The sequence below is a fragment of the Panthera leo genome, chromosome A1 (assembly GCF_018350215.1).
Source record: "Panthera leo isolate Ple1 chromosome A1, P.leo_Ple1_pat1.1, whole genome shotgun sequence".
Taxonomy (NCBI): domain Eukaryota; kingdom Metazoa; phylum Chordata; class Mammalia; order Carnivora; family Felidae; genus Panthera; species Panthera leo.
Window position 1 is genome coordinate 166,393,141 of NC_056679.1, and position 72,089 is coordinate 166,465,229.

The 72,089-nt window shown below is 34.8% G+C and overlaps 1 long non-coding RNA gene across 1 annotated transcript; it reads right to left on the reverse strand.

Annotated features, from left to right (window-relative positions):
• Window positions 1-29,193: 29,193 nt before the first annotated feature.
• On the reverse strand, window positions 29,194-56,437 carry LOC122201181. Its single transcript, XR_006194111.1, has 3 exons — window positions 56,327-56,437; window positions 54,398-54,473; window positions 29,194-29,320 (listed from the first exon to the last, which is right to left on the reverse strand). It is a non-coding gene; the product is annotated as an uncharacterized LOC122201181 (long non-coding RNA).
• Between the last annotated feature and the right edge of the window lie 15,652 nt (window positions 56,438-72,089).

Here is a 72,089-nt window from a genome sequence, read left to right on the forward strand (position 1 = left end):
TTACATTAAGTGTGGATACATCAAACTTTGGAAAGGGAGTAGACTGTCCAAAAAATGAAATTCTTAAGATGATGGGCCTGGGATGGGAAAAAATACAAATTCTTATGAAAAACTATATAAAATTTTAAAAAACACACAAAGAAATAATTTATTTTTCTCTTTGGATTTTTTTGTTTTCTTTCCTAGTTTCGGCAGTCTGAGTTCCATATAGTTTTAGTAACCAGGCATAATCATTCTTAACTACACACACACATACAAACACACATTTGTGCCTCTATGTATGTATGCATCACTTTCTGTTCTCATGCCACTTATATTTTTGTCTATATTATCATATTAAATGATTGTTTTATAAGAATAAATTGTAGAAATTACAGTAGGAACTGTAGAATGCTTAATAATTAAAACAATTTTTTTGGCAGGGGGGAGGGCAGAGGGAAGGAGAAAGAATCGTAAGCAGTTTCCACACCTGGTGCAGACCCCATGACAGCACTCAGTTCCATGACCCTAGGATCAAGAGCTGAAATGAAATCAAGAGTGAGATACTCAACTGACTGAGCCACCAGGCACGCTGAAATTGTAATAATTTTAATTAACTGTATATCATGGAATATCTTGTATAGCACATCCTGAGGGTTGTTTAGTAAAAGATTAAAATTTTATTAAGAAAGCAAGATAAAAAAAACTTAGAAGCTTTGATTATCATACACTGAGGACAGCTGTGGTATTCAAAGCTAATGGTTGGAGAACAATCACCTACTGCAAAATTGAGAGTACAGATTGACCATGAAAGTACCATTAGAGTGGAAAACACACACACACACACACACACACACACACACACACCTTTATCTATTCAGGAAAATAGACATTGAGTATTTTGTATGAAAATATCTGTTTTTCTACGATGTAATTTAAATGTTTCTTTCCTCTCCCCCTACAACTAGAGCTGCAATACTTCAAAACATTTTTTAATTAATTAATTAATTTTTAAAATTGTATTTATTTATTTATCTATTTAAATTTTTTTAATGTTTCTATTTATTTTTGAGACAGAGAGAGACAGAGCATGAGCGGGGAAAAGACAGAGAGTGAGGGAAACACAGAATCTGAAGTAGGCTTCAGGCTCTGAGCCGTCAGTACAGAGCCTGATGCGGGGCTCGAACTCAGACTGGAGATCATGACCTGAGCTGAGGTCAGATGCTTAACCAATTGAGCCACCCAGGCACCCCCTAATTTTATTTTTTTAAATTTACATCCAAATTTGTTGGCATATTGTGCAACAATGATTTTAGGAGTAGTTTCCTTAATGCCCCTTACCCATTTAGCACATCCCCCCTCCCAAACCCCCTCCAGTAACCCTCTGTTTGTCCTTCATATTTATGAGTCTCTTATGTTTTATCCCCCTCCCTGTTTTTATATTATTTTTGTTTTCCTTCCCTTACGTTCATCTGTTTTGTCTCTTAAAGTCCTCATATGAGTGAAGACATATGATATTTGTCTTCTTTGACTGACTAATTTCACTTGACATAATACCTTCCAGTTCCATCCACAGAGTTACAAATGGCAAGATTTCATCCTTTTTGATTGCTGAATAATACTCCATTGTATATATATACCACATCATCTTTATTCATTCATCCATCGATGGACATTTGGGCTTTTTCCATACTTTGGCTATTGCTGATAGTGCTGCTATAAACATGGGGGTGCATGTGTCCCTTCGAAACAGCACACCTGTATCCCGTGGATAAATGCCTAGTAGTTCAATTGGTGGGTCATAGGGTAGTTCTATTTTTAGTTTTTTGAGGAACCTCCATACTGTTTTCCAGAGTGGCTGCACCAGCTTGCATTCCTACCAGCAGTGCAAACGAGATCCTCTTTCTCCGTAACCTCGCCAACATCTGTTGTTGCCCGAGTTGTTAATGTTAGCCATTTTGACAGGTATGAGGTGGTATCTCATTGTTGTTTTGATTTGGATTTCCCTGATGATGAGTGAAGTTGAGGATTTTTTCACGTGTCAATTTGGCCATCTGGATGTCTTCTTTGGGGAAGTGTTTATTCATGTCTTTTGCCCATTTCTTCACTAGATTATTTGATTTTGGGTGTTGAGTTTGATAAGTACTTTGTAGATTTTGGATACTAACCCTTTATATGATATGTCATTTGAAAATATCTTCTCCCATTCTGTCCGTTGCCTTTTAGTTTTGCTGATTGTTTCCTTCGCTGTGCAGAAGCTTTTTATTTTGATGAGGTCCCAGGTTTCATTTTTGCTTTTGTTTCCCTTGCCTCTGGCGATGTGTTGAGTAAGAAGTTGCTGCGTCCAAGATCAAAGAGGTTTTTGCCTGCTTTCTCCTCGAGGATTTTGATGGCTTCCTGTCTTACATTGTGGTTGTTCATTCATTTTGAGTTTATTTTTGTGTATGGTATAAGAAAGTGGTCCAGGTTCATTCTTCTGCATGTTGCTGTCCACTTTTCCCAGCACCACTTGCTGAAGAGGCTGTCTTTATTCCATTGGATATTCTTTCCTGCTTTGTCAAAGATTAGTTGGCCGTACGTTTGTGGGTCCATTTCTGGGATCTCTATTCTGTCTCATTGATCTGAGTGTCTGTTCTTGTGCCAGTCCCATGCTGTCTTGATGATTAAAGCTTTGTAGTATAGCTTGAAGTCTGGGATTGTGACGCCTCCTGCTTTGGTTTTCTTTTTCAAAATTGTTTTGGCTATTCGGGGTCTTTTCTGGTTCCATACAAATTTTAGGATTATTTGTTCTACCTCTGTGAAGAATGCTGGTGTTATTTTGGTAGGGATACCATTGAATACATAGATTGCTTTGGTAGTATCGACATTTTAACAATATTTGTTTCTTCCTATCCAGGAGTATGCAATCTTTTTCCATTTTTTGTCTTCTTCAATTTCTTTCATAAGCTTTCTATAGTTTTCAGCGTACAGATTTTTCACCTCTTTGGTTAGATTTATACCTAGGTATTTTATGGTTTTTTGTGCAACTGTAAATGGGATCTACTCCTTGTTTTTTCTCTGTTGCTTCATTGTTGGTGTATAGGAATGCAACTGATTTCTGTGCATTGATTTTATATCCTGAAACTTTACTGAATTCATGAATCAATTCTAGCAGTTTTCTGGTGGAATCTTTTGGGGTTTCCATATAGAGTATCATGTCATCTGCGAAGAGTGAAAGTTTGACCTCCTCCTGGCCAATTTGGATGCATTTTATTTCTTTGTGTTTTCTGATTGCAGAGGCTAAGACTTCCAATATTATGTTGAATAACAGTGGCGAGAGTGGACATCCCTGTCTGGTTTCTGACCTTAGGGGGAAGCTCTCAGTTTTTCCCCACTGAGGATGATACTTCATCATTGGGTCGTTCATATATGGCTTTTATGATCTCGGGGTATGATCCTTCTATCCCTACTTTCTTGAAGGTTTTTATCAAGAAATGGTGCTGAATTTTGTCAAATGCCTTCTCTGCATCTATTGAGAGGATCATATGGTTCTTGTCCTTTCTTTTATTGATGTGATGAATCACGTTAATTGTTTTGTGGATATTGAACCAGCCCTGCATCCCAGGTATAAATCCCACTTGGTCATGGTGAATAATTTTTTAATGTATTGTTGGATCCGGTTGGCTAATATCTTGTTGAGGATTTTTGCATCCATGTTCATCAGGGAAATTGGTCCTTAGTTCTCCTTTTTAGTGGGGTCTCTGTCTGGTTTTGGAATCAGGGTAATGCTGGCTTCATAGAAAGAGTTTGGAAGTTTCCTTCCATTTCTATTTTTTGGAACAGCTCCAAGAGAATAGGTGTTAACTCTTCCTTAAATGTTTGGTAGTATTCCCCTGGAAAGCCATCTGGCCCTGGACTCTTGTTTTTTGGGAGATTTTTGATTACTAATTCGATTTCCTTACTGGTTATGGGTCTGTTCAAATTTTCTATTTCTTCCTGTTTTAGTTTTGGTAGTGTATATGTTTCTAGGAATTTGTCCATTTCTTCCAGATTACCCATTTTATTGGCATATAATTACTCATAGTATTCTCTTATTATTATTTTTATTTCTGCTGTGTTGGTTGTGATCTCTCCTCTTTCATTCTTGATTTTATTATTTGGGTCCTTTCCTTTTTCTTTTTTATCAAACTGGCTAGTGGTTTGTCAATTTTGCTAATTCTTTCAAATAACCAGCTTCTGGTTTCATTGATCTGTTCTACTGTTTTTTGGGTTTTGATAGCATTGATTTCTGCTCTAATCTTTGTCAATCCTGTCCTCTTCTGGTTTTTGGGTTTTATTTGCTGTTCTTTTTCAGCTCCTTAAGGCATAAGGTTAGGTTGTGTATCTGAGGACTTTCTTCCTTCTTTAGGAAGGCCTGGATTGCTATATATTTTCCTCTTATGACCGCCTTTGCTGTGTCCGAGGGTTTGGGTTGAGGTGTCATCATTTTCATTGACTTCCATATATTTTAATTTCTTCTTTAACTGTTTGGATAGCCCATTCATTCTTTAATAGGATGTTCTTCATTCTCCAAGTATTTGTTACCTTTCTAAATTTTTTCTTGTGGTTGATTTCGAGTTTCATAGTGTTGTGGTCTGAAAATATGCATGGTATATTCTCGATCTTTTTGTACCTAGGGCTGATTTGTGTCCCAGTACATGGTCTATTCTGGAGAATGTTCCATGTGCACTGGAGAAGAATGTATATTCTGCTGCTTTAGGGTGAAATGTTCTGAATATATCCGTTAAAAGTCCATTTGGTCCAGTGTGTCATTCAAAGCCATTGTTTGCTTGTTGATTTTTTAATTAGATGATCTGTACATTGCTGTGACATTGTGTCCATTGCTGTGGGGTGTTGAAGTCACCTACTATTATGGTATTACTATCAATGAGTTTCTTTATGTTTGTGATTAATTGATTTATATATTTGGGTTTTCCTACATTTGGTGCATAAATGTTTACAATTATTAGGTCTTCTTGGTGTATAGACCCCTTAATCACAATGTAATGCCCTTCATCATCTCTTGATACAGTCTTTATTTTAAAGTCTAGATTGTCTGATAGAAGTATGGCTACACCGGCTTTCTTTTGTTGACCATAAGCATGACAGATGGTTCTCCATCCCCTTACTTTCAATCTGAAGGTGTCTTTATGTCTAAAGTGGCTCTCTTGTAAACAGCAGATAGATGGATCTTGCTTTCTTATCCATTCTGTTACCCTATGTTTTTTGATTGGAGCATTGAGTCCATTGACATTTACAGTGAGTACTGAAAGACATGAATTTATTGCCATTATGTTGCTTGTAGAGTTGGAGTTTCTGGTGGTGTTTTCTGGTCCTTTCTAATCTTTGTTGCTTTGGTATTTATTTATTTATTTATTTATTTATATTTTCATCTTTTCTCCCCTCAGAGAGTCGCCCTTAAAATTTCTTGCAGAGCTGGTTTAGTGGCCACAAACTACTTCAGTTTTTGTTTCTCTGGGAAACTTTTTATCACTTCTTCTATTTTAACTGACAGCCTTGCTGGGTAGAGAATTCTTGGCTGCATATTTTTCTGACTCAGCACATTGAATATATCCTGCCACTCCTTTCTGGCCTGCCAAGTTTCTGTGGATAGGTCTCCTGCAAACCTGATCTGTCTTCCCTTGTAGGTTAGAGACTTTTTTCCCTTGCTGCTTTCATGATTCTCTCCTTGCCTGGGTATTTTGTGAATTTGACTATGATATGCCTTGTTAATGGTCGGTTTTTGTTGAATCTAATGGGAGTCCTCTGTGCTTCCTGGATTTTGATGTCTGTGTCTTTCACCAGGTTAGGAAAGTTTTCCACTATGATTTGCTCACATAACCCTTCTACCCCTATTTCTCTCTCTTCCTCTTCTGGGACCTTTATGATTCTGATGTTGTTCCTTTTTAATGAGTTACTAATTTCTCTAATTCTTTTTTTTTTTTAATTTTTTTTTAATTTTATTTATTTTAAATATTTAAGTTTATTTATTTTTGAGACAGAGAGAGACAGAGCACGAACAGGGGAGGGGCAAAGAGAGAGAGGGAGACACAGAATCTGAAACAGGCTCCAGGCTCTGAGCTGTCAGCACAGAACCCGACGCGGGGCTTGAACTAACGGACCGCGAGATTGTGACCTGAGCCGAAGTCGGCCGCTTAACCAACTGAGCCACCCAGGCGCCCCAACTGATTTCTCTAATTCTTAAATCATGCTCTTTTGCCTTAATCTCCCTTTTTTTTCTGCTTCATTATTCTCCATAAGTTTATCCTCTACATCACTGATTCACCGTTCTCCCTCATCCATCCTTACCACCACGGCATCCATTCTTGATTGCCGCTCAGTTATAGCATTTATTTCATTCTATTTTTTACTTTTTTTATCTCTGAAGAAAAGGATTCTAATCTATTTTTGACTCCAGCTAGTATTCTTACTGTCCTGATTCTAAATTCTGGTTCAGCATCTTGCTTTTATCTGTGTTTGTTAAGTCCGTGGCTGTCATTTCTTTCTGCTCTTTATTTTGGGTGAATTCCTTCATTTCATCATTTTGAAGGGAGAAAAGAAATTAATGAGTAGAAAAATTAAAATTAAAAAATTATAATTAAAAAATTAAACTCACACACACAAAATTGAATAAATGGTGCTAGATCCTAGGTGTGTTTTGGTCTGGGGGTTAAAAGTGGCCTGATAGATTAAAAAAAAAAAAAAAGGGGGAAAGAAGAAAAAAAAATCATTTGAAAATTTGAAAACATGAATACAATGAAGTAGACTAAAATGAAATGATGAAGTGAACTAGAATTTGAAAAAAAATTACACAAAAGTAAAAAATATAGTAAAAAAATAAAGAAATTATTTTTAATAAAAATTGAAAATAAAAATGAATTTTTTCTCTTCTCAAGAAAAAGAAAATAAATGAAAAAAAGAAGAAAGAAAGAAACAATATTGAATAGATGGACCTGCTAACAAACTGAAATACGACTGAAATTACTTCGTTTTTCCCCTAGAAGTCAGAATATGAAGCACTTTATTGTCCATAATTAGGTGGTGAAACTTGAAGAGCAAGTTTGGCCCAGTTGGGCGGGGCTTATTGTAATGGCACCGTTCTCCACTAGACGGCAGTGCTAGTCTACTGGGGGTGGATTGTTTGGCGCTAGTAGGTGCATATATGCATGCATGGGATCGGTGAAAATGGCATCACCCAGATACCCAGTCTCCAGTATCAGAATTCTGTTCTCCCCAGTCAGCCATCACACATCCATCCTTTGTCTTCAGCTTTCATCCACTCCCTGCTTTTACACTGTCCGTAACTGAGCCCCAGGTAGTACCTCTCTCCTGAGTTTTGTCTCAGATGTGGCTGTTTTCCCCGGGCCCTTACTTCTGAGGGACTGTGGCTTTGACCCTTTCCACCCCTCTGAGGGAGGGTCTCACCAAGCTATGGCCAAACATGGGCTGCAACCAGGAAAGTTAGCATTATTTTGTTGCTGCCAATTCCTAGAGACTGTGGTCAGACGCCAGCCTGCCCCAGAAGAAATTCGCAAGATAGTGTAGCAGCAGCATTTCAGGGATCATCGAAAATCTCAACACCCATCTGGCACCAGTCTTCACCTTTAATGACCTTTTTCCAGCGTCAGTGAATGTGGCCGCTCTCTGGTGTCTGTTGGGCCCAGGCTGCCTCACAGCCTCTACCAAATGTCCTTCCAGCAATGGAACTGCTTTTCCCTGTGTGGCCTCAGAACCTCCCAGACCCCACTCTGTTCCTGGGGATTCACCTTTCCCATCAGAGCACCGCCAGGTATGGAGCTGCGGAGTTGCAGCCTTTGCACTCCCCTTGTTTACAGTTTTAATGGAAGTTAAACCCTCTCCTCTCTCCTTTCTCCCTTTTTAGTTTAGGCCCTGCAGCTGTTTCCAATTTTCCACTCTCTCTCCAGCTGCTTTTGGGGAGGGGTGCTTTTCCCATATTCTCCCTCCTGCCCCCAGTCTCTGTCCTCTTTCCGCTCACAAAAGCAGTTATAGTAAGGGGTGACCATCTGCAGATCAGGAAGACAGTACTCACGAGTACCCAAAGTCACAAGAGCGATGAGAAAAATACATCTCTGTTGAAGTCACTTGATCTGTGTTATTTTGTTATGGCAGACCTAGCAGATGAATTTACTCGGTTTTACTGTTACATAGGCATTCTCATTTAATCCAGTAATATCTCTGAGGATATCAAGCAGGCACAGAATTAATTCAAATTTGGGATTCATTGAAAGTGTTTTTAAAACTTATTCTTCTTAGGGGTACCTGGGTGATTCAGTCAGTTAAGCATTCATTCAGCTCTGGATTTTGGCTCAGGTCATGGTCTCTTGGTTCATGAGTTTGAAACCTGCATCAGGTTCTGCACTGACAGTACAGAGCCTGCTTGGGATTCTCTCTCTTCCCCCTCTCCACCTCTCCCCCCCTCTCTCCGTCTCTCTCCCCTTCTCTCTGCCTCTTTCCCACTCTCTCTTTCTCTCTGTCTACCCTCCTCTCAAAATAATTAAATAAACTTTAAAAAATAAATAAAACTTATCCCTAAATATTTCCTGAAAGTATAGAATATGTAAACAAAATTACAAGTAACACTTGAAAAGTTAAATATTGAGCATATTAAAACTGATCAGTCTCAAACAATTTATTTGTAAAATTAAGGTATTAGATTGTACATCCCTTAATTCTGCAGTTAGTCTGACCATTTCATAATCCTGTTTTTTAAAAGTATATTTGGTAGTTCCTTTAAATGGCAATCATTTTAGTTTATGAAACTGAAGACTATTGTCCTTTGTTGTGGAATTAGTCAATTTTAAATGCAAAAGGAAAGGCTGTATAGGTGACCTGAGAATAATTAGCATCAATGCAAAAGTTATATAGAGTTGTAAAATAATGATCTAAAAAAGACAAGACAAAAAGGAGGTCAAAGACAAAAAAATTACTCTGGGGTAATGCCTAAAGCCAGCCACTGAATTATGTATCTGGATTTCAGACTCCATCATAGAATAAAATCTCAGACTCATGCTCTTAGGTATAACTTTTTTCCTATTAACGTTACGATCTAACTGTTATATAAAATGTGAATATACAACACATACAATATATTGTGGGATTTAGGAAGATCTATAATGATGAGCTTCAATTTGGGCTTGTAGGTGCATCATTAAAAGTCATCCTCCTTATGTGACAAATTAATAATAAAAAAATAGCATTTAAATGCCTAGAACAATATTTTACTCCGATGACCTTAGAGTCATAGTTGGAATTGATACACATGATTCCACACTAAGAACTTGTATTAATAGCAATCTTTAAAAACAACACATTATAAAAACGATTAGAAACCAATCAAAGATACCTTTCTTCTTAATGGTAAGCAATGATTTTATGACATCTCAGATCAATTTTTTGTTCCAGTTGTTCCAGCCCAGTTGTTAGTAGAACACATGTGATAATTACTCCATGAGCTCTATGAGTTTACAAGTTAATGCAAGAGTAAACACACACACACACACACACACACACACACACACACACACACGGAGTTCGAGAAAGAATAATATGGAGATTTTAGTACTGTTTTAGGTAGAGCAGCGAAGTCACTGAAGGTCTTTTGAGAGTGGCATTTAAGATGAAATCAGAATAATAAATGAAGTTTCAGAAGAGAAAGAAGAAAGGGAGAGATTTATCAACAGGAGAAAACATTTGGGAGTATCTTCAAAACTTGTCATGGAAAAAAAGAAATAAAATGTCAAAGACAATGAAAAAACATAAGAGAGAGAGAGGAGAAATGAGTTAAAAAATGAAGAGAGATATAAAGGTCAGGTAATCAGGTCTTGTAGTCCTATTAAGGAATTTTGATTTATTTTTCTAAATTAACAGGAAATAATAAAATATTTTAAGAAAGATTTAATACTAAGATTTATCCTAGACACTGTAAATTTAGCAGATATTGGTATAATCTATTGAGATACAAAGGATATTTTTTAAATATTGTTTTCTTTTTTTTTGAACTTATTTCAGTTAGAAATCAAGGGTCCAATGTAAGAAGTGTTAATATTAGGATAACTCTAATGCATCAGTATGAATATCCAGTTAGAAAGATATCTATAAGAAAGGTCTGGACAAAATATTTTTTAAATATATGTTTTGGTAAACAGAAGAAATATAAAGTTATGAGAAAGGAAGAAATTAGCTGGATAAACTATAGATATAAGGGAGAAGCCTTAGAAGGTCTGGAAAAGTAAACTGAAAAAAATATCTAGAAAGAAAATTAGAATTGTGTGTGTCATGGCAGATATGGAAAGAAGGATCTAGGAAGGAGTGGTCAACTCTGTCAATATTGCTGGAAGGTCAAATAAGATGAAAACTGAAAACAGATTCTTTTTTTGGCCATTGATGGCGATCTTGAAAGTTTTAGCAGAGGATTGGGAACCAAAGACATATCAAAATAGATTTAATGAATGCATGAAAGCTTCATATAAAATTTTTATAAAATTTTATTGAGAGACACTTATAAAAGCTTAAATAAATGGAAAAATACCTTATGTTCAGTGATCCAAAATTCAATATTTTAATGATGTAAAGTTTCCTCTAAAATATCTATAGATTCAAAGCCATCTCCATAAAAACTAACAGATTTTACAAACATTATCAATATGAATTTTAAGATGTATGCACCAGGGGTGCCTGGGGGGCTCAGCTGGTTAAGCCTCTGAGTTCAGCTCAGATCATGATCTCACATTTCATGAGTTTGAGCCTTGCATCAGGCTCTGCGCTGATAGCACAGAATCTGATTCTCTGTCTTTGTCTCTCTCTCTCTGCCCTCTCCCATTGGTGTTGTCTCTGTCTCTCTCAAAATAAATAAATAAGTAATGAAATAAACAAACAAATAAATAGTTATAAATAAGTAAATAAAATTTATGCACAAGATTATCCAAGAAAATTTTGAAGAAGAATTGGGTGTTTAGAGGGACTTGACTTACCTGATAATAAATGTATTATAAATTTTTAGTAGTAAAAACACTGGTACAGTAGAGTGAAAAAATGATAAATTAATGTCAACTAAGCAGAATACATAATCCTTAAACAAACTCATGCATACATGGACACTTATATTTGTATGTGCGTGTAACTGCATATTGGTGAAAAAAGTCAGGATTTTTCAATGAGTTATTATAGAACAACACTGTAAAGGACTTAGAAAATAATATAGTACACACCATCTTTATGTTTCCTGGATATGTTGAGACTTTTAAAACAAAGACAAAAAGCACTAACATCTCCACAAAGATTAATCTGAATAACATTAAAATATATCTATCATCAAAAGAAACTAAGAGGCAAGTTAAAATAGTAGCCCTATGGTGGAAAAGATATTTGCTACAAATTTAACCTAGTATCTTAGTATTGAATATTTAAAGTGCTCCTAAGGACCAGTAAGGAAAACTAAAACCTACTATCTAAATGAGCAAACAACTTGAGCAAGCTGCTTACAAAAAAAGAAACTACAAAGGCACCTGGGTGGCTCAGTCGGTTAAGCATCCAACTCTTGGTGTTGGCTCAGGTCACAATCTCAAGGGTTAATGTGATAGATCCCTGCAGGGAACCTACTTGGTTTCTCCCTTTTCCTCTCTGGCCCTCCCCCTCTCATGTGCTCGCTCTCTCTCTCAAAATAAATAAATTTTAAAAAAAGGAACTGCAATGGCCAATAAATAAAACATTAAATAACACCTAAATTAATTAGAAAATTCTACTTAAAACCACAGGGAAATACTGCTACATATTCACCAGATTTGAGGGGGTTGAGGGAGTCTGTCAATCCAAAATGTTGGTGAAGAGGTGGAGGAACAAGAACTTCTGGTATCATTGTAATTGCTATAATGACTTGGGAAGACAGGTGGAGAGTGTCAGAAGATACGCTGTTGATACATTTAGCCTATGACTAGCAGCTGCACTCCTAGATTGATTGCCTAAGGGAATTCGGTGCCCATGTTAACCAGGAGACACATATACAAGTGTTTATGTCAGCCTTGAATGAGTAAATGCTGAAAACAACTCAATGGTCGCCAACACTAAAATCAGGAAATAAATTAAGGAAAGCACTTTACAGCAACAAAAATGAATTAATTGTGATTATATGCAGAATGTATAAAAACAAACATAATATGTAGGAAAGAGAAAGAAAGAAATATATACAGTTCACTTTTATTGATGTATCTTATTAAAGCTGTCAAAATAAAATTATTTTAAATAATTTACACATTGATTTATACAAGCAAAAGCAATTAAACCATTAACATAAAAGTCAGGAGAGGGGTTACTCAAGGGGTTGATGGGAGTGATTATGGTCTTTATGTATGGCTTTGGGGATCCTGGCAAATTTTCTATTTCTTGACCAGATCAAAAAACTTGTTTGCTCGAGGGTTCACTCCATATTTATCCTTTAAATTTCACATTTATTTATATGTATTTGCCTGCATATTAATGCACTCATCTGTGTGCTAATGCTAACAACAACATGCACACAAAGCGGAATTAGTCGAATATTAAACAGTGACTCTGAAGAAGTGTATAAATAGGAGCAGAGCCACAGGATGCTCATAAAAAGATGTAAAGTTAAGATGGATTTTGTAAACATGGGTGGTGCGCAAGCATTTTATTGATGTAAAAAGTCAGCCTTATACATAATTATTTTAAATTCCTTCAAACCTGCTAGTTAATATCTTTCTATACTTCATTATTAGATAGTACCACGTTTTTAAAATATATTCTTAGCGCTAATAGTTTGCATTTTGAAAGTTGCTTTCTTCAAAATCCACTGTAGTATTGCAAAAATATGCTTATGGTAAGCAAATACTTACTGAGATCGAAAAGTTTAGCTTTCAGAATTTAGAGCAAAAATAATTTCCATTTAAATATACATAATATTCACATGATTGTACTTAAGTTGGAAAGGCAATAGAAAGAGAATAACAACACTATATAACAGATTTTGCAGGTGATGAACACATTCTACAATAATAATGGGATAAAAATGTCATTTCTTGCTGCAATTCACTTATTCCTAGAACAATGTTTGAAAAAGACCAGTTAATAATAAAAGAAAGGGAAATTACAAACACAAGGCAAAATTACCCTAACACCAACTACCAAAACATTTTTTATATACCACTTTGGGTTTTTCCATCTTCACTGAAGTATAATTGACCAAAATTATTTATATTTAGGTTGTATGATGTGATTTTTAAGGTGTACAATAAAATGATTTCATATATACATATACATTGTGAAATTACCACAATCAAGGTAACTTACACATCTCTCATCTCATGTAGTTACTGTATTTTTGCTTTTTGGGGGGATGAGAAGGCTTAAAATCTGTCTTGTAAACTTTTAAGTATACAATATTTAAAAAAATTTTAACATTTATTTATTATGGGGCGCCTGGGTGGCTTAGTCGGTTGAGCGTCCGACTTCAGCTCAGCTCATGATCTCGTAGTCTGTGAGTTCGAGCCCCATGCCTGGGCTCTGTGCTGACAGCTCAGGGCCTGGAGCCTGCTTGGGATTCTGTGTCTCCCTCTCTCTCTGCCCCACTCCTGCTCATGCTCTCTCTCTGTCAAAAATAAATAAACATTGGAGTACTACGTGGCAATGAGAAAGAATGAAATATGGCCCTTTGTAGCAACGTGGACGGAACTGGAGAGTGTTATGCTAAGTGAAATAGGCCATACAGAGAAAGACAGATACCATATGTGTTCACTCTTATGTGGATCCTGAGAAACTTAACAGGAATCCATGAGGGAGGGGAAGGAAAAAAAAAAAAAAGAGGTTAGAGTGGGAGAGAGCCAAATCATAAGAGACTCTTAAAAACTGAGAGCAAACTGAGGGCTGATGGGGGGTGGGAGGGAGGGTAGGGTAGGTGGTGGGTATTGAGGAGGGCACCTGTTGGGATGAGCACTGGGTGTTGTATGGAAATCAATTTGACAATAAATTTCATATATTTAAAAATAAATAAATACATAAACATTAAAAAATTTTTTAAAAATTTATTTATTATTGAGAAACATAGAGACACAGAGCATGAGCAGGGTTGGGGCAGAGAGAGGGGAGACAAAGAATCCGAAGCAGGCTACAGGCTCTGAGCTCTCAGCACAGAACCCGACGTGGGGCTCTGGCTCACAAACTTCCAGATCATGACATGAGCTGAAGTCGGTCGCCTAACCAACTGAGCCACCCAGGTGCCCCTACAATAAAGTATTAATACCAACAATCATAAGTACATTAGATCCAAGAATTTATTCATCTTATAAATGAAAGTTATACCCTTTGATCATCTTCCTAATTCCTCACTCCCTAGTCCTATCACAACTTTTTTTCCACTCCCCGTTTCTATTCGTTTGACTTTTTTAGATTCCACATATAAATGATATCATAGAGTATACGTCTTTCTGTGTCTGGCTTATTTCACTAAGCATAATATCTTCCAGGTTCATCCATATTATCACAAATGACAAATTTTCCTTCATTTTTGTGGCTAAAAATATTCCATTGTATATATAGATCGCATTTCCTGTATTCATTTATTTTTTAATTAAAAAAGGTTTTTTATTTTATTTTGAGAGAGCATGAACAGGGGCAGGGCAGAGAGAGAGAATCCCAAGTAGGCTCTGTGTGGTCAGCACAAAGCCGGATGTGGGGCTTGGTTTCATGAACCATGAGATCATGACCTGAGCTGAAATCATGAGGTGGGAGCTTAACCAACTGAGCCAATCAGGAGCCCCTCTTTATTCTTTTATTTACAGAAAGTTAGTTTGTTTCCATGTCTTTGCTATTATGAATAATGTTGCATTGAACATGTGCAGATGTGTCTTCGAGATAGTGATTTCATTTCCTTCAGATATATAGCTAGAAATGGAATTATTGAACCATGTAATCATTCTATGTTTAATTTTTTGAGGAATCTCCATACTGTTTTCTATAATGGCTGTACCAATTTACTTTGGATTAAAAGTGATTTTATATTCTTATGAAGAAAATAGAATTGGACAAAATTTATGACTTAAATAGATTATACAACCATAGAGGAAAAAATACAAATAAAATAGTTGTTTCAGAGTATATGTATTTTAAAATTCATATACGTAAAATTTTGGAGATAGTTTAGTTATTTTTATGACTGCTTTATTATTCAAAAGATACACAGCACATGACTTAGAATCACTAAATATATGAATGAACAAAGAAAATATTATTGCCAATTATATATGTGTCTATATGTGTGTAAAGTTGTATGTACACTCTTATTTTTCACAATTTATTGGATTTCAGTGTCTTGTGGCAAAGAAGACTCAGGTCTCTTTACTTCTCTCCATTTCTGTTCCAGGGCAACAGTATTGCTAGGTTGTGATTATTTTGTGTCTCATATTTCACTGTTTTTCCATGGATAGAAGAAATTTATTCACATGGGATGGGATAAAAATGTGTCAGGTCAATGTCTTTACTCCGTGCTCATATTCTACCACTAAATCACTGCTCATTCTGCCAAAACAAGAAACTAGTTCATTGATTTACAATATGAATGGCCTCTGTCTGTTGGTATAAACACACAAAGCAGAGAATCTTTCAGGACTTTGTAATAAAAAGTCTTGGATGTGAGATGAATGACCTACAAAAGATGAGGAAATCTACCCCTTTCTTCACCTCAGTAATGTCTGTTCTGTGTGTAGAGAGTTGATTTCTGCTCAAGGGATGTAAAACTGCCCATCTTCAGTTGCATCAAAATTCTTAGCAGTATTAGGGGCTCTGAATGAATTAAGCTTTGTATATGTCTCTATACAGAAAGATTTAAAAGATTAAAAAAAAAATAAATGCCTCAAGTTTAACTAGAGGGGTGTGTGTGTAGACACTTTCACTAATCCCTTCTTCTTCTCAGGCAAATTTTGTGTCTTGTCACTTTTCTCATTTTATAGGAAAGATCATAAAAATAATTTTGATTTTTTTCTCTATAAATTTGATTAGAGTTATTCCAACAGTAATCTTTGATCTCCAAGTATCTTCTTCTACTTTTCAATATTACAACCTAATTTAGCCTAAGTTGTCCTCTAACTCACTCAACATTTTTAAAAAAGGATTTCTGATCTACATTTATCTGACAAGGTGATGTATCTTTTTGAAGTTTTGTCTTCCATCACATCATGATGGCCTGTCACTCATGTGACAAGGAGTTTAAGATGAATGGAGTTAAGGAGAAAGGTCAAATAAAATGCACTGCCAGGCTCTGGCATGACACAATCCATCAAATGAAAGAGCAAAACCTCTTTAGCCTGTAAGCATTCAATTACAAATTGTCAAATGTTCATGATAATCCTAACTTCTGAGATAAACTTAAAGTGAAGTTTCAAAAATGGAAAATGGCACTAATTTAGTGAAAATAAAATTGGACAACCTTCAAGCATTTTTCTGTTTTTAAATGAACATCATACTAAATTATATCCTCAGAATTTGTTTTATTTCAGTGTTTGATTTTATTTAGATTTAAAAACTGAATGCTTCCATGTTAGAAAATTGCTTTAAGGTTGCCTGCAAAATAGCATCAAATCTCAAACTCAGTGATTTTAGCAAATATGAAATAAACTCACATGCCCAGATACTAACAGGTGCAGCATTATATTTCACTATCTTAGAGCTTACAAGTTAATAAAAAGATCAAGGAATATAAATTTGGATATTTTCAGGGGAAAGCAGTTATATTCTAATGGGGGAAAATGGTATGGATGGCCAAAGGGACTAGTGATTTGACTACAATCACTAATCACTAGTTGGATTTATTACAAAAGTTGAGGTTGTAAAATACCATGTTAAAATTTTACTTTTTCATACTCTAACTACAAATTTTGGAATTGATCCTCATACCAACCTTGAAAGAAATAATTATCATCATCAGAACTCTAAGCAGTTAACAATCACAACATACGCATACCTTGTTAAAAAGGTCACATAATGAATGAATTTTGGAATCCCAATAAAAACTAATGGAAAAAGATCAATTAGCAGAAACAGATAATCATTTGGGGGGGAAAAGTCCATTTTGCATGGAAAGCTTCCTATTCTTTTTTACTTGGAGAGGGGCTATATTAATGACTCCAAAGCAATTCATTCAAATTTCCTAATTAATTTCTTCTTCACAAGCTAAAAAAAACAATCACTTGAATTTTAACTTCTTACTTCACCAAGTAAAGTTTTCAGTATACTCAAGCTGATCTTACTAGTAGTACTTTCAGTAGAAATATCTTTAGATTTTAAATTTAAGTTAGTTTACTAATTCCATAAACAAATAAGGCTGGTTTCTTAAGAGTAATTATTCATATTTTAAAGTAATTCATTATAGGCATGATTTAGTACATATTTTAATCACTTCTCTTGTGCTATATAAAATTTATCACTTATGTCAGATATATCCATATATATGTAATGAAGAATATATATGTATGAAAATTATTTGTATATTCTTTGCTGTGGCTTCTCAAGTATTGTGTGTTGCATATTATAGATATCCTTCTCTGTCAGGAATGTGTTTTAGTTGCATATAATGACTCTTATGTTTTCTTAGTTCAATTAAATTTTTATTTCCTATTCAACATCTCAGATGAAATGCAAACTCATTACTATAAATTTTGTTAAGAAATTAGATCATACCTGAGAACTGAGATATTTTGATAAATTTCTACCTCCCAAATTTTTATGACATGATCCTTTTTTGAAAGGAAATCAGCTACTTAAGAAATGAGGTAGGAACCTGGAGTAGTGGGGCAGATAGACAATTATTTTCCAACTTAAAAATGCTAAAGAATATTCAGAACTTTTTCATGGTATGGTTTTATTTTCAAAGTTAATATAGTTCTCAGATGATATCTGTTCATTTTTGAGTACACTTTAGAAAAGATAGTTCTAAGACACCAAATAACAAGATCACAAATAAAATTTTCAATATTACATTATTGATAATCTGATATCACAGCAAAAAAATTATAACAAAAAATTTGAAAAAGAAGTTTTACTCTTTGTCTTGCAACCACACTATCTTCATATGTTGCTAAGAAGTAGATATATATATTTTTTTGTTTTTAGTGCAATCTAACCAGTACAGAAACATTTCCAATGTGTGAAATTAATAATGGACTGATCACAAAGCATTTAGCAAACATGGTATCTGAAAAGAACTACTAATTACCATGAAACCATTTCTGCAGGTGCTTGGAGTGGGTTAACATTTTTGAGTGATAAAAATTAAGCTGTTCAAGTGTAAAGGGACAATGATAAGCTGCTTTAGTTGTGACTAAAATTGTAACTGCATTAGAGTCACTGGATCAGGTAGGTGATGTCTCTCTAAAGTGATTGTCATCTAAGAATCTTACATCTCAACCTGACAACCAAGATATATAGAAGTTGATGAGCCACCAAACACCTCAGTGCCCCTTGTTTCAAATCAGACGGAACGCAGGAAGGAAGGATAGCTACCTGTCACATCATAACATAGTTGAACATACTGGCTAGGGAAAAAGGTCACAGGCCCAAAGAATAGAAAAAGAAAAAGAAGAAGTACACATAATGATGATTCACAGTATTTCATTCCAAGATCTGGCCACTTGCTTTTTACCAAACACCTGCTAGAGTTGTATATATGATTTTTGTAAATGAAACTATAGCAGATTATATAAGATTAACTTTATAGAAATGACAGAGCTTTAAATTATTGCTAACCACTTTGTTCTAAGTCTAACCAGCTTGTTGTAGGATAATCAATGTTTCCAGTTCACAGTACAATATGAAAGTATATTCAGAAGTGTAAAAGTATTTTTAGGAATGAAATTCTTAAAAATAATCCACTATTCAAGTTAAATAGTAGAAAATTAATACAGTAATTAAAATTACACATTGTAAAATGTCTTCTATTTTAAAATACTCCTCAAGTGTTATAGGAATTTCCCATTTTTCCAGTTTTATTGATATATAATTGACATATAGCATTGAACTAGCTGAAGGTATGCAACATAATGGTTTGATATATGTATATGTTACAAAATTATTATTATGAGTCTAGTTAACATCTTCACTTTACACAGTTACATTTGTTTTGTAATTAGAACTTTTAAGATTTACTGTCTAGAAACTTTTAAATATGTAATACAGTATTAGCGATGATAGTCACATGTATACCCCCAGGATTTATTTATCTTCTAGCTGAAAGCTTGTACTTTTTGACCACTTTTACCCATTTATCCACCCTCTGACTCTCACCTCAGCAACCACTGAAATGTTCTCTGTTTCTTTAGGTTTATTTTTTTAGATTACACATGTATTTGAGATCATAGAGTATTAATCTTTCTCTGTGTAAGTTATTTCATTTAGCATATTGCCCTCAAATCCATCCAGGCTGTTGACACAGTTTCCCTCTTTTTATTCTTAAAATATTCTATTCTCTCTCTATATACATATACATATACATATACACCACATTTTCATTATTCATTCATCCATGAACACTTAGTTTACTTCTATGTCTTGGATATTGCAAATAATGCAGTAATGAACATGGAGATGGAAATGTCTCTTCAAGATAGTGATTTTGTTTCATTTGGCTATATGCCCAGAAGTGGGAATGTTGAATCATATGGTGGTTCAATTTTTAATATTTTTGTGTAAACCTCCGTATTTTTTCTATGGTGGCTGTACCAATTTGCATTCCCATCAACAGTACACAAGGATGCCCTTGTCTTTACATCCCCACCAACACTTGTTATCTCTCATCTTTATCAGGACAGTCATTCTAACAGCTATAAGGTGATATGTCACTTTGGTTTTCATTTTTATTTCCCTGATGATTAGTGATGTTGAGTACCTTTTCATGTATCTGTTGGTCATCTCTAAGTCTTTTTTGCAAAGATGTCTATTCAGTTTCTCTGCCCATTTTTAAATCAGATTGTTTTTTGCTATTGAGTTGTATGAATTCTTTATATATTTTGGATATCAACTCATTATCAGATACATGATTTGCAAATGTTTTCACCCATGAAATGTTTTGTAGATTTCATGAATACAGCAAAGGTCTTTTGCAGCACATAGTAAATGGGCTAGAGAATGCTTTTAAAAGAACAATATTCCTTGCCATGTCTCCTGATTATATTGTGAAGTGTAGTGCTTTGGACAGAACATGAATAGAGACAACTTTACACATAGTGATGGTGATATGACAGGAAAAACACATTGAGGTACTATTTTATGGAAAGAAAAGTTGTTTTCATGTAGAATGCAATTAATATTTTAATTAAAAAACTATATTTAAACAATATGTTAGAAACTAAAAGTCATATATAAAAACAATCCCCTCACTTCAAAAAGTAGGTTATTTTGGGGGTGCCTGAAGGACTCAGTAGGTTGAGCATCTGACTTTGGCTCAGGTCATGATCTCAAGGTTTGTGTGTTCGAGGCCCACATCAGGCTTTGTGCTGATAGCATGGAGCCTGCTTTAGATTTTCTGTCTCCCTCTGTCTCGCTCATTCTCTCAAAAATAAATAAGCATTAAATATTTTTTTTAAATAAAAAACTAAGTTATTTGGAACCTTTGCTGATATTTATCCTGAATTGTTATTTTATTCTTCAGGCCTCCAGCCATTCACTCTTCTACTAAGAATCAAAGATCTCTAGCCCTAGTTCAGAAAGTAGTGTAAAATGTGAATAAGAAGTTTGCCAGAATATTAGTCAAACTTAATACTGAGTTCGAGGCTTAAAATGGCTATGCAGATCCTCTTTATATAATATTGGGCATACTATATAATTAATCACATCCTTGACTTATGAAAATATCTTTAAGTTCAGTAACAGTTGATGTTAAACCAGATGCACTCTTCTTTACAAAGTTAGTGATCAATGACTATCAAAGATCAGCAATTAATTGCATGAACATATCTATCAGTAGCCATTTTTCAAAAGTTATTTTTATACATGGGGAAAAAGCTAAACATTTTTACAATGTAGTATTTTTTTAACCCTCTAACATTACATAGTTTGTGCAAATCGCTGCCTTTATTGCTCCCTGGCCAGGCCTGGATCTCCCAGAAGTTAGCAAGAAAGATTTTGAGCTGAATTTTCTTTCCACTGTGACATATCACCACAAATTGTTTCCAGCAAATTAAGTTACCTATGGTAAAATTAACTAAAGTACATGTCTTTGATCATTAAATCTAAGGATAAAATATCTAAGCCTAGACAAGTAGCTGTAAAGTGACCCTGTCTGAGGCTCTCCAGGCTACTATAACAAAATACCTTAGACTGGGTGGCTTAAACAACAAATGTTTATTCCCTATAGTTCTAGAGGCTATGGGGTCCAAGATCAAGGCACCTAAAGATTTAGGGTCTGGTGAGAGTCTGCTCCTGATTCATAGATAGGCATTTTCTCATTGTGTCCTCATATGCCAGAAGGGGAAAAAGAGCTCTTGGAGGTCTCTTTTATAAGGGTAGTAATTTTTTTTTTTTTTTTTTTTTTTTTTTTAGTAATCTTTTTTCAGAGGGCTTCACTCTTGCATTCCCGCCAACAGTGCACAAGAGTTCCCTTTTCTTCATTCCTCACCAGCACTTGTTCTTTCTCATCTTTTTGGTGGCAGTCAATACATGTGAGATGTGAGATTATATGTCATTGTGACATGTCATGACCTTTTAAAGACACACTTCCTAATACCATCAAATTTGGGTTTGGATTTCAACATATGAATTTTGTGGAAACACCAACATTTAGTCAATAACAGAACGAGTGTTCAGAAAGGTTAGAATATTTTAGACAGACACAGAGTGTGGAGAAGATGACTTCCAAGTATCTAGAATGAAATATGAGGCAAATAACATTCATTACTTGAGGTATGCAATAAAACATCATCCTTGCAAAGGAAGCTGAAATGTCTTTCAAGTTTATGTGGAAGAGAAATCTTTACTGGAGGCAGCTTATTTCGGAACAATTCCCCACTACTATATTGACATTCCAGATACATATTCTAAGCATATGGAAGAAACTGACATTGTAAGCATTAAGTTAAACCAAAAAAGATGTTAAAACAGGTAATATAATGGCACTAAATTCATATCTATCAATAATCATTCTGAATGTAAGTGGACTAAATGCTCCAATCAAGACATAAGGTATCTAAATGGATAAAAAAATAAGGCCCATCTATACACTGGGGCCATTTAGACTCATTTAGACCCAGACACTTCCAGATTGAAAGTGAGGGAATGGAGAACCATCTATCAACCTAGTGGATGTCAAAAGAAAGCCAGAGTAGACAAACTTCTGTCAGACAATCTAGATTTTAAATCAAAAACTGTAATAAGACAAGAACGGCACTATATCATAATAAAGTGGTCTATCCAACAAGATCTAACAATTATAAGTATATATGCCCCCAATTGAAAGAACCTAAATATATAAATCAATTAATAACAAACATACAGAATTCATTGATAATAATACAATAATAGTAGGGGACTTTAACATCCCACTTACAACAATGGACAGATCATCTAAGCAGAAAATCAACAAGGAAACAATGGCTTTGAATGACACACTGGACCAGATGAACTTAATAGGTACGTTAAGAACATTTCATCCTAAAGCAGTAGAAGACACATTCTTTTTGAGTGCACATGGAACATTCCCCAGAATAGGTCACATCCTGGGTCACAAGTCAGCCCTCAACAAATACAAAAAATAAATTGAAATTATACCATGCATATTTTCAGACCAACATGCTATGGAACTTGAAGTCAACCACAAGAAAAAAATTGGAAAGAACACAAATTAGATGGAAATTAAAGAACATCCTACTAAAGAATGAATGGGTTAATGAGGAAACTAAAGAAGAAAATATAAAAAAAAAAGTATATGGAAGCAAATGAAAATGAAAACACTAGAGTCCAGAATCTTTGGGATGAAGCAAAGGAAGTGATAAGAGGGAAGGAAGTATCTAGCAATATAATACTATTCAAGTAGCAAGATAAGTCTTAAATACACAACCTAAACTTACACCTAAAGGAGCTAGAAAAGGAACAGCAAATAAAGCCTAAGGCCAGCAGAATAAGGGGAATAATAAAGATTAGAGCAGAAATAAATGATACAGAAACAAACAAACAAACCAATAAACAAAAAACCCAGTAGTACAGATCAATAAAATTAAGAACTTGTTCTTTGAAAGAATCATTAAAATTGATAAACTCCTAGCCAAACTTACCAAAAATCAAAGAGAAATCATGAATGAAAGAGGGGAGATCACAACCAACAAAACAGAAGTACAAACAATCATAAGAGAATATTATGAGAAATTATATGCCAAAAATTGGGCAATCTGAAAGAAATGGATAAATTCCTAGAAACATACAAACTACCCAAACAGAAACAGGGAGAAATAGAAAATTTGAACAGACCCATAAATAGCAAAGAAATTGAATCAGTAATCAAAATCTCCCAACAAACAAAAGTCCAGGGCCAGATGGCTTCCCAGGGGATTGCTACCAGATATTTAAAGAGGATTTAATACCTATTCTTCTCAAACTGTTCCAAAAATATATAAATGGAAGGAAAACTTCCAAACTCCTTCTCTGAGCACAGAATTACCTTGATTCCAAAACCAAAGATCTCACGAAAAAGGATAATTACAGGCCAATATCCATGATGAACATGGATGCAAAAATTCTCAACAAAAAGGTTAGCAAATCAAATCCAACAGTACATTAAAAGAATTATGGGGCACCTGGGTGCCTCACTCAGTTAAGTCTCTCACTCTTGATTTTGGCTCAGGTCATGATCTCATGGTTTGTGAGATGGAGCCACATATCAGGCTCTGTGCTGTCAGCCTGGAGCCTGCTTGGGATTCCCTCTCTCACTCCCTCTCTGCACCTCCCCTCCTCAAAATAAATTAATAAGCATTAAAAAAAATTCCTAGTGTGCTTTGGAAATTGAAAAACAAAAATAAATGCAATGTCAGATTAAAACTTATTAGTTTATTAATGTAAATCAGTCTACTGGCAGAATAAAGGAAAAAGAAGCAATATGATAAATTCAATAGATGTATAAAAACCATTTTACCAAAATCAATACCCAGTCATGATTAAAATAATAAAACAAACTTCTACTAAACATTGTATTAGTCCATTTAATAAATCTAGAAAAAGAAAATTTAAAAATATCAGAAAGGGCAAAACACAACTGTCATTACTTAAAGATAACATTATTATCTGCAAAATTCTATAAAATATACAAATTTTTAAAAAGTGAACTTACCAATGTCCAGGACATAAGATCAAAAAAACAAAAAATCAATTCAGTTCAGGTCATGATATCATGTTCATGAGCTGGAGCCCTGCATCAGGCTCTGCCTGAAAGTACAGAGCCTGCTTGGGATTCTCTCTCTCCCTCTCTCTCTACCCTTCCCCTGTTTGTACACACACATGTGCATGTGCTCTCTCTCTCTCTCTCAAAATGAATACACAAACTTAAAAAAATATACATACAATATGATTCCACTTGTAAGAACTTCAGAACCAGGGAAACTAACGTAGAGTGGGCAAAATCGGAACAGTGGTTGCCTGAAGGCATAACTGTTGACAGAAAATGGATATGGAGCAACTTTCTGTGATAATGGTAATATTTGATATTTTCACAGGAGTGCTGGTTACACAGGCATATTAATTTGTCTAAATTCATTATATGTGCATCAAGATGCATGCATTTACCATTATATAATTTTAACCTCAATAAAACAATAAAAGCCCTGTACTACAACCTTGAACTTACAAAACAACCTTGAACTTTAAAGGAATAGAAAGGATGCACGTATATTGGTTAAATTTAAGATTCACAAACTTTAAATTTTTTTTTCAACGTTTTTTATTTATTTTTGGGACAGAGAGAGACAGAGCATGAACGGGGGAGGGGCAGAGAGAGAGGGAGACACAGAATCGGAAACAGGCTCCAGGCTCCGAGCCATCAGCCCAGAGCCTGACGCGGGGCTCGAACTCACGGAGCGCGAGATCGTGACCTGGCTGACGTCGGACGCTTAACCGACTGCGCCACCCAGGCGCCCCAAGATTCACAAACTTTAAATACAGTAATACCTGACAGACTTTAAAATCATTATGTAGTCTATTTAGTTTTCTTGGGATGTTTCTACTTCTCAAAATTCAAACCTTATAACTGAAGGAATAGAAGAAATGATGGAGGACAGCTTCAATCACCAGAAATAAAGAGAAGATCCATGGGTAATATTGTTCATTTTTGGATAGATTATAAGAAAGGTGACAAGAACCCCATGTTTCTCAAAAGATGTAGGAAAAATTTAAACTCTAGAGAGATTTACATTAGATAAGAAAAGAATATTCTGATATTATATTTGGTGTAACCTAAGAAAATTCCCCAAATACTTGGTGATTATCTTTTTCTGGAGATCCTACAAAGAAAATAATTTTTTCATATAGTTGTCATTCTACATATAGATTCTGCAATTTCTTGATATCCCTTTCAATTCTGTGGATGTGGCTACCTAGGGATAAATAAATGTAGAAACAGAAAGCATTAAAGCATTTGTGACTCCACTGCTTCTAAAGCATAATTCATACAGTAGAAATAAGACAACTGAATTTTATGCCTGAGAAAAGGTAGGTTATGTGTCCCTTAAGTCTAAAGTGACATAGTATAAATGGATTGCTCCGTTTTTAGAAATATATCAACCAAAACACTGCTAGGGGTTAGTACAGAAAGGCATATTCTTCCTAAATGTCAAAATATATAAATATTCATAGCACAGACATTGCAGCCCACATTTTAATGCACTGCCTACGTTATACCATTGGAGTGAGAGACTTGTAAGAACAGTTGCTCATGTAACCATGATACCACATAGTAATGGGGGGATAAAGGTCCCGAAAACAAAAATGGGCACCAGCATAGATACTTCTAGAGAAGGTCTATTTTTTTTTTCTAAATGGCTTAAGTGCTTAACAATCATGAAACTTGTTTGATATCTAAAAAGATTACATTATTTTATAAAATGAAGAAATGGAAATCCACACAAGGTCCACAAAATTAGGCTTTATCATTTACTAGAAAGGGAAAAATCCAAAACAAAAACAAAAACAAACTGAAAGATTACAGAACAACTATTATACCTTGGAAAATAATATTATACTCAAAAGAGATTTTTTTCTTGGAAAAAAGATGTTTTTTGGCTTAAATAAATTAATGAATATCCTATTACTAAAAGAATGAATAACCCTTGGTGAAAATAACTTTTCTGAAAACTGAAGAACGGGAAATGCTGGTACAGTACAACTGCTAGCATTAACTTAAATTATTTCTAGTACACCTGTGTGTTCACAACGCTGCCAAAAGTAACATGAAAAGGTGGTGGCTGCATGCATGTGTGCACATAGTGCACAAGTGCATAGTGCACTTCACAAGTGCTCTCGCTGAGCATGCAACCTTTAAGTCATTACTAAAAAACGCACACGTTATTTGAAATAATAAAAGAATCTATACATTAATTTAGTTATCAATACCATATCTGAGATGAACATAAATCAACCATTTGGAAGATGAGGGGTAAATGCAAAGCTGAGGGGAAATTTTGAGCAAGAACACCAAGAGATATTCTTCAGAGAAATATTTGAGTCCGATGAAAAAAAGTCTCTGAGTTTCCTGTTAATTAACCTACTGAATTTCCAAAAATATTTAACAATCATTAGGATATTAAATATGCTTCCCCAATCATATACTATAAATTTATTATTTTCTTTAAGCTTAATTTCTTAAAACTTAACTTTGAAAATATATCCCGCATATTATTGGAGTCACGTGTATTCTAGGTTAACAACTATAAGGGGTAATTCTCAAAATTAGATACCACTGGATCCTTAGCTAGTACTCTACCAATAAAATAGATATTAAAGGTTTCTTCTAGAATCATAAAATCAAGAAAGAATTGGCTGTATGCACAAATATATAGTAAGAGATCATTTATTCGTCTTTTCCTGATCTAAGCATTCCCTCTTAATATAAGTCTCAAATGTTCAAGGGTTTCTTCTTGCATACATTTAGTAGGTAAAAAATTACTGCATTAACTACTGTTAATACCAGTAGTATTAACTAGATTTTCCTAGTTAATCTATTTTTATCGGGAAATTTGTTTTTAAGAAATATGGGTTGTAGTACCAAAATAAGTATATGCCAAAGAGATAGTGTTATGCTCGAGTTTCAGTTTCAATTTTATATATCTGTTGAGACTGAACATACCATTATTTGGGAAAGAGGTATTGAGTTTGTATTTAGTACTTTATAAAATATGTGTTTTTAGTTTTGCTTGGCTTTTCACTTTTATTGAACTTTTTTTTTCATTTATAAGCTTTTAATTTGATGCAGCAAAATTCATAGCCACAATAAATTATAAAGCTACAGTATTTGTTTTAGTATTTTTATAGTATAACTCATAAACATTGTTTAATTAAAAAAATCAAGATTATTTTGCCCTGTGGATCAATATCATGTGAGTGATCTTAATAAAGTCACTTTTTATCTTTATTTTTTTACTCCGCAAAATATAGTCATGTGTTATGGAACTATCACAATAGTTCAATGGCTTAGGCTAGTATTGAATAGTTAATTTAGTTAAAAACATGTTTTATTTCAAGATATTTTACAATAAAAATGATTTCCACAATTTACACTGCATAAAAGGTGACCTTGAAGTCAGTGCACTAGATTTTGTTGAAAGACAATTCTACATGGATCTCTCCTTCTTCCATATATCTTGCAAACAGAGGCATGAACTGTCTCTTTTTATGAACTACCTTTTCAAGGATGTTTGTCCAGCAAACATTGTTGGAATATAGCGATAGTGTATCTCTTTGAAGCAAAGGGCAGATACGTTAAGTCCCATTAAGAAAAGTTCAGGCTTCCCAAACTTATGGTTTCTCCCTGTAATGCAAACCAGTACACATTCAGATATTAGTCTGAGCACAACTACATCACCACATGGGAATCAGGGTCAAATAGAACCGACCCAAAATACACTAATGCTCATGATGCTTGCTGTGATGTGAGTAACAAAACCCTTTCTGCCTAGCAGTCTCAGTCAGCATCCATAAAACAATGGCAAGTTAACTTGTTAGCTTGCAAGTAGGATAACATCTCAGATCTTTCACAGTTCTTGACTGGTTGGCATTGAGAATATGATGTTGACAGAAATGGTTTTCTAGAAGAAGAAGGATGAGAGCTTCTTGGGCTAGGATAGGGAATACAAGATGACTCCCTGGGATCAGGATAGTGCATGTTCTTGCCCTAGTAGTGAACAACGAGGAGAGGCTATATCCCAATGTCCTAGTGAACGGGAATAGAAGAATCAGTTTTTAGAGGCTGAGCAGTGAAAGCATTAAGTCAAGCTGTTCACATGTTGTGTCGTTTGTTGTTCACACTCCTCTGAGGGGACAGTGAGTGTTGAGAAAAGGATATCATTATGTAATGGAGAGGCAAACTCCATGGTCCTAGCTAAAATCCATGGCTCCTTGGCAACTAAATGAAGATGCCCCAAAAGCTAAAACAAATACTGTCTGCAAAGAGGAACTTGCAATTCCATGTGTAGCTTTGGGCAGACAGAAAACATTAGAAAAACATTTTAGTTAAGCCATGAACAACGTGGCATAAAAATGAAAGCAAATGAAAAGACTTGCTTAAAAACACAGTCATTCTCTCCCTGTGTACTCAGTTTCCTTTCTCCCTCTCTAACATAGCCCGAGCTGGAGACTAAACTGGCAGGTTAAAGTACATCTCTTTGGAGCCACAAACTGTGGAAACAAATCATGGCTTCTTGCTGAGCCTTCTGGTCACTATAGTAGGTTGAATAGCAGTCCTAAAAAGGTATGTCCAAGTACTAACCCCTGCTATCTATGAATGTTATTTTATTTGGAAATAGTTCATTTTCAGATGTGATTAAGTTTAAGATTTTGAGATCAAATTGGATTTAATTTGGGCTCTAAATCCAATAATTTGTGTCTTTATATGAGAAAGGAGAGGGAGATTTGAGACATACAAACACAGAAGACACCCAAAGAGAAAGACCACATGAAGACTCAGGAAGAGAAGTGATACATTTACAAGCCAAGGGACACCAAGGATGATCTGCAGCCACCAGAAGCTGGAATTGAGGCATGGAACAGATTTTATCCCCCGAGACTTCATAAGGAACCAATCTTGCTGACATCTTGGTTCTGGCCTCTAGATCTGTGGGAAAATACATTTCTGTTATTTTAAGCCATCAAGTTGTGGTAATTTGTTAGAGCAGTCCTAGAAAACTAGTCACTATTTGCTGCCCATAATAAGGGCCTGTTCTCTGATGAGAATGACTGAAACCAAGTTGCTGATTGAACCTGCACTAACCAGATTGCACTAATTACTGCCTGCTTAAATCTATCATCATTCCAGATGTTGCAATACATTCATCATCATAGACTGGAACTCTATGTGTACTATTTCCAGGTTATAGGACTGATGCTCCAGTTTCATCAGCTGACTTTGTCCATACCACTATGGCCCTTAACATTAATATGAATAATATTTGACTTTCTAGATCATTTGAAGTCTGAAAGTGGTATGAATTTTATTGCAAAAACCACTCAACAATGGGCTGAGTGTCCTTTAATGGAACTTCCACAGTACCTAAGATACATAAACATCTGGTATTGCTGAATACTGGAATAGTCTCCTCAAATATTACTCAAAAATATTTCTGATTCTATATCCATTACCTCTTTCTGGTCTTAACAATACATTTTGGTTATATAAATGCAGCTGTCCCCAGAAAGAGTTCATCTCCTCTTATTCTTAGCAGTGATCAGAGGGTAATGAAAGAAGTAATAAGTTGAGTACATTGTTTGCCAAGTCCTCTACAGAGACATATATAAGGTACATAATAGGTCTCTATTAGTTTTATGAAAGTTCCTTTGTCTCTTTTCTCCTGGTTCTTCTGGATGAAAGCTCTGAATGTAAAGAGGGTATGTTTAGAATAAACGTTATAGGATAGCTCCTAGAAACACCAGTTTTTCAGAGGCAGCGGAAACAATTATCCCACCACTTTTACAGGGAATAGATTAAGTCCTTGAAAGTATAGGGGGAAGAATAACTTTTTTAAAGCTATCCCTAGAGCCCTCTTCCTCATGAAGTAAAATACACTCTGGATTTTTTTTCCTACTCTCATTCCTGCAGTCCTCTGTGGTGGGCAGAATTATAAGTTGGCTTCTATCTACTCCATGACCTCCCCTACTGTTGTGATCATTGACTTCCTTTCTCCTTGAGTGGAATGGGTTTTGAGACCAGCTTCTAAATAGTAGTATGAGATGTGATGAGATGTCTCTTCCTTGATTAGGTTACATTATATGGCAGTGATAATGGGCTTTGACTCCTGTGATTATGTTAATAGATATATTACAACTATGCTTTGCTAGCATGATCAGAAAAAAATCCCTTTGTTGGCTTAAAGAAGTAAACTGCTAAGTGAGATGGCCCATAGAGAGAGCCATATGGCAAGGAACTGCTCCTAGCCAATAGTCATAAAAAAAAAAAAAGACTTCAGTTGTACAGCCACAGTAAATAAACTCTACCAGCGACAAAAATGGGCTTGAAAGTAGATCTTTCTCCATTGAAGCCTGTGATGTGATGTGAACACAGACCTAGACAGCACCTAAATTACAGCTTACCAAGACCCTGAATCAGAAGGCCCGGATAAGCTGTGCCCACACTGCTCACATACAGAAACCATGATATAATAAGTGTGTGCTGTGTTGAGATGCTAAGTTTTTGGTGATTTGTTATGCTACAATAGAAAACTAACATAAAATGTCTTAATTCTTCTATTGGATATCATCACCTCCCATGGCAAATACCACCTGATTGTTGGAATGGACAAAGGACAGGTTGGTCTAACTTCTCTTAGGAAATACCTCAAGAACAAAGGGTAGGTTCAATTACTCAGACTGAATACAGACTTTAAAGACTTACCAGTACAAAAGGAAATGCACCAATGGAGCAATGGAGGCAACTGTGACCTCTGCTAATGCAGGTCCCATTTGGAGGACCTCAACAATTCTAAATCACAATTACTTTCCAGGGGTACAATGTGCATCCTTGGGACTGTTTCTTGTGTATAATCCAGGCATTAACTTGCCTCCCTCCCCAAAACAATGATGTGCACTTTAATGGTGGTCATAACAGACCTGTAATTGCTTAAGGGGACACCACCTGTAGATCACGTAGCACTCAGACCTTGAGAGGTTCTCTCCTAAATTGGATATCTCTTGGACACTTAGAAAAATTTCTCGGGGAGGGAGTATTAATGTTATCATATACACAGTGCAGGTAAATGTCTCTATAGTGGGAATTATACAATTAGAAAAGGTGTTATGAAATGAGTTTATAACTCATTAGCTAAAGAGATCAGTGATGCCATCTCAGACTCAGCTCACTAACTAGGACAGATGTGGATGACAGAATTACCTTAATTGTCCCCTTTGTAAAATAAGGTAAGTCTATATATTTATTAATATATCATGTTGTAGCTTAATGAATACCTTAGCTGAGAGGAAAGGTCAATATAAAAATGCCAATTAGATAAAAAAAAAAAAAGACACTTAGTATTTTAAGTTAGACACTGGTAGTTTACAGAATTTTTTGACTATTTCAGTCTGGGACTGTTAAAGGCATGGTTGAAACAAATGACAAAGATTGGTCCCATCATGCACCTTGAAGTTCCATTGGTGTAGACTTAATTAAATGGCTGAATTAAAACAACTGAATTGATTTGGTCCCAGTCTCTGATCATCAGGTTATTTAGAGTGCCTAGTAAAGAGGTTTAGCCATGAAAAAAAAATCCAGTCCCAGGATGGTACAGAAACAAGGAGTGGATATTGTTAGGAGACACTTCTCAACAGATCTCTAGCATTTCTGTATATCTAGAAAACAGAAGCATGCAAAGATGCTCATGTGGTAAACAATCTTGAAATACAGAGAGTTCATCTCCTTTCAGAGCAAACAGTCATGCTTATTGCTCATTATAAATTATTTGGATTTTCTGAGCTCAAGGCTTCTGTCCTATAATGTAACCTAGATGCAGGCATATATCAGGGTAGCTCTGTGTGGCTGAATAGGACTTGAAGTGCAGGAGGAATCAATGCAAATATTATGTTCACATTCCATGCTGTAATGTGAGAAACAGTCCTTTGCTCTTACCTAGAAGTCCTGCATGTACCTTCTGAGAACATACTTAAAAAACTGTGGCAGGCTAGCCATTTAGCTTATAAATAGGGTAAAATCTTAAATCTTTTATTGTTATTTAAAGATTTTAAAATACCTTATTTGTTGTGAAATTTGAGAATGCTTATAGCCAGGGAAGAATTTTTATATCCAATTTTTAAAATCAGTTAACTTTACTAAAGAAATAGAAACAATGACATTGTTTGCATTTGTATTATATCAGAAATAAAATCATATTCTTTTAGCTATGTACTTAATCACTGTTGTTTGAGATTTTTTTCCTCAGTGATAGAGTTTAATTATGTTTTCCAACAACTAACAACTGTCCATTTATTTCTCCATTTTCTCATAAAAAATATTTTAAAATATTATCTGATCAAGAGCCAAAAATAAAAATAGTTTACAGTATATAAATTGAATAATAAAATATTTCTTGAGCTACCATACTTTAGGAAGTGATTAGGATTAACCATTTTGAGAATAGGTAAAGACCTATGCTTGTAGTTTTTACACCATAAAATTCATACCATTTTGCAAATTAACATTTTCCTTATAATATGATCTCTCAGTACATTCACATCTACATCATCCATTTTATCATGGTCTGGTGTATAGATATATTGTAATGCATTTAATAATTCTCTTATGATGAATAATTTGGTGATCTCTCATACTTATTTTTGTGTTAATATAAACAATACTGAAATGAACATCTTCATTCCTTAGATTCTCTAGAATACATTCCTGAAATTGGAATTGCAGGATTACATATAATTTAATTAATTTTCCTCTCTAATGTTTTAAAAATTTAAGTTAATTTATCTTACATCTAAATACCCTTCCTTAATATACAAAAAGTTGAAAAACTATAACTAATGTATGCCTCTGTCATGAAGAAATAAACTGAGCTATGAAAATTCACCAAAACTTATAAAAATGCACCAAAAGCTGAACTCAAGTAAATGAAGCTTATCTTTAGAATTAGAAACAATGAATTAATTTTAATGAAATAAGTATGATAGATATACAATAATCATGAGGGAGATGATATACCTTATTATGATGTTAATTCTTTCCAAAAATTCATCTATAAATCCAATGAAGCCTTAACCAAGAGAAACTATCAGCCAAATAAAAGCAAAGTTGGCTTCTTCACAAAATCTCATTTTATGAAGTGTATAAAATACAGTTAAGGAGGTAATATGGAAACAGAATTATTATCCTCACAATCTTATTATAAACAACAGAGAAAGTATTAATGATTAACAACTGCAGTTGACAGTTGAAGTAGAGCAAAACTTTATCCCCTAAACTTAGAGAGTAAATGAACCACTTTTTACTGAAGATCTGCAATGAGTCATACCCTTTGTTGGTAGCTTTATAAATATTACATTGAACCAGTAATTAGTTCAAATGAACATACTGAGATAACCATACAAAATGTTTTATTTACTCTCTATTGCTATATTTCAACGGGTCAAAAAGAAAAAAAAGAATTACTATTGGTTCTTTAAAACACCTTTTTTTCCCCTGAAATCTCGATCTTGCACCAATTCCTGTTCAGACACCAAATGCTGACTCAGTGTCTATTATATCTCACTACTTATATTTGTGAATACTAACTTAATGCTTTGACAACTGGCTGTTTATTTCTCTGAACCAGTTACAGTTGACCTTTGAACAACACAGGTTTGAACTGTTCAGGTCCAGTTATACTCAGATTTTTTTTTGTAAATACAGTGCATTACTGTAAATGTATTTCTCTTCCTGATAATATTCTTAATAACATTTTCTTTTTTCTGGCTTGTTTTATTGTAAGAATACAGTATGTAATATATATATATGTAACATGTAAATATGTATTAATTGACTTTGTTATCAGTAAGGCTTCTAGACAACTGTAGGCTATTGGTTGTTAAGTTTTGGTATTTAATACTTAAGTTTAAAATTAAGTTAAGTTTAAGTATTTGGTTGTTAAGTTAACCAGTGTGTTGCTCAAGGATCAATAGTAATACCATTTAAAAAATTTAATATATGTAGTTATCCTTTAGACAAGATTTGATCTAAATACTATATTCTTATTTAGATATTCTTTACCTAGTTCATGAGACCAATTTATAATTTGATATATTTTTGAGTAAGATAGCATTTATTTAACCCATCAAGAATATTTAAATAGATGAATTTAGTGGACCAATGAAACTTACTTTCTGCCATATGAATAATATTATAGGAACAATCTAAATGTTTTCCAAAATGATGCATTTCAATAGGCACATTGGTAGATAGACTCTTAAGTGTAACCTATGAACATGCTGAATTCCTAATATTAGTAAAATCTTACACTGGCCTGAGGATTAATGAGGTGACTTCTAAATGCTTATTTATTTTAAAATAAATTTATTTATTTATTTTGAGACACAAAGAGAAAGCGTGAGCAGGGGAAGGGCAAAGAGAGAGAGGAAGAAGAGAATTCCAAGCAGGCTCCATGCCATCAGTGCAGAGCCTAACACAGGGCTTGATAGCACAACTGTGAGATGATGACCTGATCCAAAATCAAGAGTCAGATGCATAACTGACTGAGCCACCCAGGTGCCCCAGGTGATTTCTAAAAAAAAAAAAAAATACCAGATGAAGATAGTTTTTGGAAAACTATGATATTTATGTGTATTTTTTAAGACTTATAGCTAATAGGAATATTTATCGACCTATGTGGTTGTATCTCTTCAGGTTTATAAACAAGAGCTGAAATTAAAATGCCTCGTTGGAGCTCAACTTATATAGATTTTCATTTCACATCCGGCATTTATAGAACTTGGTATCTTATTGCCTTCTGTCACCTCTCATTAACTATGTCAGTCTATCTCCACACTATACATCACATATTACAAGGATGTAATGCAGCAGTGGAAAGGAAAAGAGGATCCTATTTGTATTGGCATCATATATCCACTTTGAATTGAGATACTGTCTGATCAAGATCCAAGAAAAACATGAAGAGAAAAATGGACCAGGCCTCCATCAATATTGCCTTTTGAAATGATTCAGAAATGTGGTAATACTTGATATAACTGGATTTCTGTCACATTAAATAACAGATGTTCTGGGAGCTCCTTCACTACAACAATCTTCATCCCCATATCCAAATGCATTCAAAGTTCTATTAGATATAGTTAATGACCTGTTGGCCGAATTTTCCTTCTAATTAAATTATATCATCTAGGTAAATACAAGTAGGAGAAGTTAAATTAAATTAAAGGTAATTTTTTCCCTCCATTATCTTGAACACTGAGATCAAGTCTTTTTTTTTTTCAATTGAAGATTATTCGAGATACAAGGTTATTCCATTTAAAGGAGAAAATGAAGATCAGTGATAGTTTGAGTACATAAACAGCATGAAATTTTGTAACTACAGAAAGTAATTAAAATGCTGTTGGCACTTTTGTGTCATATATAATTGTTTTGTTTGGTCAAAAGCATAAGCTGAAATTAGCTTGTCTAGGCAGTCTGCCCCCAAATTATAATTTGTCTAAAACTTGTTTATTTGATAAAACCTATGTTTTAGATGATTATATTTTTGTTCTGTTTTGTTTTTACTTTTCTATTCAGGAAGGATCATGGCTTCTTTCTGAAGACATTAATAAAAGGAAACTACATTTCAATAATATCAAAATGTTTTGGAAACAAAAATGGATTATTTTATTAGCACTCAACTTAAGTTCTGAAACTACACTTTCCCACCTCATATTACTCTTTGGGAAAAGAGTAGATTAAGATTTATCTTCAATTAAATTTATGATTCAAATAAAAGTTTTTGATATTTTGAAATACTGGCAAAATCCTCATTTGGATCTATTTTAAGGAATGGCTGGAAATGGTGTTCAAAATATAATGTATTAATATCTTGCACAAGCTCTAAAATATGTTAATTGTCCTACCAGAATTTCATTTGCCATAGGAACTATGCCCTTTTTATTTAAGTAACTACCTGACAATAACAGAATGGGCATGAAGAACAGAGTCTGTAGAAATGCTTTATCAAAATTAAAGTACTCAACTTTTTCAACTATCTTTAGAAAACAAAAGTTAAGTAGAATATTTATATCTAGAATACTTGAAATGTAAGAAATAAAATTTCTTCACAAATTGAATAACTGTTTCTTAACTCTCCAGACAAATTTTCCACCTTTTTTATAAGATAAAAGGAATATTTTGTTTTAGTTTTAAACACAGTACAATAATCCGTCTATGTATTCTTGGCATTTTTATACTAGTTGAGTAGTAGAATTTCTCATTTGTTTTGCAGTTGTTTTTAAAAGGTACTACCTTTATTTAGAAATAAATGGAAAAATCTTTGGATATTTATTAAGTAACAAGAAGATAGTGATTATAAAAAAAACTGATATTGAGAATTGAGTTGTTCCCTCTTTCTTATATTTCAGTATCTTTTCCAAGATGCAGTATTTAAATTACATAATTTTAAAAGTCTGAATACAAATATTCAGTGAACATTGACATTGAAGTCATTTTTAAATCATTATTTATCAGTTGAAAGTTTTTCTGATTTACATTTAGAATTTTATTTTAATACTGAAGTTACATGATTTGGAATCAAGAAAAAGTTAACTGTTTTTTAAAGTTTATTTAGAAAGAGACGGAGAGAGCGCAAGTGGGGTAGGGCCATGGAGAGAGGGGGACAGAGAGAGGATCCCAAGCAAGCTCCTCGTGCTCAGTGCACAGAACCCAACAAAGGGCTTGAACTCACAAAACCACGAGATTATGACCTGAGCCGAAGTCTGGCACTTAACCAATTGAGCCATCCAGGCATCCTCTGGCAAAGTTAACTTTAAGATAATTTTAGATGATAAGAAAATTGCCCTCTGTAAATGCGTATGATGTGTAACTCTGTGACCCAGTTTGGCATGTGTTTATGCATCTTAACTTTTTATACATACATATACAAAAAGACTACACAGCCAATTCTGAAAAATGGTTGTGAAAATACTAAATTATTGATTAAAATATATCCTGAGTTTTGGAGATGTTGACAGAAATGTCTAATCACTTGTGCATAATTAGAACTAGAGTGGCTACCTGTATGTGTTTCTAGGGCAAAAAATTTTTTCGCTTAAATTAAAAAAAATTCATGTGGATATTGAAAGATAAGAAAAATGACACATTTTTCTTCAAAAAGTGGGGCTATCAGGGACACCATTTCAAAAAAAGAATGTGCAATTAACAAAACAGATAAAAGTAAACTGAATATGAGACATCATGTCATATTAAAAGAACAAAGAAAACTATAAGAACTCCTAAAGAATATAAAAAGATACATTAATATCATGGCAGAGTTTAGAGAGTATATTTATTTTTACAACTATCTTCTACAGTGTGCACATAAACTATATTTATAAAGCACCAAGTTAAATGTTTATATATAACATATTTTCTTTTTTCCAGCTTCATTGAGGCATTACTGACATATAACATTATGTGAATTTAAGGTACAACACGATGATTTGCTACACATATATATTGTGAAATGATAACCACCATAACATTACTTAATACGTCCATCACCTCACATAATTACCTTTTTGTGTCTGTATGTGATAAGAACATTTAGATCTATCCTCCTGGCATCTTTCAAGTATATAATTGTTAACTATCGTCACTACGCTGTGCATGAATTCTTCAGAACTTACTCATCTTCTGACTGAAAGCTTATACCCTTTGATCAAAATCTCACCATTTCCCCCATTTTCCAGATGCTGGAACCCCCATTCTATTCTCTGTTTTTATGAATTCAGCTTTTTAAGATTGCACATAGAAGTGAGATTATACAGTATTTGTGTTTCTCTGTCTGATTTTATCTCATATAGTAGAATGCTCTCAAGGTCCATCCAGATGGCAAGATTTCCTTCTTTCATTAGGCTGAATAATATTCCATTATAAATGCATTTTATCTTAGCTGTTGTGAATGATACTGCAATGAATATGGGTGTGCACACATTGCTTTAGGACCTTGATTTCACCTCCTTTGAATATATACCCAGAAGTGGGATTGCTGTATCATATAGTAATTTTATTTTATTTTTTACTTGTGTTTTAATTTGAATCCAAGGTAGCTAACATGTAGTGTAATAATGATTTCAGGAATAAAAATTAGTGATTCATCACTTACATATAACACCCAATGCTCATCCCAACAAGTGCCCTCCTAACGCCCATCGTCCATTCAGTCCCTCTCCCCACCAAACACCCCACCAGCAACCCTCAGTTTGTTCTCTGTGTTTAAGAGTCTCTTATGGTTTGTGTCCCTCTTGTTTTAATCTTATTTTTTCTTTCCTTCCCTTATGTTCATCTGTTTTGTTTCTTAAATTCCACATATGGGTGAAATCATATATTTGTCTTTCTCTGACTTATTTCACTTAGCATAACACCCACTAGTTCCATCCATATTGTTGCAAATGGCAAGATTTGATTCTTTTTGATCAAGTAATTCCATTGAATATATATACCACATCTTTTTTATCCATTCATCAGTCAATGGACATTTGGCCTCTTTCCATACTATGGCTATTGTCGATGCAGCTGCTATGAATATTGGGGTGCATACGTCCCTTTGAACCAGCATTCCTGTATCCTTTGGGTAAATACATAGTAGTCAATTGGTGGGTCATAGGGCGGTTCTATTTTTAAGTTTTTGAGGAGCCTCCACACTGTTTTCAAAAGTGGCTGCACCAGTTTGTATTCCCACCAGTAGTGTGAAAGGGTTCATCTTTCTCTGCATCCTTGCCAACATCTGCTGTTGCCTGAATTGTTAATTTTAGCCATTCAGGCAGGTGTGGGGTAGTATCTCATTGTGGTTTTTATTTGTATTTTCCAGATGATGAGTGATGTTGAGCATCTTTTCATGTGTCTGTTAGCCATCTGGATGTTTTCTTTGAAAAGTGTCTATTCATGTCTTCTGCCCATTTCTTCATTGGATTACTTCGTTTCTTTGGGTGTTGAATTTGATAAGTTCTTTATAGATTTTGGATAATAACCCTTATCCAATATGTCATTTGCAATTATCTTCTCCCATTCTGTCAGTTGTCCTTTAGTTTTGCTGACTGTTTCCTTCTCTGTGCAGAAGCTTTTTATCTTGATGAGGTCCCAATAGTTCATTTTTGCTTTTGTTTACCTTGCCTTTGGAGACATGTCAAGTAAGAAGTTGCTGTGGCCAAGGTCAAAGAGGTTGTTGTCTATTCTCTCCTCTAGGATTTTGATGGCTTCCTGTGTTACATTTAGGTCTTTCACTCATTTTGAGTTTATTTTTGTGTATGGTGTAAGAAAATGGTCCAGGTTCATTTTTCTGCATGTCGCTGTCTGGTTTTCCAAACACCATTTACTGAAGAGACTGTCTTTTTTCCATTGGTTATTCTTTCCTGCTTTGTCAAAGATTAGTTGGCCATACATTTGTGGTTCTATTTCTGGGTTCTCTAATCTGTTCCATTGATCTATGTGTCTGTTTTTGTGCCAATACTATACTGTCTTGATGATTACAGCTTTGTAATACAGCTTGAAGCCCGGAATACTGATGCCTTCAGCTTTGTTTTTTTTATTTTTAATTTTTTGAGGAACCTCCATTATATTTTCCATAGTAGTTGCACCAATTTATGATCCCACCAACAGTGTGTAGGATTCTGTTTTCTCCACATTAGTGATGCCACTTATGACCTCTTGTCTTTTTGATGATAGCCATTTTATCAGATATGAAGTGATATCTCATTGTAGTTTTGAGTTGCATTTCCCTAATGATTAGTGATGTTGAGTGTCTTTTATTGTACCTATTGACAATTGGTAGGTCTTCTTTGGGAAAATATCTATTTGTCCCTAAGACCATGTTCTAGTCAGATTATTTGTCCTTTTGGTATCGAGTTGTATGGGTTTCTTACATTTTGGATATTAATTCTTAACAGTTTGAAAATATCCATAGGATGTCTTTTTGTTTGTTGATTATTTCTTTTACTATGCCAAGTTTTTCAAATTTGATTCATTCCCATATTTATTGTTTTCTTCTGATGCCTGTGTTTTTGGTGTCATAACCCAAATCACTGCCAAGATCAATGCTATGTATCCTTCCAGGAATTTTGCCATTTCAGGCCTTATGTTTTTGAGTCTTTAATCTTTACAAGTTAGTTTTTGTGAGTAGTATAAGATAATGGTCCAGTTTTATTCTTCTGTATATGATTATCCAATTTTCTGAAAATATCTTAGTGAAAAGATTATCCTTTCCCCATTGAATACTCTTCATTCCCTTGCCAAGTATTAGTTGACCATATATGTGGGAGTTTATTTCTGGATTCTAAATTCTGTTCCATTGGTCTATGTGCCTATTTTTATGCCAGTATTACAGTGTTTTGATTAGTACAGTTTTGTCATATGGTATGAAATGAGGAAGTGTGATGCCTCCAGCTTTGTTCTTGTTTTTCAGAACTGCTTTGGCTATTCAGTTCCATACAAGTTTTAAGATTCCATATACACTTTAGGATATAATTTTTTTCTATTTCTGTGAAAAATGTCATTGAAATTTTCATAGAAATTATATTGAATCTGCAGATAACTTTGGGTAGTATGGACATTTAAAAATATAAATTCTTCTAATCCATGAACACAAATAGCTTTCCATTTATTTGTGTCTTCTTAAATTTCTTCATTAAAGTCTTTTACTTTTCAGTACACAGATCTTTCACTTATTTGGTTAAATTTATTCCTAAGTATTTTACTGCTTTCGAGGCTATTGTGATTTGAATTGTTTTTCTTGTTTAGCTATTTCATTGTTAGTATATAGAAACACAACTGATTTATGTATCCTAAAAATTCAATGAATTAATTTAACAGCTTTAATAGTTTTTGGTGAAGTCTTTATGGATTTTCTATATATAAAATCACATCATCTGCAAAGAGACAATGTTATTTCTTCCTTTCTGATTTTGGATGTTATGTTGAGCTATATACTCCTTCTATATCCAATTTGTTGAGAGATTTTATCATGAAAGGATGTTAACTTTTGTCAAGTGCTTTTTCTACACTTATTGAGATGATTATAGGAATTTCATCTTTTATTCTATTAATGTGGTGTATCACATTTATTAATTTGCATATGTTGATCCATCTTTGCATCCTAGGAATAAAACCTACTTGATCATGATGTATGTTCCTTTTATAGTTCTGTTGAATTTCATTTGCTAATATTTTGTTAAGAATTTTAGCTTTTATATTTATCAGGGATATTGGCCCTCAGTTTTTTGTAGTTCCCATATCTGGTTTTAGAATCAGTGAAATGTTGACTCATACAATGAGTATTCTCTCCTATTAAGATTTTGGAAAATTTCCAGAGGTACTGGCATTAATGTTTCTTTGAAGATTTTGTAGAATTCACCAGTGAAGCGATCTTCATTGCTGGGGTTTTGTTTGTTGGAAAGTTTTTGATTACTGATGCAATCTCCTTACCGGTTATTGGTCTGTTTGGATTTTTTATTTCCTCAGGATTCAGTATTGTTAAGTTTTATGTTTCTAGGAATTTGCCTGTTTCTTCTAGGTTATTCAACTTGTTGGCATATTAATTGTTCATAGTAGTCCCTTCAATTCTTTATATTTCTGCCATATCATTTTTATGCCTCCTTTTTCATTTCTGATTTTATTTACTTAAGCCCTAGCTCCCGTTTTCTTAGTCTAGATAAAAATGTGTTAATTTTGTTTCCTTTCACAAACAAGGTCTTAGTTTTCTTACTGTTTTCAATTGTTTCCTGTTTTCTATTTTATTTACTTTTGATCTCATATTTGTTGTGTCCTTCCATTTGCTGACTTTGTTTTGTTTAATCTTTTTCTATTTCCTTGATGTGTAAAGTTAGGTAATTATCTTGATCTTTTTTTCTAATCCAGAGGTATTCAAAAAGATAGAGTTTGAACTCTCAACAAAGAGGAAGTCACATTATCTGAGATGCTAAGATTCCCATATACCATTAACACATAATAATATCCAAATTAGCATCTATCAAAAATCACATCATTTCAAAAATACTACTATGTAGAGAACATTGATTCTGAGGCACAGACCCGGGAGATGGCAGCCAGGAGGACAGTGGGCTCACCTTGTCCTGCTGATCGCTTAGATACCACCCACATCTGCCAGAAAACCACCAGGTGACTAGCAGAATGTACTCTGCAGAGTAAAGCATAGACAAGAGGCCCATAGAAGAGGGAAGGAAGGACAGAAAGGCAGTGCATGCTACATGGACTGGAAGGGGGGCTGGGGCGTTGGAGGGGCAGCCTGCCTGGCAAGGCAGAGGCCCAGAAGTCTGGATTGCAAAAGTGGAGGGGCTGGTCTCTGTGAGTTCTGACAGCCAGCAGGACTTAACATCTGGAATGTTAAAAGTCAACAGTGCTGCTCTCAGAGAGCAGGGAGGGCAAGAGGACACCGGGAGGGAGAGATGTTGAGCCCCAGAAGACAGAGCTCAGCTCAGCTCGGTTGGGGAACAAAGGCACTGGCAAGTGCCATCTCCTTCTCCCATCCCCCAGTAGAAATTCCAAAGGGAACCAGTTCCCATCACCGAACTTGCTTGCACCACTCAAATGCCCAATGCTGTGCTTCTGTGGATCCATCCCTCCAATGGGCCTTCCTACCTCCCTGTGCTGGAGTGCCCCTCCTGCAGGGGACCACTGATAGCAAAGCCTGCCCCTCCTGCTCCTGTCCACCTTGTGGATCCATCCCAGCTAATACACCAGATCCCATCAAAACAGCACCACAAGCTTGGCAGTATGCAAGTAGCCCAGACAGGGGCCACACCGCTCCACAGTGAGTCCTGCCCTTGGGAGAGGGGAAGATAAGGTACACACCAGTCTGACTGTGGCCCAGCGGTGGGCTGGGGGCTGGCTTTGGGACTGCAGCCCTGCCCACCAACACAAGTTACTCCTGACAGCACAGGGGAAGTGCTCTACAGTTTGGAGTCACTACAGGGACTATCCAAAATGACGAATCGGGAGAATTCTCCTCAAAAGAAACTCTAGGAAGTAGCGACAGCTAACAAACTGATCAAAAACTATTTAAGCAATATAACGGAACAAGAATTTAGAATGATAGTCATAAAATTAATCGTTGGGCTTGAAAAAAGCATAGAGGAGGGCAGAGAATCCATTTCTACAGAGATCAAGGGACTAAGAAATAGTCATGAGGAGCTAAAAAATGCTATAAATGAGATGCAAAATAAAATGGAGGCGGCCATAGCAGAGACTGAAGAGGCAGAATAGAGAACAGTTGAATTAGAAGATAAAATTATGGAAAAAGAGGAAGCTGAGAAAAAGAGAGATAAAAAAAATCCAGAAGTATGGGGGGAGAATTAGAGAACTAAGTGATTCAATCAAATGGAACAATATCCGTATCATAGGAATTCCAGAAGAAGAAGAGAGAGAGAAAGGGACTGAAGGTGTACTTGAAAAAAATCATAGCTGAGAACTTCCCTGATCTGGGGAAGGAAAAAGGCATTGAAATCCAAGAGGCACAGAGCGCTCCCTTCAGACGTAACTTGAAACAATCTGCATGACATATCATAGTGAAACTGGCAAAATACAAGGATAAAGAGAAAATTCTGAAACCAGCTAGGGATAAACAGGCTCTAACTTACAAAGGTAGACCCGTGAGAATAGTGGCAGACCTAACTACTGAAACTTGGCAGGCCAGAAAGGAATGGCAGGAAATCTTCAATGTGACGAACAGAAAAAATATGCAGCCAAGACTCCTTTATCCAACAAGTCTGTCATTCAGAATAGGAGAGACAAAGGTTTTCCCTAACAAACAAAAACTGAAGGAATTCATCACCACTAAACCAGCCCTACAAGAGATTATAAGGGGGATTCTGTGAGTGAAATGTGCAAGGACCACAAAGTACCAGAGACATCACTACAAACATGAAACCTACAGACATACAATGACTCTAAACCCATATCTTTCAATAATAACACTAATGTAAATGTGACTAAATGCTCCAATGAAAAGACATAGGGTATCAGAATGGATAAAAAAACAAGACCCATTTATTTGCTGTCTACAAAAGACTCATTTTAGACCTGAGGACACCTTCAGATTGAACGTGAAGGGATGGAGAACTATCTATCATGCTAGTGGAAGTCAAAAGAAAGCTAGAGTAGCCATACTTATATCAGACAAACTAGACTTTAAATTAAAGCCTGTAACAAGAGGTAAAGAAAGGCATTATATAATAATTACAGGGTCTATCCATCAAGAAGAGCTAATAATTATAAATATATATGTGCCAAATATGGGGGCCCCCAAATATATAAAACAAATAATCACAAACATAAGCAACCTTATTGACAAGAATGTGGTAATTGCAGGGGACTTTAATACCCCACTTACAGAATGGATAGATCATCTAGACACAGGATCAATAAAGAAACAAGAGCCCTGAATGATACATTGGACCATATGGACTTGACAGATATATTTAGAACTTTGCATCCCAAAGCAACAGAAGATACTTTCTTCTTGAGTGCACATGGAACATTCTCCAAGATAGATCACACACTGGGTCACAAAACAGCCATTCATAAGTATAAAAGAATTGAAATCATACCATGCACACTTTGAGACCACAATGCTATGAAACTTGAAATCAACCACAGGAAAAAGTCTGGAAAACCTCCAAAAGCATGGAGGTTAAAGAACACTCTACTAAAGAATGAATGGGTCAACCAGGCAAGTAGAGAAGAAATTTAAAAATATATGGAGACAAATGAAAATGAAAATACAACAATCCGAATGCTTTGGGATGCAGTGAAGGCAGTCCTGAGAGGAAAATACATTGCAATCCAGGCCTATCTCAAGAAACAAGAAAGATCCCAAATATAAAATCTAACAGCACACCTAAAGGAACTAGAAGCAAAACAGCAACGACACCCCAAACCCAGCAGCAGAAGAAAAATAATAAAGATCAAAGCAGAAATAAACAATATAGAATCTAAAAAAACTGTAGAGCAGATCAATGAAACCAAGAGTTGCTTTTTGAAAAAATAAACAAAATTGATAAACCTCTAGCCAGGCTTCTCAAAAAGAAAAGGGAGATGACCCAAATAGATTAAATCATGAATTTAATGGATTCTGAAAAACTTAACAGAAGACCATGGGGGAGGGGAAGGAAAAAAAAGTTAGAGAGGGAGAGGGCCAAACCGTAAGAGACTCTTAACTGAGAACAAACTGAAGGTTGATGGGGGTGGGAAGGAGGGGAGGGTGGGTGATGGATATTGAGGAGGGCACCTGTTGGGATGAGCACTGGGTGTTGTATGGAAACCAATTTGACAATAAATTTCATATTAAAAAAAAAGAAACTGAAAAAAATAATTCTGAAGCACAGAAAATTATCTGCCCTTGTGATTCATTTAACAAAGATTTTAATTTAGTATTATGTGACCAATAAAAGATTAAATCACAAACTGAAAATTTGAACCAAAGAAAATTTTGTGTATTCTGTAGTTAGTATGTGTGGTAATACTTTCATTTCTCCTCTTCTCAGTTCTGCTTTCTAAGCTGATGTTCAGATAAAATTTTGGAGAACTTAAACATTATTGTTGAGCAACTTGTAAGACTAATGTCAAAAAATCCATAAAAGTTTTTTGTTGATGGAAATATATCCATTGCATCTATAATTTAAAGGGAAATATGGCATAATATGCTCTGAGTCATGTGAGAAAATTATTTTCCTATAAGGGACAAATCTATGATTTAGTAAGAATTGTTTCCCCATTTTTTGATTATTCTATCCCGCAGTCATATTTCCTTCTAATAAAAGGCTATATAAATGTTTTGTAGTCTATATTAATAGCTAAGATATAATGTTTATATACTCATGAATGATATCATTCTCTGAAGGAGAAATTAATCAATATTGACCCACAATAAAATATTTATAAACTGACATATGTCAAATTTCCTATTTATATACAACAAAGTCTGTAAAATCACCACAACACTTAACACTAAATCCACCCAGGGGCACCTGGGTGGCTCAATCAGTTTAGCGTCCAGCTCTTGAGTTTGCTTCAAGTCATGATCTCACAGTTCGTGAGATCAAGCCCCATGCTGGGCTCTGCACTGACAGTGTGGACTCTGGTTGGGATTCTCTCTCTCTCCCTCTCTCTCTCTGCCTGTTTCTCTCTCTCTCTCTCTCAAAATAAATAAATAAACATTTAAAAATAAATACACCCTAACTAATTATGACCAAGTAATTTGAAACTTCAGAATGAACACACAAGTACAGGTTTTCTGTTTTTATTATCCTAAAGTCCACATGTCTCTCATGACACTATTACTTTGCACATATTGTTTCCTTCTAGCTCTTTTTTTCATATGTGTTTCAATAAATTGTAGATATTGAAAGGTCTTCTAGGAAGTCTTTGTTATCTTCCTATCTCCTCACCTCCTACAGCTTCTCTTTTCCTCTAATATACTAGTACACTAGATGCTCAACTCTATTATTATACTATTTTAAATTCTTTTCTACAAATCAACATAGAGTATTCTTTACAAAGCTTTGTACCCTTAAAAAATCTGCATATATTGCATAATTTAGTGAACTGCATTATAATATTTAATAAATGAATAAAGTAATAAGTCAGAGAACAAAGTATTTAAAAAGTGGAGCAGTAAAAGTGGATTTACAGAAAAATGAAAATAGCAGTTTGCAATTTTATTTTATTTATTTATTATTATTTTTCAATGTTTACTTTTGAGAGAGACAGAGAGCAAGAGCATGAGCGGTGAAGCGGCGGAGAGAGAAGGAGACACAGAGTCCAAATCAGGCTCCAGGTTGTGAGCTGTCAGCACAGAGCCTAATGCAGGGCTGGAACCCATGAACCCTGAGATCCTGACCTGAGCCAAAGCGAGAGGCTTAACCAGCTGAGCCACCCAGGTGCCCCACATCTTTAGATTTTAAAGATGGCATTACAGGCAAGAATTTTTCACTTATATTGGTGCAGCTGAGAAGACTGTTACATCAAAATCACTCTCTCTCTCTCTGTCTCTGTCTTTCACTCCACACAGAAACACTGTTCTGAATGTTCTGAACATGATGATTAACTTAGTTTGATGCTGGTAGAGTTTGAGAAAGCTTTATCACCTTAATTTTAAATGGCACCCTGTTTTCTGAAGTTGTTGTCCAATGATTCATCATTATTATATGGCGTGTTCACTCAATCTCTTTTTGCCTCAGTTTATGTTATAAAAATGTTTCCATTTCTTTCCTTTTTCTGCCACTGTTCTTTCCAGTTAAAAAATTGACCATTCATAAATTCCTTGGCTAATTCATGAATTTCCCCAATGTTTTCACTTTGTTGTTTAAATATTGAAGAAGAACTTAGGTAGCAATTACACCTTCAAGAAGTGGATGTTAAGCCTCTATTAGATTCACATCCAAAGAGTGTAAGTTATGTTAAACTCTATAAAGTTTCTGTTTGTTAAGGAAATTGACACCACACTGCAACTGACACTGCATGACAACTGTGTGACTTCTAACGTTATTAAAAATAAATAAAAGCCATCGAAAGAGAAGCATTTGTGTAAAACACTGATTTTATAGGACAACCTGAAGTTGAACATGTTTTCCATTATTTTTGAGCTCTGATGGCCCTGTTTGCTTCTTTCTTACAAAGCATAAGTATTTCCGTTTGATTATAGTTACTTGCAACTTGTTGTAGTTACTTTAGTAGACTGCAAGCCTCTTGATGGAGGAGAGAAGAGCACTGAAGTATTTGTTTTTCTCATCTTTGCGAGTTACTTACATGGCATGAAGGAGAGAATAGTATCCTTTGCTTTATTCTGAGAGGGAAGTGATTTGCTTGTTCATCCTTTCCAAATCCATCTGATTTGAAGAAAAACTTATGGAAGAATAGAGTTTCCCCATGTGTTGTAAGTGCTTAAAAGCAAGTGTGTTTAAAGCATAAAGTTTTGAAGTAGTCTACTCAGTTTTTAACAGTTATCATCTGGAAATGGGGATGTCTATCCTAACATTTTTTCAACTGTGGTTCTTGAACTACCTCAGTAAATACTTACAGGTATTATTTATATATGGCATGCATGAATCTTCATTTTCAACAGTGTCCTGTGTGATACTCATGCATGCTAAATTGAGAGAATCTAGTATGGCCTCTGAGAAAGTGACTACCTAAAAATAACACAGGTTCTCAAAGATAAAACAATAAGACTGGTTTTGAGAATGAATGTTTCACACTCAGTGCTGCTCAAAAACCTAGTCATGTTGTTGGGAGTAGATCGCTGATTCAATTTCATTGCTGGTAATCAGTCTGTTCAAATTCTCTATTTCTTCCTCCTTTCGTTTTGGTAGGTTATATGTTTGTAGGAACTTATCCATTTCTTCTAGCTTATTCAATTTGTTGGCCTATGATTTCATAATACTCTCTTACACTTGTTATTTCTGTGATGTTGGTTGCTATTTCTCTTCTTTCATTTGTAATTTTATTAGGGTCCTCTCTCTCTTTCTCTCTCCCTCTCTCTCTCTCTCTTTCCACCTTTCTCTCTCTCTCTTTTTCATGAATCTGGCTAAAGGTTGATCACTTTTGGTGATCTTTTCAAAGCACTAGCTTCGGCTTTCATTGGTCTATCATATTGGTTCTTTTTAGTGTCTGTATCATTCATTTCTGCTCCTATCTTTACTATTTCCTTCCTTTTGTTAGTTTGGAGTTTTGATTGTTCTTCTTCTTCTAGCTTCTTTAGGTGTAAGGTTAAGGCGTTTATTTGAGATTTTTCTTGCTTCTTGAGGTAGGCCTGTATCTTTCCTCTTAGAGTGACTTTTCTGCACCCCAAAGATGTTGGAAATCTGTTTTGATTTTCATTTGTTTCCATGTAATTTTTTATCTATTTATTTTCTTGTTTACCCCATTCATTGTTTAGTAACATGTTATTTAACCTTCATGTATTTGTGATGTTTTGAGATTTTTGTTTTTGTTGTGGTTGATTTGTAGTGTCATAGCTTTGAGGTCAGAATGACTTTTATCTTTTTGAATTTGTTGAGACTTGTTTTGTGGTCTAATATGTGATCTATTCTGGAGAATGTTCCATGTGCACTTGAAAAGAATAGGTATTCTGCTGTTTTAGAATGGAATGTTCTGAATATATCTGTTAAATCCATATGGCCCAGTATGTCATTTAAAGCCATTGCTTTCTGGTTGATTTTCTGTTTAGATGATCTGTCTATTGATGTAAATTGGGCGTTAAAATTCCCTATGGTTATTGTATGACAATTGATTAGTTCCTTTATGTTTGTTATTGACTGTTTTATGCATTTGGGTGCTCCCATAAATATTTAAATTATTATATTTTCTTGTTGGATTGTACCTTTTATTCTCACATAGTTCCTTCTTTGTCCCTTGTTACAGTCTTGGTTTTAAAGTCTATTTTGTCAGATATTAGTATTGCTACCCTGGCTTTCTTTTGATACCATTTGCATGATAAATGTTTCTCCATCCCCTCACTTTCAATTGGCAGGTGTCTTTAGGTCTGAAATAAGTCACTTGTGGTATATGGGTCTTGTTTTGATCCACTGTGTCACCTTATGTCTTTTGATTGAAGCACTTATTCCATTACATTCAAAGTAATTATTGATAGATATCCATTTATTGCCATATTATTACTGGTTTTGTGGTTCTTTTTTGGTTTCTCTCTGATCTTTTCTTCTCTTGCTCTCTTTCACGGTTTGTTGACTTTCTTTAGCAATATACTTGGATTCATTTCTCTTTATTCTTTGAGTATCTATTACTGGTTTTTGATTTTTGCTTACTATTTGCATATAACATCTTTTGCGCATAGCAATCTATATTAAGGTGATGGTCACTTAAGTTTGAACTCGTTCCTTACTCCTCTCATCCTCACCTTTTAGGCAGATGGTGTCATACTTTAAATACTTTTATTTTGTGAGTCCCTTCTCTTATTTTTATAGATATACTTATTTTACTGCTTTTATGCTTTCTAGTTTTCTTTCTTTTGTTTGTGGTCTTTTCTTTTTGCTCAGTGTCTCCTTTAATATTTCCTGTAGGGTTAGTTTAGTGGTCCTGAAGTACTTTTGTTTTAGTTTGTCTGAGAAACTCTTTATCTTTCCTTCTATTGCAAATAATATCTTTGCTGGATACAGTATTCTTGGCTAAAGACTTTTCCTTTCAGCAGTTTGACTATATCATGCCATTCCCTCTGGAGTGCAAAATTCCTGCTGAAAAATCCACTCTCAGCCTTATGGGGTTTCCCCTGTATGTAACTGCCTTGTTTTCTCTTGCTCCTTTTAATTTTTTTTCTTTATCACTACTTTTTGCCATTTTAATTACATGTGTCTTGGTGTGGACCTTCTTGAGTTGTTTTTTTGAGGGGAATCTCTGTGCCTCCTGGATCTGGATATCTGTTTCCTTCCCCAGGATAGGAAAGTTTTCAGTTATTATTTCTTCAAGTAAGTTTTCTGCCCCCTTTTCTCTGTCTTCTTCTTCTGGGATCCCTATAATGTGAATGCTGTTACACTTGAGGGAGCCACTGAGTTCCCTAAGAATATTCTCAATTTGCATAATAGCTTTCCCTATCATTTGCTCAGCTTGGTCACTTTCCATTTCTCTGTCTTTTAGGTCATTAATTCATTCCTCTGCTTCCTCTAGCTTGTAATTTATTTCATCAAGTTTATCTTTAATTTCATTTATTTTGTTTTCATCTCTGATTGGTTCTTTTTTGTTTCTTTGTTAAGGGTTCCACTTATTTCCTCTACTCTTTTCTCAAATCCAGAGAGTATCTTTATTGTTATTACTTTAAGTTCTCTATCAGGTATGTTACTTATATTCATTTCCCCTAGGTCTCTTCCTGTGGTTTGGTCCTTTTTTTTTTTTTTTTTTTTTTTCATTTGGGACATATTCCTTTGTGTTCTCCTTTTGTCTAACTCTCTGTGTTTGTTTCTGTGTTTAGGAAAATCAGCTACATCTCTTCTCTTGATGGTAATGGCCTTTTGTCCAATATGACTAGACATATTAACAGGTAAATTCTACTAAACATTTAAACAGGAGTAAATACCAATAATTCTCAAACTATTCCAAAATATAGAGGAGGAAAGAAAACTTCCAAATTCATTCTATAAGACTAGTATCATCCTGATACCAAAACCGGATAAAGACACCACATAAAAAGAGAACTACAAGCCAATATCTCTGATGAACACAATGCAAAAATCCTCAACAAAGTACTAGCAAACTGAATCCCACAATACATTAAAAAAAACATACACCATAATCAAGTGGGATTTATTCCTGGGGTGTAAGCATGGTCAATATCCACAAATATGTCAACATGATACATCATATCAACAAGAGAAAAGATAAAAGCCATATGATCATTTCTTTTTTCTTTTAATGTTTATTTATTTTTGAGAGAGAGAAAGAGGGAGAGAGAGACAGAGCATGAGTGGGGGAGGGGCAGAGAGAGAGGGAGACAGAATTTGAAGCAGGCTCCAGGCTCTGAGCTGTCAGCACTGCTGAAACTCACAAGCCATGAGATAACCTACTGAGCCACCCAGGCACCCCTGATCATTTCAACAGATATATAAAAAGCATTTGAAAAACTTCAAAATCCATTCGTGATAAAAACTCTCAACAAGGTAGGTCAAGAAGGAGTATATATTGACAATGAAAGCCTTGTATGGAAAACCAAGAGTGAACATTATACTTAGTGCTGGGAAACTGGGAGCTTTTCCTTTTAAGGTCGGGAACAAGAGAAAGATGTTGACTCTGACCATTTTTATTCAACATACATCTGGAATTCCTAGCTATAGCAACTAGAAAACATAAATAAATAAAATGCATACAAATTAGTAAGAATGAATTAAAACTATTTGCAGATGACATGATATTCTATGTAGAAAACCCTGAAGACTCCACCAAAACACTCCTAGAACTGATAAATGAATTCAGTAAAGTCATAGAATACAAAATAAGGTACAGAAAACGGTTGCATTTCTATACATGTGAATACTTCTATACATGTTATACTCCTATAACAATGAAGCAGCAGAAAATAGAATGAATAAAACAAACACATTTATATTTCCACCAAAAGCAATAAAGTATCTAGGAATAAACTTAACCAAGGAGGTAAAAGACCTGTGCATTAAAACTATCAAAAATTGATGAAAGAAATTCAAGATGACACCAAGAAATGGAAAGACATTCCATGCTTATAGACTGGAAGAAAAATGTTAAAATGTCTGCACTACCAAAAGCAATCTCCAGATTTAATGCAATCCTTATAAAAACAGTAACAGCATTTTCAAAGATTTAGAATAAACAATCCTGAAATCTGTATGGAACCACAAAAGACCCCGGATAGCTAAAACAATCTTGAAAAAGAAAAATGAAACTAGGGTATCACAATTCCAGATTTCAAGTTACATTACAAAGGTATAGTAACCAAAAAATATGGTATTGGCACAAAAATAGACACATGGATCAAGAGAAAACCCAAAAATAAACCCACAATTATATGGCCAATTAATCTTCTATAAAGCAGGAAAGAATGTCCAATGGGAAAAAGACTGCCTCCTCAACAAATGGTGTTGGAAACACTGGATAGCATCATGCAAAATAATGAAACTGGACCACTTTCTTACATGATATACAAAAATAAATTCAAAAAGATTAAAGACCTAAATGTGAGACTGGAACCATAAAAATCCTAGAAGAGAGCAAAGGCAGTATGAAATTTCTCTGACATTGACCAATAGGAACACTTTTTAGATGTATCTCCTGAGGCAAGATAAATAAAAGTAAAAATAAGCTACTGGGATGACATTAAAATAAAATTCTTTTGTACACTGAAGGAAACAATCAACAAAACTAAAATGCAACCAGTTGAATTGGAGAATATAGTTGCAAATGACATCTCTGATAAAGGGTTAGTATCCAAAATATGTAGAGAACTGATATAACTCAACACTCAAAAATCAAATAACCCAACTAAAAAATGGGCAAAAGACATGAACAGATATTTCTCTAAAAGATATACAGATGGCCAACAGACACATGAAAAGATGCTCATCATCTCTGATCATCATGGAAATGCAAATCAGAACTACAGTGAGATACCACCTCACATCTGTCAGAATGACTAAAATCAAAAACACAAGAAACAAGTGTTGGTGAGGGTGTGGGAGAAAAGGAACCTTTATGCACTATTGGTGGAAATGCAAACTGGTGCAGCCACTGTGGAAAACAATATGGGGTTAAAAATTAACTCCTCAAAAAGTCCAAAGTAGAACTACCCTAGGATCCAGTAATCACACTATTGGGTATTTACCCCTAAAATACAAAAACACTTATTCAAAAGGATGCACTCCTATGTTTATTGCAGTATTATATAACCAAATTATGGAAGTAGCCCAAGTGTCTATCAATAGATGAATAGATAAAGAAGATGAGTTATATATGCAATGGAATATTATTCAGTCATAAAAAACAATAAAATGTTGCCATTTGCAACAACGTGGATAGAGTTATTGAGTATAATGCTAAGTGAAATAAGTCAGTCAGAGAAAGACAAATACCGTACGATTTCTCTCATATATAGAACAAAACAAATGAACAAAGAAAAGAAAAATAAAGTGACAAATGAAGAAACAGATTCCTGACTAAACATGATTACTGGATGATTACTGGAGAGGAAGTGGGTAGGGGGATGGATGAAAAGGGTGATGGGGTTTAAACAGCACGTTTGTCATGATGAGCACTGGGTGATGTATGGAATTGTTGAGTCACTATATTGTACACCTGCAACTAACATAACACTGTATTTTAATGATAACTGGAATTTAAAAAAAAGTTAAAAGCCTTGCCATGTACGGCTATCACTAGTCTACCAACTCCAGTGAGTTTGTGCAAAACTGCCCATACAGGTACCATAGACTTTTCCTAGCTACAATGTATATTGGACTCATGACAATAAGGCTAAATGGTACACTTTACCTTCAAAGCAGAGAGGTGTTTTCAAACACTCAGTATCTCAGCTCATGAAACATGTAGGACTTAGCCTTTGAAAAGCCTGTGCATAGAAATGAGAAAGGTGGGCCTTAATGTCGGGAACTTGGAAACCATATTCTTGAACTCTCGTTTGAAGTTTTTAAAATAAAGTGAATTATTAGGTGGCTTTACTGAATGCTCAAGGGTTGAAGTAATTTCAATCTATGCTTGATGTAAAGTTCAAGTATAAAACTGATTCAATTTTTTTCTTCTCTACATTTCTTGACCAAAAGATTTAAAAACATGTATATAGGATAGTGAATTTACAGAGTAATATTGTCGTTTCAATTTTATTGCTTATCCCTCCAGAAAGCACTATAAATTACTCCAGAGAATGGAATAAACTTTGATTTAGACATATGTGGCAAAAGAGAAAGAGAAAGAATGCAAAACTGTAATAGTGACAAAATATTTTCAAATATCATAATCTCCTTTATTTTGATACTACCATTTACAAAGTAAGCAGATATTTTATATATCAGAAATCATTATATTTCAAGTAATAGAAAAACGAGCTAATTCAGACTTTTAAAATAAAGGGAATTTTTAAGTCACTTCACTGTACAATGTGTGGGTTATTCTAGTTTCAATAGAGGCTGATATCTTGGGTTCCAGCAATATAAACAGGACATGCATCACTCTCAGCTATTTTTCCTTAATCTTGCACCCATTTTGTGAGGCACTCTGCCTTTGCATTTGCAAATAGGGTGTTAGCCTCTTTTACTACATGCTCCCGTGTTCATAGGCAGCAAGAAAGAGAAATTCTGCTTTCTTAACAGCCAAATAAAAGCCATATAATTGATACCCATAAGTTCTGTTTGCCCTGACTATTTCATATTTACTAACCTGGAAAAATTATCTTGTCCAAAAAGGTAGGTCATGTTGACTGGATTTAGCCAATCTTTGGGCACCCACTAGAAACAGAGGTGGAATAATCTATCCCTCATAAACATTGTAGGTGGGAAATTCCGGGTACTCTTAGAAAGATGATTAAATGATAAAATGCCAACTAGTGGATGTCCAATATATTATTGAAAATGGATACTTTTTAAGAAAAATTGTTTAATAATTTTTTGAGTTTTTTTTTGAAGAGCCAGAACTTTCTTTCTTACCTCAAATTGGGCTATAGAAAATTTTCTGACTGTTAAATTGTCTTTCATGGTTAGAGACCTAGCTTTTCATTATTTAGTGAGCTAGGTGAGTATAACTACTCATCCAAAGTTCATATTTAGATTATCTTTTATTTAGAAATAATGTCAACTGCAGGAAACCAACTACATTGGCTTAAAAAATATGCTATCTCCCACCCCCACCCCCCACTCCATGTAATGTACAGTCAGAAGGTAAGCAGTTAAGAAGGTGGTCAGGTTTTCAGTGGCATAAGAGACAGGATATCTGTGATTCTCTATGCCCTTGGTTGCCACTAAGTGCAATAACTTTATACCTCCAGAGACCTTGCCAGCAACTGGAGCAGAAAGAGGAGGTAAGCAGAATGGGCTTTGGCATCAGAAATTATCATACCTCCTTGGCCACTCTAGCTTTAAGGGACTCATAGAACATGAGGACTTTTGTTTTTCTACAAGGGTAAAACTGAGCAAGAGAGAAAGAACAGGAAGAAGGTGCTAAGTGAGTCAACCTATATTGTCTTCTCCAGATAATATTCTCTATTTTTTTATTGCATTAACCTATTTAGTAACAAAGAAGAGGCCAATCCTAAAAACATTAAAAGACTGAGCTATATTAAGCCTAAGTCTAATGTAAAAAATCTAGTGATAAAACAGATCCACTTAAGGGCTTTTAAGTTTCTTGCTTTAGGCTAGACTAAGATTTATTTCACAAGGAAATTAGAGGTCAGAGGGGGTGCTCAGTACTTACCATTGCTGGTAACTATATACAGGTACAGTCTTCAAAAATGAACTGTATACATTACTCAATTATAAATATAAATGGTCCCATGGTGTAGGAAAACTTGGTTGACTGTCATACCGTGGTAGTCATCTTAAAGCCAGTTTTTTAAAAGCGCTGGATTTTATGTGAAGAACAAAGGCTGAAGAGTTTCAAGCACAATAAGAACATTCCATTTAGTTTAAACATTCTTCTTGCGCACAGGAGAGTCTGAGCAAGAAGGCTCCCTCCGTTTTCTTTTTCAGATTCACTTTCCCAGTAAGGGAAAAGCCTATAAAAAAGGATAATGCTTAGTAGATGATCACACTTGACCAGAATTTAATGAGAGAGATTTTTTTTGTGTGCATTTGCTATAAAACTATATGTGATGATACATTCTACTGTATTATTCAGTGTCCTCTAAAAAAAGACAAAAACTCCCTCAAATTTCAAAGTTAGGGGAAGAAAACACTTCCTAAATAACTGATATGTTTTTAGATTATGTAACCATGTATAAAAACCCTTCTACAGGCAGTGTATGTAGTATCAATGATAAAAACAGAAAAACAAGGTGAAAGAGAGGGACAGAGGAAAGAAAGACTGAGTTTCTCCCTGACTGGCCAACTTGGATACATCTTCATCGTAACTCTATGTATGATGCAGAACATTAAAGCTGGACTAAAACACTAGCCCTAAAATGGGGGAGATTATGGCCATCACTTTCTTGTATGAAATGCCAAATGCCAAAATCTGTACTTAATATGTAGCTGATAATCCACCGTGCCAACAGTGAGTAGTAGGTTCTTTTTAGGCGTCTTCTAGGATACCACAAAGACCTAACAACTCTTTCATTTATATCTACTCACGTTATGTTTTCTATGTTTTCATTTAAATTCCAGTTAGTTGACTTACAGTGTAATATCAATTCCAGGGGTACAATAAAGTGATTCAACAGTTCCATACAACAAATGGTGCTCATTATAGCAAATGCCCTCCTTAATCCCCAACCCCTCTTTAATCCATCCCCTCACCCACCTCTCCTCTGGTAACCATTAGTTTGTTCTCTATAGTTAAGAGTCTGTTTCTTGAAACTCACTTTATTTTTAAAACTATTTAAGTCAAAGCCTGAGTGATTAAAAAGTTATGACAACTACAGCATCATAAGCCAAACAGATCAAATTCAATATTTCTCCTGAGTATGCCATATATATACATATATGTATATATGTATATATATATACATATATGTATATATGTATATATGTGTGTGTGTGTGTGTGTGTATAAAAGTGAGTACTGCTTTGGTTTCTATTCTAGATATATCACAATGAGAGAGAGAAAAAAAGAAAGAGCTTGATAGACCAAGAGACTCTAGAAAATATCACGGAGGAGCAAAACTATAAGTTAAATGTGTCAATGAAATTTTGTGGGGTGGATGTGTCCTAAAAATATTGAAATGCAGATTTAGTGGCTAGGAGCTTGGTTTAGAATCAGCAGACCCTCCAGGATTAATTATTAGCAGTGAAACCTTAAACAGACTACTTAACCTCCTTGAAGTCAATGTCCTTCTATGTTAATTGGGAAAAACTACTGGTGGTTTACAGTGTTATTGTGAGAAATGAATAGCATTATATCTGTGAAACACCAATCCCAGTGCTAGTGCTTAATAAGACTTAGTATCATTTGAGGGTTTTATCATTTATCTCACCCAAGCAAAAAAATATACCACAAATATGCAAATGTATCAAAAAAACCCCTAAATAGAAGCATATAACAAGATCTATTGTTTTAAAGTTTAACATGGTAAAATATGAATGTTTGTATAAAATTTGATAAATTGTATAAATTATAGGGTTTTAAATGTCATCTTTAAGAAAAAGGTATAAAATGCCATACATGAAACCCAGACTGTGGGAAAAGCTGTGTAAGGAAAAACATTGATTCTTTAATAAACAGAAAGAAGCCAAGAGAAATAAAGTACATTAAGCCTGTAAAAAGTTGCCTTGGAAATATTTAGATACGACATGTGTTAAAAAGGGATTGTAGATTCTGCTTTGACATTGATAAGAGAAACCTGGAACATGTAGGTCCCTGTGGCAAAGTCCAAAGCATTACAAATGTTAACACGTAATATCAATGAAGTTTTTCATTATCCACTCATTCACTCACTATACTTCAGAGTAGGGGTGTGTCTTTACAAAGAAAAAAACAGCATGTGTTATTTAAGCAGAAGCAAAATAACATGGTTAGTTTGAGAAATTCAAAGAACAAGGCTGAAATAATAATGAGGTTATAAAGATGTAGTGTGATCATACTGTATAATTTTGGATTTTATTCCAAGTGGTACACTGCATCCTAATATCCCCCAAAATATATAGGAAAATAACCACACACTTCAGCATACGTTGATAAATTAATAAGAAGGAGGTATTCGTTTAACATCTTTTGTAATCAGTTTCAGACTGGTATAAGTTTAAATTATGAGTAGGCAGGATTCTGCAATTTGGTTGCCAAGCAAGTGATACACTTCTATCTGTATTGCAGTCTTGGAGTGGGCAGAGATGGTAGAAGAAAGTATGCAAGGTAGATCAAAGAAACTAGACACACTCTAAAAGCCCTTGAAATAAACCCATCTCCTGACAGTTTAGTTATTAGTTGTATCTGCATTTACTGGTTTGTTCGTTTATTTATTATATAAGATTATTTCTTTTTTTAAAATTTTTAATATTTATTTACTTTTGAGAGAGATACATAAGCATGAACGGGGGACAGGCAGAGAGAGACAGAGGGAGACACAGACTCCAAAGCAGGCTCCAGGCTCTGAGCTGTCAGCACAGAGCTCGAGTCAGGGCTCGAACACGCGAGTTATGAGATCACGACCTGAGCTTGAGTTGGAGGCTTCGTCGACTGAGCCACCCAGGCTGCCCTATGTAAGCTTATTTCTGAGTGTAATTACATTCTTCTGTTGATTTATAATGCATCGTATATAAGAATTAGACTTTTTAAGGATTTACAAATCCTTACATGAAACTAAAGTTTGGCTAGGATGTCAAGCAAAGCACATAGCCATACGCTGCTGTAGGAATGTCAGTTTGTACATACACTTTGGAAAACAATTTAGTGCTGTAATAATACCATGAAAATACAAAAGAAATAATAAATACAAAATTCATGCTATTAGTTACTTCCTAGGTGATTCAACAATGGTCACCCTTGATGTTTCAAAAGCAAGGCTGTTTTTTAATTGATTGGTGTTCAGGAGTTTCCTTTTATTATTGATTATTACTCTTAATGTTGCATGTGTATTTCATAATAAAATGGAATAAAACCTTTTCAGTATGAAAGTAATCATCCCAAACTGAAATTGTTTACATGCATTTCATATAAATGTCTGTAACACAGGTACCTCATATGGTTTCTGATCAATTTCTAAGCTTTAAAGAATAAAATGAACAAATCATCGTTATAAAGGTGACTTTATCTTCTACATAAAGATGAGAAAATATTCTTATTGAAATAAGGGAAGACTATTATTGGCACTCTGCGATGCCACAAAAGTGTGTATACATCCGTATACATATATCAAAAGGCTTTGACTACAAACTTGTGTTCTCCCTTGTGAGTATTCAGAAACATATGCCTCCAGTAGCTAAGCTGTAAGAGTTGGAAATTAAAAAAAAAATAATAATAATAAGGGAAAATTTAAATGTTCCTGGCCTCTGGCATCTATGTAGGACAACTACTGCTAGGCAATGATTAACTCTGCCTAAATATTAGAACCACTTGGAAGAAATTGATTAAATCCCAATGATTTGTGCCTCACCTTTAGAGAATGAGATTTAATTGGTTTAGGTGGAGCCAAAGCATCTGTAGTTTGGAAAAGATCTCCCAGATGATTCTAATGCACTATCACTGTAGTTCTTGAACTTTGATCACCAGACTAGCAGCATCAGCACCTGTGATCTTTTTACCCATTCTTACTTAGGCTCCACCCCCCGAGCTGCTGAATCAGAAACTCTGGTGTTGGGGTCCAGTAGTTTGTGTTCTTACAAGCTTTCCAGGCGATTTGATGCTTCCTGAAGTTTGAGAACCAGTACGATGTGCAGTAAGGTATTTCTTTTAGATTTTCTTTCCTAATTTGCTCCTCAGTAGGGAAAAAACGTCGTATCAGATTGGAAATTTTGAGACTAGAAACTGAGTCTGCTAGGCTTAGCTAATGTTTGCTGAATATAATTGGTTAGGGGTAGCGCTAAACAAAGGTTTGTTACTGTGGCAAGTGTTTGTGTAGAATCCTTGAAGTGTTTAGGGTTTGGCCCAGTTTAAAAGTTTATGGTTCCACCAGATGAGGACATGTTTAAGACTCATCTTTTTAATGGCTTCTTGGCTCCATTTTAAAAGCCCTTGACAGAAGTGATTGCTTTTTATTTTACCTTTTGGATCAAACAGCAGATCCCTTACCCCTTTGGATCAAACAGCAGATCCCCACGTACTTCAGGTGGGGGAATGGGTTGAAGCCACTGGTGAAAATTACACGTTAGTGTTTAGAAAGGTTTTTCATCAAATGGATGTAGTAGAAAAGCTAGATGGTGAGAGAACAGGAGAGCAAGTTGTGGTCAAAAGAAGGAAGTAGGTACTGGAAATTGTAAAGTGTGAGTTGAGACTGTATGAACATCGCTTGGAATATGCTTTACGAAGCAGGATGCAGACTCTGAACGTGATGCAAACGTGTTTAACTTGTTTCTGTTAGTCTGTGTGTAGTGAGTACAGAGGACTGTTTAAGATGTGGCTGCAAATCCTGGTCTGACGTTTCCTGTGTGGTCATTTCCTAAGCGGGCAGGTGCAGCTTGTACTTTCTCCTCCCCTTGCATTTATGTTTAAATGAGTATCTTGTGGATATTTTAATATGCATTTCCTTGATGACTCATGTGGTTGAGATGTAGTTCTATTCTGTCATTTTTATTTCTTTTATGAGGAAGAGTGCTCTGTTCAATTTTCTGTTTTCTCATCCACTACTTTGTAACATTATATGTTAATTTTATAAAAATACATGAATATCTTTCTTATAATAAACAAAAAAACCAATATTCCTAATACTGGTTCCCACCCTTGTTACCATTTGATAAGTCTTGCATACTTTTTATGTATGTGAGTATTCATAGAAATACCTAATTTTAGTTTCACTTTGTGATTGTACACATACCATATCATTGTTTTTGTGCTTATAGGGAACTTTTTTTCCACAAAACAGTAAGCCCTGATCTGTCCACATCAGTGTCTATAGATATACAATTTAACTGTTACATTATATTCTAGTTTACAGATGGATATTTTAGGGACATGTGGAGTTAATAACATTTTTCATTAGGAGCAATGTATAATTATGTCCTTGCCCACCATACCCTAATATGTTAGAATATAAAAGATCATGCCTAACCTAATCACTGTTATCCCTGGGGCCTGGAAGGTCATTGGTACATGGTTGAAAATAGATAAATGTTTGCTCAATAAATGACTGAATGGATATACATACTAGTTGGCCCTTCAGTACTTAGAGGGACTTAAACTGTAAGTCTAACTATACAGGATCCTATTGAATTCGGATGTCAAGATGGCTGACCCAGGGATATGTAGATTTCAAAGTTTTCTAAGGTATTTTTTTTTCAGACTTAAGTATGAGAAAAATTATTTTTCAGAGTAGTGTTTCTCTAATAACTATGCCAAGATCAACAGCAAGATTACCAAGAGGGAACTTGTTAAGAATGCAAATTCTTTGGCTCCAACGAAGATCTACTAAATCAGAAACTGGGGCTGGGGTCCCACAATGTCTGACTTAACAAGCCCACCAGGTGATGCGAATTTCTGAGAACCACTGCTTTAATAAATAACTTGATTTTGATTGAAGACAGCTGTTTTTAACTAGCTACCAATGGTAGTAAAAATTAGCAGTATTTTTTCCATTAAACATTTGAACATAAAATAAATTGTTGATCATAACCTACTATATTATGCCAGTTGAGAAAAATAGAGAAGTTAGAGTGGATTTCATGGGGAGCCTATATAAACAATCAAATTTTTTAATACCACATCTTAACCAGTGTGAAAAAATAATACTGTTCTCAAATACACAATGTCCTTCCTTATTATTTTTTTAAATGTGTGTGCTTCGGTTATGGGGAAGTACATAGCACAAATTGTATAAAGTACATGGTAGTAATTTTTTCTTAAGATTGGGTTTCCAGCACAAATAGGGCTATATTTTTATAATTAGGATGTTTTTTTAATCTCTTTAGTTCCTTTTCATCAGTACATTTATGAAGATGGCAGAAGATATTAAGAGGTCTGAGGTTTTGTTGTTTTTTTTTTTCCTCCCATTTTCCTTCTAGTCACAGAGTACTTCAGCATGTTACAATGCAATTTCACTCTCTAGGAGACGGCTATAATTCATTTCTCTTTGTAAACTGAATCAAATGCTGAGAGTATTATGGAGAGCCTCGGCTCGGGACTTCAACACTAGGCTGAGAGGCCTGCTAAGGATGGTGCAGTACAAGTTCTAGAAGCTTAATTGACTCAGTTTATTCTGTAATAATAATTACAGCCTTTCTTAATTGAGGCCTGTGAAATCTGCCAGAGAGTTTTTAACTCCCTTTTTCCTTTACAGATTTAATAAAAGGTCAGACTCTTTTAAAATGAGAAATTATTATTTTTTATATATAGTTACCTCCCTAAGGAAATCCACTGGTGTCTTATGAATTACTGATTGCAATTCAGGCAAGGAGCATGTACCTTTTAGGATATGTAAGAAATAAAATGAAAAACATTTCAATGAACACAATTTCCCTTAATCTCTCCTGAAAATACTCCACAGTTTCTATCACTTAGAAGGAATTAAGTATTTTCTTAAAAACCTGTCGCTTTAAAATTGGTCAGTTAGAATTTGTCTTTATAATAAATGGAAATCTGTTTCTTTAGTAGTCAGAAGAACTTTACCAGTTTACTGAAAGTTACTGTTTACCTTGATGCCAACCTAAATATCTTAAAGATTTTACTCAGTTACATGGAGTGAAGAAAAGCATATTCAACATTTGCAAATAATCACTTAATGTATGTTTTTATTTTAAAGTATCTCAAGTCCTTTTAATTAAGGAGGAGCTTATAATAGACACAGAAGAAAAAACCTATAAGAATATTAGGGAATTTTGGGGTGCTGGGATGGCTCAGTCCATTGAAAATCGTAATTTGGCTCGGGTCATGATCTCACAGTTTGTGGGTTCGAGCCCTGCATCAGGCTCTGTGCTGACAGCTCAGAGCCCGCAGCCTGCTTGAGATACTGTGTTTTCCTCTCTCTGCCCCTCCTCCACCTGTGCGCACTCTAGCGCGCGCGCGCGCTCTCTCTCTCTCTCTCTCAAAAATGTTAATAAAAAAGTTTAAAGAATATTAGGGACTTTTATATTTCACATCACAATCCTACCTGTATTTTATACAAAAATAAATACTATTTAGCCATACATAGCTTTAAAATAGGGTACAAAATTGGGGCACCTGGGTGGCTCAGTCAGTTAAGCGTCTGACTTCAGCTTGGGCCATGATCTCACAGCTCATGGGTTTGAGCCCACGTCAGGCTCTGTGCTAACAGCTCAGAGCCTGGAGCCTGCATCAGATTCTGTGTCTCCCTCTCTCTGTCTGCCCCTTCCCTGCTCGGGCTCTGTCTCTCTCTCTATCAAACACTTAAAAAAAAAAAATTAAAATAGGGTCCAAATTTAAATGCACCTTGGTTTCTATTCTCAAAGTATTTTAATCTGGTGAACTATTAAGATACTCAAAATCACTAATGTTCTTAAGAGCTTTGTTTATGTAAATAAGAGGCTTATATATTGATATAAAAATCACTTTTGGAGGCTTCTCCTAATAAAAACTAAACTGCAATGAATTTGTCTTCCTTCTACTCCCCTACTTCACACCAGCACTCCTAAACTTCTTTTTTAAATATACAGCAGGACTTGGCAATAAACAACTCCTGAGAAATTAAAAAGAGAATTAAGTACAAACTGATAAGGAACAGTCCACCGGTATTCTAGTCTCAGATCTTGGTCCTAATAGCTGAGCCTGGGGTTCTGAGAAGCCGGGTAGGGTAGAAAACACAACTTGGGTTTGATGAGGAGCTTGGAATTATCTACCTTCTATAAAGCTCAGAACGAAATGAATACTTGATAATCAATGGGAAAGGAGGTAGAAAAAAGCCTATCTTTGAAAATTTGAAATAGCATGACTGGGCCACTTCAGGTTGTGGCTTGTGAACTCCAAATACCTGAAAAGTAAGAAAAACCTAAATCCATAAAATAAACATAAATTGAACAATTATGTACATTCATCAAGTTCACAAAGAAATAAACTGCAATAGCAATATTAGTTTCATAACCACAAAGGGATCCCAACTGAAGCTGATACCATAATTAAGAAATTTATAAAATAAGGAGAAAAATCCTGTATGATGAGTCCATACGTCTGATAAACCCAAAGAACCTCTGAAAAGAGGACAGTTACCTGGAAAATAATGTGAAACAAGTAGGCTTTAAAAAAAAACTCTGAAGTGTTTAATTATTTTTGAGAGAAAGAGAGCGTGAGGGAGGGAAGGGGAGAGAGAGGGAGACAAAGAACCCCAAGCAGGCTCCAGACTCCAGACTCCATGCTGTCAGCCAAGAGCTTGACACGAGGCTCGAACCCACATACTGTGAGATCATGATCTGAGCCGAAGTCAGATGCCTAACCACTGAGCCACTCAGGAACCCCTGAAATAAGTAGTTATAAAATAATTACATGCATAAAAGCTGAGTTAGAGACTTGTGGGGAACAGTAAAACAAATGGGGATATTAAAAAAAAACAGAACTAAAAACCAACATAACTATTCAAATTAATAACTCCTATGACAGATTAAATAGCAGATTAGGCTCTGGAAGATTGAAATATAGAAGGTGATTTAAGGGAAACCCAGAATGCAAATATAGAAAAAATGATAGAAAGCATGAAAGAGGGGTTAAAAAATACAAAATACAAAATGAGAAAGGCCTTTGCACATCTGCTAAGAGTGTCTACATGAAACGAGAAAGATGGGAAAATATGAAATGAGATAATGGCTGAACAAGTTGGAGGGTTGAAGAAAGACATGAGTTTTTAGATAAGAAACACAATAAATCTTTAACTCATGATGAAATGACAGAATGTAAAAGTCAAAAAGCACATTCTAAACATTACTGGAAAGAAAAATTTCTACAAAAGGAGAAGCAATGAAATTGGCAAAAGATTTTTCATCAGCAGTAATAAATCCCTGAAAATGAAACAATAGCCTGAGAATGCACTATGGGCAGAAAACCTGGATTTCTTTTCCAGTCAAGTCTATTGACAAAAATAGGCCTACAGAAAACATATTTCTTTAAGATGTAATTTGGCATTCCATTTGACATTGTGAAGAAAAAGATGTTCAAGCTTACTAGAACAAAAATTACATTTCAATTCCTAACTAATGACTAGATTATATGAGTAAATAAAAAGGAATAAATTTGCCTTTACTTGCAGTGATGTGATTGTCTACGTAAAATTTCAGATTCTCTATGTATTAGAAAAAATTAGCGTTTAGCTATTGTTCTTCATGTACAATTAGCAAAATTAAAATGCAAAATTAAAAGTATAATTGTATAGTAGTAATAAGCAAATAAGAAATTGACTTAAAATATTCTCTTGGCATTACAAAGTAAAATAAAAGGTTCTGAACTAAATAAAAGATGAATAAGAATTTTATGGAAAAGTTGGAAATTTACTGAAATGACTTTCTCTCTTAAGTCTTACTTTTTCCAAATGCAAACATACCACATGCCCATTGTAAAAGATAAAATGATTCAAGTGATTAATGTGTATTACAAAAATTAGATTCTCACATCATCTGCCATTCTCAATCATATTAAATATTTGTGTATGTTTTTTGAGATGAAAGAAAGCATAAATGATACATGTAAGTTTTAAAGCATATGAAAACTGATGCTATACTTAAGAAATGAACCATTATCAACATCCTTCATGGTTTGCCAGCAGTGTAAGGTAATCACTGTTAAGAATTTTTTAATCATTAAAAGAAAGTGTTTAAATACTTAATAAAGGGGCCCCTGGGTGGCTCAGTTGGTTGAGCGTCCGACTTCGGTTCAGGTCATGATCTCGCGGTCCGTGAGTTCGAGCCCTGCCTCGGGCTCTGTGCTGACCGCTCAGAGCCTGGAGCCTGTTTCAGATTCTGTGTCTCCCTCTCTCTCTGACCCTCCCCCGTTCATGCTCTGTCTCAAAAATAAACGTTAAAAAAAACCACAACTTAATAAAACGGCAATATACCATGTGCAAAGCTAGAAGAAAAACCTATATTAACAATAACTTATTTCTATAATACATATGGATATACATATATACACATGTATGTGTGCATACACGTTTCTATTTAAAATTCTGATCATTTTTGGTAACTTGGCAAGAGGATAATAAAAATCAAAATGGAAAAAACAGAGCCATGGGTAACTAAATTATCAAAAAGATAACAGAGTAAAACATATTTACCCATAGGAATGTATAAGGTGATAAGCCGTATTTTACAGTCATAGAAATAAAGAGGTTGTATATTGGCACAGGTAGACTCTATGAATAGAGAACCCTGAAAGATAACAGAATGCAGAAACCTAGTACTGATAACATTGTGTCCATGTCAGTTCATAAACTGTAATATACTGCTCTGGGGGCAGGTGTGGATAAAGGGGATCTGCTTGTGTGGAAGGGCAGAGCGCATATGGGAAATCTCTGGACCTTCCTCTCAGTTTTGCTACAAAATAAAACTGTCCTAAAGACCAAAATCCATTAAAAAACTAAAGAAATTGAGCACATAGTAGCAGCAGCTGGAAAAATGGAAGTTACACAATTGCTGCCAATATGGAAAGAAATGATATAAAACAAATTCTATTTTTAAAATTCTTAGTTCAATAATCAAATATTCAATATTTTAAAAATAAAATATAGAATAAAATATTAAATGATTACGAGTTGCTTAAATAAGATACAAAAGGCACAAACCACAAAATAGAGGTATATGTTGACATAATTTAAAAATGGATAAATAACTTATTAAGTTCATAATTTGATACATAAATCAATTGATAAATCCAATATACATATTTCTTAAAATCACAAAGAGTTAAATGCAAGATATTGGCTGGAAGAGAATATGTATAAAACATATTACTAACAAAGAAATATTTTTCAGTTTTCAACACTATGGACAAAAAACTAACTCACAAATTTTAAAAATCTTTTTTTTTAAATTTTTTTTAATGTTTATTTATTTCTGAGACAGAGAGAGACAGAGCATGAACGGGGGAGGGTCAGAGAGAGGGAGACACAGAATCCGAAACAGGCTCCAGGCTCTGAGCTGTCAGCACAGAGCCCGACGCGGGGCTCGAACTCACGGACCGCGAGATCATGACCCGAGCCGAAGTCGGCCGCTCAACCGACTGAGCCACCCAGGCGCCCCACAAATTTTAAAAATCTTAAGATGAGGGGTGCCTGGGTGGCGCAGTCGGTTAAGCGTCCGACTTCAGCCAGGTCACGATCTCGCGGTCCGTGAGTTCGAGCCCCGCGTCAGGCTCTGGGCTGATGGCTCGGAGCCTGGAGCCTGTTAACGATTCTGTGTCTCCCTCTCTCTCTGCCCCTCCCCCGTTCATGCTCTGTCTCTCTCTGTCCCAAAAATAAATAAAAAACTTTGAAAAAAAAATTTAAAAATCTTAAGATGAAAGAAAATGGACAATATATATAAAAAGGCAATTTAAGGATGAGGAGGTCTAAAAGCAAATATATGAAAAGTTGCTAAAATACACTTTGTAATCAGGGTAATCAAGAACAATTTCTTATAACCAACAAAAAGCTATAACTAGATATATGTAAAATTGACAATATTATCAATAAATGATCTCTTATTTAAATTTTAAGATATGTGGGGTGCTTTGGTGACTCAGTCAAGCGTCCAACTTTGGCTCAGGTCATGATCTCAAGGTTCATGTGTTCGAGCCCCACGTGGGGCTCTGTGCTGACAGCTCAGAGCCCAGAGCCTGCTTTGGATTCTGTGTCTCCCTCCCTTGCTGCCCCTCCCCGCTCATGCTCTGCCTCTCTCAAAAATAAGCATTAAAAAAAGTTAAATTTTAAGATGTGAAACAAGTGGACACATGTCCATAAGTATAAAACTAAAATTAAGAACAGTGAGAGGTCTGAAAAATTACTCTTCTTGCAAGGTAACAATTTATCATGTCACTTTCATGCACGCTAGTAGAAGACACAACACGCAGGATCCAAGACAAAAGACTTTATTACTCATGGCATAGTAGATAGCTTGAAAATCAATTCATCTTAGTTCCTCTGGCCCAACACTTCTCATGGAGGTAAATACTATGTACATAATGCACCTCCCTCACAGTTTAGGAAACCAGATGTTAGGAAACTAGTAAACCTGCCCCAAATTTCTCCTGGAAAGAGATGTTTTTATTATTAGACAACAAATAAATGCCCCAGAGGGAGATTCTGTCTTCTAAAGCTGTCCATTGCAGAAATATCTTTGAAAAGATAATATGGAAAACTTATATAAGATATTCAGAGATGCTGTGGGAAATTGTCTCTCAGTAGTAACAAGAATGGAAATGACCCAGTAAACTTCAAAATAGTGATATCTGTGGAGTAAAAACCAAACAAACAACCCCCCCAAAAAAAGCCAGATTTCTAAGATGCTTTCAAAAATAACACTAATATTCTACTTATTTCAAAAAAATAGGGAAAGTACTACTTACAGAAAGGAGGGAGTAGCTGTTGCCTAAAACAAAAAGCGGATTAAGAAACAAATTATTAAAAGACCTCACTGAGCTACTAAGGCAATGGAACTTGGAAGATTCTCCACTTGATTTTAGCCAACAGGCTGAGAAGCAATGGGACCTGGATGATTCTAGAGACAGGAGAACTGTGCAGCAGACTTTCTGTAGCTGATTTTTCTCAGGGAGTATCTACCAATTCTAGGTATAGGCAGGAGATGAAGAGTCTCTATTTTCCCCATTAAGAGTTGCCACTACCAATATGAAATGACAACAGCCAAGATATTGGTGGTTTTGCAGGACTTGAGTAATGTAGTTAAAAACTTTCCAATCTCAAACATACAGTTAGTCTTATGAAGACCTTTTCCAAATCCTAAAGCTATATTGTAGAGAGACAGGTCTTAAAGGTACGGTGACAAGAGAATTGGAAAGCAGGGGGCTAAGACTCTCCAGGAGCCGAAGCATCAGTCTCCTGGCTCAAGCTTGTTTTATTTTTGCAAATTGTCTGATAACAGCAAGTACATACAACAGTATTTGGCATCTTGACAGGTCGTGCACCTGCAGTGTATTCCATACTGGGCCATGAGTACATCTGGCACCAGACAAAACATTCTTATCCCAGGCCTGGCACCCATATGATGTCCTTCTGGAGAGAATGAGCAGTCCTGGTGGCCTTCCATCCTGGGAATGAAACTGCTTTCAGTTTCGTCCTGTTTTGTCCCTTTCCTTTTGGACATTCTTACGATGCCTTTGGTCTCTTGCTCTCCAACACTATATGGATTAGAAGGGAGTATATACTTCACAACCCTTTTGCTGTTATTCTTAACCATATGACTTGCTTTGGTCTATGAGATTTGAGCAGAAGTGACAGTGAAACAGTTCCAAATTTATCATGTAGAAGATGCTGTATATTTCTAGTGTCCCTGTTGGGAGTTTTTGACACTGTTCAAGAAAGAACATATTTGAGGTAGCCAATATCCCTGACCTGAGTTTGATAGCTTTTGAGTATATCAAACTCACCTAACCAATTCTACCGTCAATACAGAAACCAAAAGCCCTGAAGGAATGCTGATTAAGGTATGTCACTGAGATTTTGGTGGTGTGTGCTATATAGCATCAGTGTGATACCAGATGACTAATACAGAAATTGGTACCTAGGTGAAAATTGTTAACAAAATCTTAAACATGTAACACCGGCTCTAGGGAAGGTGTTGGATACTGAGTAAAGTGTCAGCAAATGCTGGGATCAGTGGACCCATAGTTATGGAGTGCCAAAATACTTGCTAAAGCTTGAACTACAATAAACGGAAAGAAAAAAAAATCTAGTTTATAATCTTGTGGAGCTGGGTGAGGGACCTATGAGACACAACGTTGGATGAGTGAATTGTCTGCTTCTGTTGTAGATCACATGTACCTATGTGCAAAAAAAAAGCTAAAAATATATACAAGAAAATTACTGAAATGCATATGAGAATTTATCAAGTAAACAGATTATATACAAGGTTAGAGTCCAGTACTTGACATACCTGTACAGTAGCCAAACCATGAGGATCAGATTTTTAAAATATTTCCCTATACCACAACATCAATAGCATAAAATCTGTAAATGGTATACAAAAGATATATAGTAAAAACTAAAATTATTGAGAATAACTAAAGGAGACATAAATATTTCATGGAATAGTAAATCAGTTATACTCTATAGAGGAAGCACAGCTCCAAAAAAAAATAATCCAACCAGTTACATTTTTTTTTTTTGAGAGGAAGCAAAGGCATAACAAATTCTAAAATTTATATTGAACTCCAAAGGCGAAAATGACCCTTGTGAAATGCAAGTAGAAATGATGGACAATGAAAAGAGTAGAAATGTGATAAATATAAATGCCTACTGATTGCAATTACCCCAAATAATAATGCATTGTATTTTTCAATATGTGTACAATTAACAAATATAATATTTACAGCACAAGAAAAATAGAAGATCTAAATACTGCCGTATGTTTCTAAAAATTTAATCCATTATTAAAACTTTTTCAGAAAGAAAAGTCCAGACTTAAATCATTTTGCAGGTGAATCTTCCAAACCTAGAAGGAGGAAACATGACCAATCTTATATAAAGTCCTCTAGAGAATAGAGAAAGAATATTTGCCAACTCCTTAAAGGAGACCCTGTATCCTTCATAATAACCACAACAAGGACTTTATAAGATGACAAAAAAAAAAATCCCTTCACAAGATAGCAAATCAAACAGGTGAATTATCAAAAGTATACTGTATCATGACTAAGTGACAGTTACTCCAAGAATGCTACAGTGATAGGAAATCAATATAATTTAACATATTAATCAAAGAAAGAAAAATTACATAACCCCAAAAGTGAAGAAAACTATTAAATCTTAACATGCAATCATCTTTAAAACACAAAAACTTGTTATATTAATATGGGGGAAAAGGACTTCCCTACTCTAAAAAATAGCATCTGCCAAAAACTTAGACAAATATCATGCTCAATGGCAAATTACTGAAATTCTTCCTCTAAGGAGAGCAAAACAAGAATGCTTGCTTTCAACCTTTCTAATTAATATTATCCCAAAGGTCCAGGCCAAAGCATTAAGCGTTGAAAATAAGTAATTAGTATAATAAAAGAAAAGAAAAAATGACTTAGATTATTTGCCAGTGAAATTATTGTATATAAAGAATGAATAATGAATGATAGTGAATGGTTAAACTGATTCATCCAGATTATTAAATAGAACTCAGCTAAAAAGGAAACAGATTATAGATATACAAACAACCATGAAGATGAATCTCTGGGAAATTATGCCAAATGAAAAAAAATCCAAAGGTTTACATACTATATTATTCTCTTCTTATAGTAT